The sequence below is a fragment of the Carcharhinus amblyrhynchos genome, chromosome 7 (genome assembly GCF_965287045.1).
Source record: "Carcharhinus amblyrhynchos chromosome 7, sCarAmb.v2.hapA, whole genome shotgun sequence".
NCBI lineage: Eukaryota > Metazoa > Chordata > Chondrichthyes > Carcharhiniformes > Carcharhinidae > Carcharhinus > Carcharhinus amblyrhynchos.
The window spans coordinates 113639597-113711685 of record NC_137330.1 but is presented as its reverse complement, the minus strand read 5'-3'; the positions used below and the strand labels follow the sequence as shown (position 1 = coordinate 113711685).

At 43.6% G+C, this 72089-nt stretch overlaps 1 protein-coding gene across 1 annotated transcript; it reads right to left on the bottom strand.

Moving 5' to 3' along the window:
• Positions 1-37312: 37312 nt before the first annotated feature.
• On the bottom strand, positions 37313-58500 carry supt7l (SPT7 like, STAGA complex subunit gamma). The gene is made up of 4 exons (XM_080192982.1): positions 57837-58500; positions 52227-52551; positions 43447-43687; positions 37313-39454 (listed from the first exon to the last, which is right to left on the bottom strand). The coding sequence occupies exons 1-4, from the start codon at positions 58247-58249 to the stop codon at positions 39186-39188; spliced, it is 1248 nt and encodes a 415-aa protein (XP_080049108.1). The 5' UTR covers positions 58250-58500; the 3' UTR covers positions 37313-39185.
• Positions 58501-72089: the final 13589 nt, after the last annotated feature.

Here is a 72089-nt window from a genome sequence, read left to right as displayed (position 1 = left end):
GTCACCCTATTATAGAAAGGATATAGTTAAACTAGAAAGAGTGCAGAAAAGATTTAGAATGCTACCAGGACTTGATGGTTTGAGTTATAAGAAGAGGCTGGTTAGACTGGGACATTTTATCCCCAGAATGTAGGAAGCTTAGGGGTGATCTTATAGAAATCCATAAAGTAATGAGGGACATATATCAGCTAGATAGTGGGGCTGCACGGTAGCACAGTGGTTAGCACTGCTGCTTCACAGATCCAGGGACCTGGGTTTGATTCCCGGCTCAGATCATTGTCTGTGTAGAGTTTGTACTTTCTCGTCGTGTCTGCATGGATTTCCTCCAGGTGCTCCGGTTTCTTCCCACCAGTCCAAAGATGTGCGGGTTAGGTTGATTGGCCGTGCTAAAATTGCCCCTTAGTGTCCTGAGATGCATAGGTTAGAGGGATTAGCGGGTAAAATATGTAGGGATATGGGGATTGGGCCTGGGTGGGATTGTGGTCGGTGCAGACTCGATGGGCCAAATTGCCTCTTTCTTCACTGTAGGGTTTCTAAAGAAAATCTTTTCCCAAATGTAAGGGAGTCTAAAACTAGAGGGCATAGGCTTAAGGTGAGAGGGGAGAGATACAAAAGGGTCCAGAGGGGCAATTTTTTCATTCAGAAGCTGGTGTGTGTCTGGAACAAGCTGCCGGAGGTAGTAATAGAGATGGGTACAACTTTATCTTTTGAAAAACATTTAGACAGTTACATGGGTAAGATTGGTATAGAGGGATATGGGTCAAACACAGACAATTGGGACTAGCTTAATGGTAAAAGCTGGGCGGCATTGACAAGTTGAGCGGAAGGACCTGTTTTTGTGCTATAAACCTCTATGACTCTATGACCTTATAGGTTCTGGGATCTATAGAAATCCAGCAACTGTTACCACACAGTGCCTTCACACTATTACAGTTGATTCCAAAGTTAAACCAGCAGTTTGTTTTTCAAGTCTGGCTTCTTTCACACACTGCTTGCTCAGAGTTACTCCTTCACTTGGCTGAGATCTAAAAATATCCCCTTATCCAATATCTCTTCAAATTTTTTTTTGCTTTGATCTCTTATCTGACTTAATATCTTTGGAACTGCACTCTGCCGGTCTTAATTACCTTCATCTCTTGATTTTAGCTTATAAAGTTCAAAAGCACAATTAACTCACTTTCTCCGCCTTCCCAACGACACCTTTCCTTCACACCTTCAAGTCCTAACAACCTACTCACATATATTCATCTTCTGCACCACTCTTACTAAAATGTCTTCAGTAAGTGTCTGTTTGCACTGTTGCTAGGGCTGATAAATATATCAAATGTCCTGGTTAGATTCTCACAGTCACTCTGTCCCTGCCTTAATTATCTTAATCACACATTCCCACAGTTTAAAAAAATGACCAGACCATTGGCAGCAGGAAATGTTTCGATTTCTTGGATTTCCCTGATAAGTTTTCATGACAAGTTTTGTAAGTTTATCATAAAGATAAATCCACTCAAAACAGAGGAGTCCACGCTCAAGAACACAATTCTTACATGACATGGTTTGTCATCAACTGACATGGAATTAATCACGGAGTCAGTTGAAGTTGATCTCCCAGGGGGTGGATATTTGTCTTGGAGCTTACCTTCAGAAATCCAGCAGCCTCAAGCATTCACTAACTAACCCAGATGCTAGCTTAACGACACTTCATAATGCGTTGTCATCCTCCATCATATTAAATTGGGATTATAATGTCCCTGATCTTCCTTGGGACCAAGATGGCCCCCAAAGTGCTAACCTGGTGGCACTGCAGCCTCACAGCGCCAGGGACCCGGGTTTAATTCCCAACTTGGGTTGTTGCCTGTGCGGAGTCTGCACGTTTTTCCAATGTCTGCGTAGATTTCCTCCGGGTGCTCCAGTTTCTTCCCACAGTCCAAATAACGTGCTGGTTGGGTGCATTGGCCATGCTAAATTCTCCCACAATGTACCCAAACAGGCGTCTGAGTGTGGCGACTAGGGGGTTTTTACAGTAACTTCTTTGCAGTGTTAATGTAAACCTACTTGTGACACTGATAAATAAACTAAACTAATAAAAACCCACTTCAGGAAAAGCTAATAAGTAGAGTCAATGACTGCTTATTAACACAGGTGGTCAATGTTGCCACTAGGAGGCACACCAGTGGGACAGGAAATATAGGAGGCAGTGACATTGTGGTATTATCACTGGACTAGTAATCCAGAGACCTAGAGTAACACTTCAGAGGACCTAGGTTCAAATCCCACCAGGGCAGATGGTGAAATTTGAATTCAATAAAAATCTGGCATTAAAAATCTCATAATGACCACAAAACCATTGCTAACTGTGGGGAAAAACCCACCTGGATCACAAATGCCCTTCAGGGAAGGAAATCTGATGTCTTTACCTGCTATAATTAAGGACCTCATGCACCCGGGACATTCTCTCTTCCACCTTTTTCCATTGGGAAAATGATACAAAAGTCTGAGGTCACGTACCAACCGACTCAAGAGCAGCTTCTTCTCTGCTGCCATCAGACTTTTGAATGAACCTACATTGCATTAAGTTCATCTTTCTCTGCACCCTAGCTATGACTGCAACACTACATTCTGCACTCTCTTGTTTCCCTCTCTATGAACAGTATGCTTTGTCTGTATAGCACACAAGAAACAATACTTTTCATTGAATGTTAATACATATGACAATAATCAATCAATTCAAATAAAAAAAAATCAAGCTTGCTTACATGTGGCTCCAGGCCCAAAGCAATGTAGTTGATTCCAAAATGCCCTCAGGGTTGGGCTACAAATAAAGTTAAAGTTTATTTATTAGTCACAAGTAAGGCTTACATTAACACTGCAATGAAGTTACTGTGAAATTCCCCTAGTCGCCACACTCCGGCGCCTGTTTGAGTCAATGCTCCTAACCAGCATGTCTTTCAGACTATGAGAGGAAACCGGAGCACCGGGAGGAAACCCATGCAGACATGGGGAGAATGTGCAAACTCCACACAGACAGTGACCCAAGCCGGGAATCGAACCCAGGTCCCTGGCACTGTGAAGCTGCTGGCCTGTCCAGCAACATTCACGTCCCATGAATGAATAGAAAACAAAATTGAGTTTTCTTTTCACTATACACCTTGCTTTGATAATATCTGTCAAGCCTTGTTCTGGGATAAGTGCCCACTCAGCAGTCTTGGGTGAGTTAAGTCCACACTGCACCGAAAACCATCAAGGGAAGTGTCACAGGGGATCAGTAGTGATGCCTATAAGAGCTAAACTGCACAGATAACAAAGGTTTCTCAACAACTCTCCTGAGACCAGACCAGTGGAAAAGCATTGGAAAATGTGTAAATCACCATGTGATCCCACATTCTCCTGACAAAATCTAATCTAGAAAGAGGAGTATTCCATGGTTTACAGACTATCTCAAAAAGAAAGTTCATAAGTAAAGGGTAAGCCATATACCGTGTTAATTATAGAATCCCTACAGTGCAGAAGGAGGCCATTTGGCCCATCGAATCTGTACCAACTGACAGATCATCTTACCCTTAGTCCCTATCCCCTTCACCCCACATATTTAGTTTTGTTATTAGTCACAAGTAAAGCTTACATTAATACTACAATGAAATTCCTGCAACATTCCCTTAGTTTCCACAGTCCAGCACCTAACCAGCACATATTTCAGAATGTGAGAGGAAACCAGAGCACCCGGAGGAAGCCCACACAGGCACGGGACGAACGTGCAAACTCTGTACAGTGACCCAAACCAGGAATCGAACCTGGGTCCCTGACGCTGTGAAGTTCTAACCACTCTGCTCCTATGCCACCCCCTAATTTAAGAACATAAGAACATAAGAAATAGGAGCAGGAGTAGGCCATCTAGCCCTTCGAGCCTGCCCCGCCATTCAATAAGATCATGGCTGATCTGTCGTGTCTCAGTTCCACATTCCCGCCCTCTCCCCATAACCCTTAATCCCCTCTCTTATCAAAAACCCATCAACCCGCGTCTTAAAAATATTTAGCGAGGCAGCCTCCACCACTTCAACGGGCAGAGAATTCCAGAGATTCACCACCCTTTGAGTGAAGAAGTTCCTCCTCAACTCCGTTCTAAACCGCCCCCCCCTTTATCTTGAGGCTGTGCCCCCTAGTCCTACTGTTCTTTCTGAGCGGGAAGAGTCTCTCCACCTCTATCCTATCCATCCCATTCATCATCTTATATGTCTCAATGAGATCTCCCCTCATTCTTCTAAACTCTAACGAGTACAAGCCTAGTTTATTCAGCCTCTCCTCATAGCTCAACCCCCTCAACTCCGGCATCAGCCTAGTAAACCTCCTCTGCACTCCCTCCAAGGCCAAAATACCCTTGCGTAAGTACGGCGCCCAAAACTGCACACAGTTTAGCCCACTATATCCCCTAGCCTGCACATCTTTGGACACTAGTGGCCAATTTAGCAGGGCCACTCAGCTTAATCTGTACATCTTTGGAGCGTGGGAGGAAACTGGAGCACCCGGAGGAAACGCAGGGAGAATGTGCGAATTCCACACAGACAGTGAACCAAGGCTAGAATTGAAATTGGGTCCCTGTCGCTGTGAGGCAGGCGTGCTAACCACTGTGCTACCGTGCCACCACCATTCTTGATGGAAAGGCAACCCTTCACGGGAAGGACAAGAATGAGGGGAGATCTCATCGAGACGTATAAGATGATGAATGGGATGGATAGGATAGAGGTGGAGAGACTCTTCCCGCTCAAAAAAGACAGTAGGACTAGGGGGCACAGCCTCAAGATAAAGGGGAGGCGGTTTAGAACGGAGTTGAGGAGGAACTTCTTCACTCAAAGGGTGGTGAATCTCTGGAATTCTCTGCCCGTTGAAGTGGTGGAGGCTGCCTCGCTAAATATTTTTAAGAAGCAGGTTGATGGGTTCTTGATAAGAGAGGGGATTAAGGGTTATGGGGAGAGGGCGGGAAAGTGGAACTGAGCCACAACAGATCAGCCATGATCTTATTGAATGGCGGGGCAGGCTCGAAGGGCTAGATGGCCTACTCCTGCTCCTATTTCTTATGTTCTTATGTTCTTATGGAACCGTAACAAGCTGTGATCAACAGGGAGACTCAATATGCCAAGGGTCAATAGGCGACTGGGCTGGCTGGGACAGAAAACTGCAAGAAATCTTGCAGTGCATATTACGTTGAAGAGAAAGGACAATATTGGAGTCTCAATCCTGCATGGGGGGGGGAGATAAGCTGCCACTGGATGCACAAAAATCTGAAACTCAAAGCTCGCAGATTCAGAGCTGGCTACAAAGTCTGAGAGCAGTCTTCCAAAAAATATGCCCAATGTAATTACAGCGAATGTTGTTGAGAAATTCCTCCATAGCACTGATCCATCTAAAGCTTGTGATTCTGATGATATGTCAGACCACACACTTAAAACTGCAGCAAGTGGCTTTGCACCATTGTTACAATATATGTTTCAAAATCCATCAACATAGGTGAACGACTTATCAACTAGGTAAGGATAACATCTCACCAATTTACAAGAAATCCCCTCCCAGCAAACTATTGACATCTTTTGCTTACTGGTGTTAGTTGAAATTTCTGGAAAATACAGAATCATTGAATGCCTGCAGAAAGAGGCCATTCGGCCCATTGAACCTGCACCGTCAACAATCCCTCCCTCTCTCCATAACCCCACATATTTACCCTGCCATTCCCCCCAAAACTAGGGTCAAGTTAGCATGGTCAATCATAGCATCCCTACAGTGCAGAAGGAGGTCATTTGGCCCATCCAGTCCGCACCGACAACAATCCCACCCAGGTCCTATCCCCATAACCCCATGCATTTACCCTGCTGATCACCCACTCCCCCCACCCCCCCCCACCCCCTGACACTAAGGGACAATTTATGATCGCCAATCAACCTTTAGGACTGTGGGAGGAAACCGGAGCACCTGGACGAAACCCACGGACAACATCCGGATCCTGCGCTGGCAGGGGTATTTGCAGGGATCTTTAACCTCTCTTTACATTAATCTAAGGTTCCTGGATGGGAGTTTAAGGCCTCACCGTAAATTCCCATCTGAGGTCAATGGACATTTCCGTTGTCCGTTCCCCGCCCGCTCCGATTCCGTGGCTGGCGAGGCAGTAGACTTCTGGCGCCTATCTGCTTCAAGAAAATGACCTATCATCTCTATACCAAAGAAAAGCCAAGCAGCGTGCTTTAATGACTATCGTCCAATGGCTCTGACATCCGTTATCATGGAGTGCTTTGAAAGGTTAGTCCTGCCTCCCGGGTTGCCTGGATTCACTACAGTTTGCCTACTGCCACAACAGGTCCACAGCAGATGCCACCTCCCTGGCCCTGCACTCAACTCTGGAACACCTATATAACAAGGACACCTATGTCAGACTCCTATTTATTGACTGCAGCTCAGTCTTCAACACCATTATTGCTACGAAACCCATCTCCAAACTCCATGGGGCTCGGCTCCTCCCTCTGCAACTGGATCCTGAACTTCTTAACCCACAGGCCACCATCAGTAAGGATAGGCAACAATACCTCCTCCACGATCATCCTCAATACCGGTGTTCCACAAGGCTGTGTTCTCAGCCCCCTACTATATTCCTTATACACTTATGACTGTGTGGCCAAATTCCCCTCCAACAGTTTGCTAATGACATCACTGTAGTGGGTCAGATCTCAAACAATGATGAGACAGAGGACAGGAAAGAGATAGAGAATCTGGTGAATTGGTGCAATGACAGCAATAATCTCTCCTTCAAGGTCACCAAGACGAAGAAGATCGTCATCGATTTCAGATCTCACAGTGCCAGTGACCCGGTTTCAATTCTGGTCTTGGGTCACTGTCTGTGTGGATTTTGCACATTCTCCCCGTGTCTGCCTGGGTTTCCTCCAGGTGTTCTGGTTTTCCTCCCACACTCCAAAGATGTGGACATTTTGGTAGATTGGACATGCTAAATTTCCTCTTGGTGTCCCAAAGTGTGCAGATTAGATGGGATCAGCATGGTAAATGTCTGGGATTCCAGGGATAGGGTGGGGGTGAGGGCTTGGGAAAAATACTCCCTCAGAGAGTCGGTGCACACCTGATGGGCCAAATGGCCTCATCTGCACTGTAGGGAATTCTATGATTCTATGAAAAGTGGCCAAGCTCGAAGAGCTGAGGAGCAACACTTCCAACTGCAAACACCCCAACTTGCTTCCTCCGTGAATTCCTTTTTCGAAAGAACAAGGAAGAGCTGGAACAATCTTCCATAAGCTTTTATCTCCTGAGGATTCATTTAAGGAGAATCTGTATTGTAAAATTAATGGGACCATTGAGTGCACTCATGGTGCACTCTGCGTGAAGATGCATTGGTGGAAGGTCATGGAGGGGAAGCTTATCAAGCGCCAACTGTAAATTGCATTCCAATGAAGCAGGCCTGGTGTCAATGAGTTTCCTTTGATCTTCTGATACTCTGGAGTGATCATAGAGAGCATCTTCATGGTTACTGCCACCCATTTATTCGTAGCAAGCGCACAACTGTTTAAAATGCATGGGAAAGTAGCTATGCTGAGGCTGTTGTCTCTATATAGAATCAATATCAAATTCTAAACAAAACTGTGCATGGTATCTTGGTTTGAGCACCATGGAAAAGGTTTGGTCTCAGACCTCGGCTCATATTGCCACCCTGACCTGGTGGGAACCCTCATACTATCATAGAATCCTACAGTGCAGAACGAGACCATTCGGCCCATCGAGTCTGCACCGACCACAATCCCACTCAAGCCCTACCCCCACCACCCAGTATTTACCCTAGCTAGCCCCCTGACACTAAAGGGCAATTTAGCATGGCCAATCCACCTAACCCGCACATTTTCGGACTGTGGGAGGAAACCGGAGCATCTGGAGGAAACCCACACAGACACGGGGAGAACGTGCAGACTCCTCACAGACAGTGACCCAAGCCGGGAATCAAACCCAAGTCCTCGGTGCTGTGAGGCAGCGTGCTAACCACTCTGCCACTGTGTTGTCGTCCAACTTTTATTAACATTGTACCTGTGGGAGAGTATCAAATGTCAAAAGGTGGAGAATTCAAACTCTACTTCAGGTTTTGAAATGCACAGCCGAGGTCAGGAGATTGGCAAGAACAAGATGAATCAAGTTAGAAACACAATGGATGGAATAATAACAAGTGGCATACGGACCATGAGAAGGTCTGTTGACCTCGGGCGGAATTTTCCGATCTTGGGGCGAGCGAATCAGAAAATCCTGCTCTTTACTTTAAGATCTGTTTCTTAGAATACAAACAATCATGAAAAACCAAGACATATTTGGGGTTGACTCTTCAGCTGCTGCAGTGAACAGAGATTTGGCTGAGATCCAAAGTCTCCATCCTTGCTGTAGTGGCAGCGGGATGTGAACAACATTTTGGATGTTTTTACGGAGAGGTTGCCATTTGAATTATACTCTTTCACAGGTACAATGTTGATAAAAGTTGTAAAAATGAAACAAGCCATTTAATTGTCATCAAAAAGTTCAAGAGCTGCACATCAGTCCAGAGTAACTGCAGCCTGTTAGCTTGACAGTCCATCCTTGGCAGACCAGGCTTCAGTGCTAGATTGTATACACCCTCAGGTCCCTAACCACACAAGGGAATGGACACCTGACTATGCCTCTCCACACAAGTCCATGGCATTTCTATATTTACCTCTGAGGCAATGACATCACGTGCACACACAACATCATGCCCAGTGACTTCAACTGCCATCTTAATTCAGGCCCTTCTCTGTCCAGGCCTTCTCTTGCCATCCCTGGGCACCAGAATGCTGCGCCCAGCACTGACCTCCCCCACCATCACTCACCTGTCAAACAGTGAGGAAGGATGGGGGAGGGGAAGCAGTTACCCCATCCAACCTGCCCACCCATTTTCCACGATTCTCCTGTTGCTGATGACATTGATGGACAACAGTAACATTATTGGTCTTATGCCACACAGTGCACTCAGTCTCCCTCACAACCCCAGGCAGCCTTGAGGGAGCTGCGTCCTCCCCCGCCAGATCTACACTGGAGCCAGCACCCAACACATTTCCCCCCATCACCTCACTCCCCTCCCCCACTCCACCGCCACTAAGCTAGTCCCAATTGTCTACATTTGGCCCACATTCCCTCTATACCCATCTTACCCATGTAACTGTCTAAATGCTTTTTAAAAGACAAAATTGTACCTGCCTCTACTACTACTTCTGGCAGCTTGTTCCAGACACTCACCACTCTTTGTGTGAAGAAATTGCCCCTCTGGACACTCTTGTATTGCCCCTCTCACCTTAAATTTATGCCCTCTAGTTTTAGACTTCCCTCCCTTTGGGAAAAGAAAGTACCTAGTTGATCAATGCCCCTCATTATTTTATAGATCTCTATAAGACCACCTCTCAGCCTTCTACGCTCCAGAGAAAAATGTCCCTGTCTATCCACCCCATCCTTATAACCCAAACCATCAAGTCCCAGTATTTCTCTAGTAAATCCCTCCTGCACTATTTATAGTTTAATAATTTCCTTTCTATAATAGGGTGACCAGAACTGTACACAGTATTCCAAGTATGGCCTTACCAACTTCAACAAGTTGTCCCAACTCCGGTATTCAATGTTCTGACCAATGAAACCAAGCATGCCGAATGCCTTCTTCACCACTCTGTCCACCTGTGCCTCCACTTTCAAGGAGCTATGAACATGTACTCTTAGATCTCTTTGTTCTGTAACTCTCCCCAGCGCCCTACCATTAACTGAGTAAGTCCTGCCCTAGTTCAATCCACCAAAATGCATCACCTCACATTTGTCTAAAATAAACTCCATCTGTCATTTGTCAGCCCGCTGGCCCAACTGATCAAGATCCTGTTGTAATCTGAGATAACGTTCTTCACTGTCTACTGTACCACCAATCTTGGTGTCATCTGCAAACTTACTAACCATGCCCCCTATATTCTCATCCAAATCATTTATATAAATGACAAATAACAGTGGACCCAATACTGATTCCTGAGGCACATCACTGGTCACAGGTCTCCAGTTTGAAAAACAACCCTCTACGAACCTCAGTCTTCTGTCATCAAGCCAATTTTGTATCCCTTTAGATACCTACCCTGGATTCCGTGAGATTTAACCTTATGCAACAACCTACCATGCAGTACCTTGTTAAAAGCCTTGCTAAAGTTCATGTAGACAACATCAACTGCACTGCCCTCATCTACCTTCTTTGTTACCACTTCAAAAAACTCAATCGAATTTTATGAGACATGATTTCCCACTCGCACAGTCATGCTGACTGCAAGTTCTGTTTTTCTTTAGAGGGAATTGTATAAATCTATAGCACAGAATGAATGAGAGCATTAAGGCAATGGTATCTCCATACACACATTGCAGAGGGAGGCCATTTGGCACATCAAGCCTGCAGCAACAACAACCCCACCCAGGAGTTATCCCTCTAATCCCATATATTTACACTGCTCACCACCATGACACTAAGGGTCAATTTACCAAGGCCAATCAACCTAACCCCCACATCTTTGGATTGTAGGAAGAGACCGGAATACCCAGAGGAAACCCATGCAGACACAGGGAGAACGTGCAGATTCCGTACAGGCAGTGACCCAAGTCGGAATTGAACCCGGGTCCCTGATACTGTGAGGCAGCAGTGCCAATCACTGTGCCATCATGACTCCAGAAGTACTCTGCTGGAGCAACCCTAAACAAATCACAGTGCTCTGCTCTCACCTCACGGGTGTTTGTGCCTTCCTCCTCCTCAAATAAGAATCATAGAAACATAGAAACCCTACAGTGCAGAAAGAGGCCATTCGGCCCATCGAGTCTGCACCAACCACAATCCCACCCAGGCCCTACCCCCATGTCCTTACACATTTAAACACTAATCCCTCTAACCTACGCATCTCAGGACACTAAGGGGCAATTTTAGCATGGCCAATCAACCTTACCCGCACACCTTTGGATTGAAGAAGGCAATTTTCCCTTAAAAATTTCTCTGATTGAAACAGCAAGTGCCTAACCTTTACTCTAAAGACCCTAATCTTCACTGACTCCACATTGAGAAATGAATCTCCCATTCATTGTAAAGTCCTTCATCAAATCTTATGGGAAATAGGAGCAGGAGTAGCTCATTCAGCTCCGCGAATTTTCACTGCCATTCAGTCGATCTTTGCTGATCTTTGACTTTGATGCCATATACCTACCCTATCCCCACATTCCTTGGTCCCTTCAGTTCCCAAAAATCAATCAACTTACATCTTAAATACAAGCAGTAACTGAACATTCACAGATGTAGAGAATTCCAAAGATTCACAGCCACCTGGGAGAAGAATTTTTCGTCAACTCATTCCTTAGCCTGAGACCATGACCCCAACTCGTTGATTTGATTTGATTTAATTTATTATTGTCACATGTATTAGGATACAGTGAAAAGTATTGTTTCTTGCGCACTATACAAACAAAGCATAACGTACATAGAGAAGGAAAGGACAGGGTGTAGAATGTGGTGTTACAGTCACAGCTCAACCCTGGAATACCTAACTAAGAAAGACACCTATGCTGTACTAAGCTGTAGTATTTATTAACTACAGCTCAGCCTTTAACACCATTATTCCTGTTAAACTCATCTCCAAATTCCAGGGCCTGGGCCTCGGCTCCTCCCTCTGCAACTGGATCCTAAACTTCCTACCCCACAGACCGCAATCAGTAAGGAATGGCAACAACACATCCAAAATTGTACCTGCCTCTACTACCACCTCTGGCAGCTTGTTCATTCTCAACATCGTGATTCCATGACATCACTGTGTCCTCAGTCCCCTATAATACTCTTTATTAGCCTACCATTGTGTGGTCAAATACACCTCCAACTCAATTTTTAAGCTTGCTGACGATACCACTGTGGTGAGTTGGTAGCGATTCTGGTGAACTGGTGCAATGACAATAATTTCTCCCTCAATGCCAACAGAACAAAGGAGATTGTCATCAACTTCAGAAAGCGTAGAGGAAAACATGCCCCTATCTACATCAATGGCGACAAAGTAGAAATGATCAAGAGCTTCAAATCTTTAGGTGTCCAGATTGCCAACAACCTGTCCTAGTCCCCCCTTGCCGACACTATAGTTAAGAAAGCCCACCAGCACCTTTATTTTCCAAGAAGACTAAGGAAATTTGGCATGTCAGCTACGACTCTCACCAACTTTTACAGATGCACCATAGAAAGCATTCTTTCTGGTTGTATCACAGCTTGGTATGGCTCCTGCTCTGTCCAAGACTGCAAGAAACTACAAAGCGTTGTGAATGTAGCCCAATCCATCACGCAAACCTGCTGCTGTCACACTTTTGAATGGATCTACCTTGCATTAAATTGATCTTTCTCTAAACCCTAGCTGTGATTGTAACTCTACATCTTGCATTCTCTGCTGTCCTTCTCTGTGAACAGTATGCTTTGTCTGTGTAACATGCAAGAAACAATACCTTTCACTGCGTACTAATACATGCGACAATAATAAATCAAACCAAATCAAGTCAGCTAGGGGGTGTAGAGAAAGATAAACTTAATATAAGGTATAGCCATTCAAAGGGAAGAAGCTGGCCTAGAATCAGTTGGTACGTGTCCTCAGACTTTTGTATCTTTTTCCCAAGGGAAGAAGGTGAAAGAGAGAATGTCCAGGGTGCATGGGGTCTTTGATTATGCTGGTTGCTTTTCCTAGGCAGTGGGAAGTATCAATCATAGAACCCTACAGTGCAGAAAGAGGCCCTTCAGCCCATTGAGTCTGCACCAGGCCCTATCCCCATATCCCTACATATTATACCCACTAGTCTCTCTAACCTATGCATCCCTGGACACTAAGGGACAACTTCTTAGCATGGCCAATCAACCTAACCCGCACATCTTTGGACTGAGAATGTAAGTCAGAGTCAATGGATCTTCTAGACTCCACACCAGGGAAATCAGCTCCTCAGCACCTACCCTGTTAAATCCTCTAAGAATCTTATCCATTATCATCAGATCACCTCCCATTCAGCTAAACTCCAGAAAATTATCGGCCCATTCTCACCATCTCACCTTTGCATTCTCTGCCCCTGGAAATGTCCTCGATATCTCCAGTCTCTCCTCACAAACACAGTTTCCCACTGCTGATGTGATACTGCAGTAATGTTTGAAATAATTTTTTTATATTATTCATTCATGGGACATGGGTGTCACTGGCTGGGTCAGCATTCATTGTCCACCCCTAATTACCCTTGAAGAGTCAATCATATTGTTGTGGATCTGAAGTCAAATGTAGGCCAGGCCGGGTAAGGACAGCAGATTTCCTTCCACATCTTGCAAGGAAGCATTAAGTTTCCACTCAATTACTTGTTGGCTTGAAAATGGAGAGCGGCATGTGTATTTGGAGTTTCAGGATACTGGAGTTTAACACAGATCATGATTTTCATCATCAAAATACTGTTTAATGAATACTGTTTCAGGCCTCTTGCTAAATCCACCGACCCAGCAGGATTTGCACCTATGACTAACAGGATAGGAGAATTGCCGCTCACAAATGTTCATAGGTTAACAGAGGCTGCACGGTGGCACAGTGGTTAGCATTGCTGCCTCACAGCACCAGGAACCCAGGTTCGATCCCCGATTTGGGTTACTGCCTGTGTGGAGTCTGTATGTCCTCCCTGTGTCTGCATGGGTTCCCTCCGGGTGCTCCAGTTTCTTCCCACAGTCCAAAAATGTTCGGGTTAGATTGAAAACACCAGGTTAAAGTCCAACAGGTTTATTTGGTAGCACAAGCTTTCGGAGTGCTGTTCAGAGCTCTGAAAATTCATGCTGCCAAATAAACCCATTGGACATTAACCTGATGTTGTGAGACTATTTACTGTGCCTACCCCAGTCCAACACCAGCAACTCCACATCCAGGTTAGATTAGTTGGCCGTGATAAATTGCCCCTTAGTTTCAGGGAGTTAGCAGGAGAAATGAGTAGGGTTATGGGTGGGATTGTGGTCGGTGCATCCTTGATGCCTCTGTCTGCGCTGTAGGGATTATATGAAAGTAGAATTGAGGGCACAATCAAATCAGCAATGATCTTATCAAATGGCACAGCAGTGTCAAGGGGCTGAAAAGCCTACTCTGCTCCGAAATATTCTGTCTGTATAATCAGATTCAGTACCAACTTTCCAAAGGAAAATATGTATTGGAAAAGGAGAAACTTGGGGGGGGGGCAGGGAACTTGAAAACCTAGCACAAACGTGATGGGCCCAATGGCCTCCTTCTGTGCCGTTTGATTCTAAGACTGCTTCTGAGAGAACTGATGAATTCTCTTCGACAGAACATCACCAATATCACAGGCATGACAATCACCCCACAACTGGCCTTAATGATATCAATCACTTCTCTTATAGTTACACCTTCATTACAAATCTGTCAAGTCTTATTCTAACAAAATGGTTCTGATTAGCTATTTTATTTTGTCAGAAGCACAGCCAATTCAAACTAATCTGATCTATTATAAAGCTTTGGCTGCTGTTTTGTGCTCCTTCATCCATACCTGGCTTGTTAGATCTTTGAACTGTAGCTCAAAATCACCAGCTGGGCTGATGTTCCAGCTGTGTATCAGTGGTTTTGCGCAAATGGCTATTTAAAGGTGCATTATTGATGGGGAAAAATGATCAGTGAACTTGTATTCATTGGTAAGGACAAAGAGACTTGAGTTCCTGGCATGGCAGGTTCGAGTTGCCTGTTTACACAGGGTTACAATTTTAGCTGAAATGGAGCTAGATAATGCTGGCCTTCATCGCGAGGGGGATTGAATATAAAAGTAGGGAGGTCTTGCTGCGGCTGTATAGGGCATTGGTGAGGCCGCAGCTGGAGTACTGTGTGCAGTTTTGGGCGCCGTACTTACGCAAGGATATTTTGGCCTCGGAGGGAGTGCAGAGGAGGTTTACTAGGCTGATGCCGGAGTTGAGGGGGTTGAGCTATGAGGAGAGGCTGAATAAACTAGGCTTGTACTCGTTAGAGTTTAGAAGAATGAGGGGAGATCGCATTGAGACGTATAAGATGATGAATGGGATGGATAGGATAGAGGTGGAGAGACTCTTCCCGCTCAGAAAGGATAGTAGGACTAGGGGGCACAGCCTCAAGATAAAGGGGGGGGCGGTTTAGAACGGAGTTGAGGAGGAACTTCTTCACTCAAAGGGTGGTGAATCTCTGGAATTCTCTGCCCGTTGAAGTGGTGGAGGCTACCTCGTTAAATATTTTTAAGACGCGGGTTGATGGGTTTTTGATAAGAGAGGGGATTGAGGGTTATGGGGAGAGGGCGGGAATGTGGAACTGAGCCACGACAGATCAGCCATGATGTTATTGAATGGCGGGGCAGGCTCGAAGGGCTAGATGGCCTACTCCTGCTCCTATTTCTTATGTTCTTATGTTCTTATGTTCTTATAGAAGGAAGAAAGGGCTGAAATACCGTCAAGGCTCACGTTGCTCTAGGTGTGGTTATGCATAAAAGGGAATAAAAAGGAAAGAAAGACAGTCAACTTAAACCAAAAGAGAAAATGCTGGAAAATCTCAGCGGGTCTGGCAGCATCTATAAGGAGAGAAAAGAGCTAACGTTTCGAGTCCATACGACCCTTTGTCAAAGCTGAGTCAACTTAAAGCCTTGTTAACATCATCAAGGATGAATTCTATAGAGCGAACTTGGCAAGCAAAACCAGTTTAAAGGATTTGATTTGATTTGATTTGATTTGACTTGATTTGAATTATTATTGTCAGATGTATTGGAATGTAATGAAAAGTATTGTTTCTTATGTGCTATACAGATAGAACATACTGTACATAGTGTACATAAGGGAGAAGGAAAGGAGACGGTGCAGAATGTAGTGTTACAGTCATAACTGGATGTAGAGAAAGATCAATTTAATGTGAAAGGACGATTCAAAAGTCTGACAGCAGCAGGGAAGAAGTTGTTCTTGAGTCAGTTGGTACATGTCCTCCGATTTCTGTATCTTTTTCCCGATGGAAGAAGGTGGAAGAGAGAATGTCTGGGGTGCATGGGATCCTTAATTATGCTGGCTGCTTTTCTGAGGCAGCAGGAAGTGTAGATAGAATCAATGGATGGGAGGCTGGTTTGCGTGATGGATTAGGCTACATTCACAACCTTTTGTAGTTTCTTGCAGTCTTTGTTGGAGCAGGATCCATACCAAGCAGTAATACAACCAGAAAGAATGCTTTCTATGGCGCATCTGTAAACGTTGGTGTGAGTCATAACTGACATGCCAGATTTTCTTAGCTTCTTGAGACAGTAGAGGCTTTGATGGGCTTTCCTAACTATGCCATCAGTGTGGAGGGACTTGGACAGGTTGTTGGCAATTTGGACTCCTAAAAACCTGAAGCTGTCGACCATTTCATCATCATTGATTTAGACAAGGGCATGTCTTCCATTACGTTTCCTGAAGTCGATGACTATCTCAAAGCCCACTAATGCCTTTACTTTCTCAGAAGACGAAAGAAATTTGGCATGTCAGCTATGACTCATAGAGCCATTGAGTCATAGAGGTTTACAGCATGGAAACAGGCCCTTTGGTCCTACTTGTCCATGCTGCCCATTTTTATGGCCTGAATCTAAATCTGAAATAAAAACAGAAAATTCTGGAAATATCCAACAGGTCTGGCAGCATCTGAGGAGAGAGAGTTAGAGTTAACATTTCAGACCTGTGACCTTTCTGCATCCAGTTCTAGTCGCCAAACTACCGGGAGGACGTGGAGGCTTTGGAGAGAGTGCAGAAAAGGTTTATCAGGATGTTGCCTGGTATAGAGGGTCTTAGGAAAGAGGTGAGATTGAATAAACTAGGGTTGCTCTCCCTGGAAAGACAGAGGTTGAGGCGTGACTTAATAGAAGTTTATAAAATTATGAAGGGCATTGATAGGGTGAACAGTTGAAAGCTTTATCCCAGGTCGGAAATGACAAACACAAGGGGTTGCAAGTTTAAGGTAAGGGGGTTGAGGTTCAATATAATATGCAGGGGACATATTTTACATAGAGGGTGGTGGGGGCCTGGAATGCACTACCAAGCAAGGTGGTTGAGACAGACACACTAGGATCATTTAAGACTCAGCTAGATAACCACATGAACAGACTGGGAATGGAGGGATACAAACGGATGGTCTAGTTAGGAACACATGATCGGTGCAGGCTTGAGTGGCCGAAGGGCCTGTTCCTGTACTGTATTATTCTTTATTCTTTCATCAGAGATGGAAAAAGATCGAAAATTGATAGATCTTGAACCAGTGAACAGGGTCCTGCTCTTGTAGCCATGGTATTTAGTTGGCTGATTCAATTGAGTTTCCGGTAAAGGGTGTTGATAGAGGGGGAGTCAGATTTTGTAATAGCATTGAATCATAGAATTCCTACAATGTAGAAGGAGACCATTGGTCCATGAACCTGCACTGACAACAATTCCACCTAAGCTCTATCCCCGTAACCCCACATATTTATTCTGCTATTTCCCCTGACAGTAAGGGTCAATTTAGCACTGGCAATCAACATAACCCACCCATCTTTGGACAGTGGGGGGAAACAAGAGCACCCAGAGGAAACCTACACAGATATGGGGAGAATGTGCAGACCCCACACAGACAGTGACCTGAGGCCAGAATTGAACCCGGGTTCCTGGTGCTGTGAACAGCCCCCAAACAAATAAAGGAAAAGAAAGGTGTGTGAGTTAGATGGATTAGTTGAGTAAATGTGTGGATTTACTTAGGTAGGACGGAGGATGGAAGTGGGTAAGATGCTTTCTGTAGGAGGATCGGTGTAGGCTTGATGGGCCAAATGGCCTCCTTCTGCACTCTCTATGAGTTTACAGGCACTAGGGCATCCTGTGCCACTGTGAATCAATCTCAGATTAATCCACAATTTGCTATGGTAAATTGACAACTTTCTTTAAAGAGTGACCCTCTGATAAAGGGTCACCTAGGCTCAAAACGTTGGCTCTATTCTCTCTCCATAAATGCTGTCAGACCTGCTGAGATTTTCCAGCATTTTCCTGTTTTAGATTCCTGCAGAAATCTCTTTCATTTCCTTCCCATTCCCCCTCACCCCACACTTAATATCAATTGACCTTAGAATCCTACAGTGCAGAAGGAGGCCATTCGGCCCATTGAGTCTGCACCAACCACAATCCCACACAGGCCGTATCCCCATAGCCCCATGCATTTACCTTAGCTAGTCCCCCTAACACTAAGGAGCAATTTAACATGGCCAATCCACCTAACCCACACATCTTTAGACTGTGGGAGGAAAACGGAGCACCTGGAGGAAACCCACACAGACACGGGGAGAATGTGCAAACTCCACTCCGAAGCCAGGAATTGAAGCCAGGTCCCTGAAGCTGTGAGGCAGCAGTGTTAACCACTGTGCCACCTGGATTAACAGCCTGCTCTGCAACCACAACCCAACCCCCAGTGATGCTCAACTGTCAAAAATGGGTTGAACTATCCACTTGTGAGATGTGACCGACATTTGGGGTGGGATTCTCTGGCCACACTTAACCCAAAACTGGAAAATCCCACCAGAGATCAATGGGCTTTTGTATGGTCTGCCCCCCCTCCCCACCCACTACAAATCCCATGGCAGGATGGGACAGGGGCATTCCTCCCACGGTTGCCGTGTTCACCAAGAACCCAGCTAAGTTAAAATCTGCCCCTAATATGTCTTTCTCGAGGAGAGATACTATATCAAACACAAATAGGAGCAGAGCAAGATTAGGTACTTGGCTTGAGATCCGAAATCCGTTTCTCTGCTGCTGAACATTCAATATAGATCTTAATGGTCTCGGCACATAATGCCTTCACATCCATCAAGAGGTAACAAAGAAAAGTGTATTTTAATTGTAAAATAAACAAGAGTGATGGGCATTCAGCTCCAAATTGCCGCAGACTGATTTACTCTCAGATTAATCTGGGCAGCCCGCTGAAAGAACCATCTAGTTTGATCCCAAATCAGGCAGATGGCTATAGCCAGGCAGAAGATTAATAATATTCAAAACGCACAGCCTTAATAAATAACTTACTGCATGATTTATATATAATTCAAAACATTTTAGCTCTGACCGCCTGAATAATGCATAAACTACATGGACAGTGCATCATAATACAGTCTACTCCTGATAATGTTCAAGTCATTTTTTACAACAAATAATTAGAATTATCCTGTGATTCCAATTTGGCAAGTTCAATAACAAACCGGAATGGGAATTTAGTAGTGAAAAAGGATTGATTTATCAAATAATTTGAATTAAGTAACTGTAAGAGGAGTCAACTGTAATTACATTTCAGGACTCAAAGGAACAAATCAAAATAGGCCTTTTAAAAACGTCCATCATTAAATTGAATGTAGCTTATCGCCGTATTAAGCACTGTAATAAGAGACAGCTAATATTGATTTCTCATTGGCATGCTAATCGGATTGCATCTATGATCTGAGTTTCTAAACCAGGTTGCTCAATTCAGTCTTCATTAGCTTCACAAATAACCTGAACTTCAACCAGGATGTAACAAAAGCTCTCTCCACCCTCCCCATGACCCCAGGAAAGTGCATCCTCGGCCAAGTGTCTTCAAAGTGTCTTTGTTGGGCTTCCATCCTCCAATGAGGATAGGAGGACGGAGAGGAAGTAGCATAATGGTATTGACATTGGACTAGCAGCCCAGAGATCCAGGGTAATGCTCTGGGAACCTGGGTTTGAATCCCAGATGGTGAAATTTGAATTTGATTAAAAAAAAACTTCTGGAATTAATAGATAACTGTCATGGGTGGAGGGAGGGCTCATAACGTTAAAATGGCGGCACGGGCTCGTTGGGCTGAAGGGCCTGTTTCCCAGGCTGTTTTGTTCTTTGTTAATTAAAAACCTTAAACCTACCTGATTCTCATGAATGTCTGTAAAGGAAGAAAATCTGCCCTCCTTGCCTGGCCTGGCCTACACGTGACTCCATCAGGGAATGATGGCCGAATGGTTTTATCACTGGATAATTAATTCAAAAACTCAGCTAATATTTTGGGGACCCATGTTCAAATCCCACCACAGCAGATGATGGAATTAGAATGCAATTAAAAATATGTGGAACTAAGAATCTATAGATGACCGTGAAATCATTGTCGACTGTTGGAATAAACCATCTAATATTCTTTGAGAAAGGAAGTCCGCTATCCTTACCTGGTCTGGCCTACATGTGACTCCAGAGCCACAGCAACTCACAGAGCCACTTCCCTCTGCCTCAGAAAAGCAGCCCCCATAATCAAGGACCCCATGCACCTCAGTCATACTGTCCTCTATCTTCTTCCATTGGGAAAAAGATACAAAAGTCTGAGATCACTTACCAACCGATTCAAGAACAGCTTCTTTCCTACTGCCATCAGACTTTTGAATGGACTTAACTCGCATTGAGTTGATCTTTCTCTGCACCTTTATTATGACTGTAATACTACATCCTGCACTCTATGCTTTTCTTCTCTATTTAACGGTGTGCTTTGTCTGTATAGCACACAAAAAACAATACTTTCCATTGTATACTGATACATGTGATAATAATAAATAAAATAAAATGAAACCAAGGTGGTTAACACTCAACTGCCCTCTGAATTGGCTTAGCAAGTTCAAGGGCAATTAGGATTGGGGAATAAGTGCTGGCCCAGCCAGCGATGTCCACATCTCCTGAATGAATTTTTAAAAATCCATTATGAAATCAGCAGTGGGGTTGTTTGCTAACAGTTCGGTTTCTTTCAGAAACCCTCTGATAGTGAAGAAGAAGCTGGATCTAGATTAAGGACTGGAACACGATCTATGACGTGTGACAGGTACCAAGCAAGCTGTTTTAAGTGCCAGGAAATGACCACCCAGAGCACGAAAGATATGAAATATCCCCGCTTAACTGTAAAGGACACTGGCATAAAATTCCTACAGTGCAGAAGGAGGCCATTCAGCCCATCAAATCCACATCAATTCTCTGACAGAGTATCTTACCCACACCTTACCCCCACAGCCTCCCCACCATGAATACAGGAGTTGGGACGTCTTGCTGAAGTTGTGCAAGACATTGGTAAGGCCACACTTGGAATACTGTGTGCAATTCTGTCACCCTGTTATGGAAAGGATATTATTAAATTAGAAGGAGCGCAAAAGAGATTCACTAGGACGCTACCGAGACTTGATGGTTTGAGTTATAAGGAGAGGCTGGATAGACTGGGACTTTCTTTCCTGGAGCGTAGGAGGCTGAGGAGTGATCTTATAGAGGTCTATAAAATAATGAGGTGCATAGATCAGCTTGATGGTCAACATCTTTTCCCAAAGGTAGGGGAGTCTAAAACTACAGGGCACAGGTTTAAGATGAGAGTGGAGATAAAAGTGTCCAGAGGGGCATTTTTTTCACACAGAGCGTGATGAGTGTCTGGAACAAGCTGTCAGAGGTAGTAGTAGAGGAGGTACAATTCTGTCTTTTAAAAAGCATTTAAACAGTTACATGGGTAAGATGGATATAGAGAGATATGCGCAAAAAGCGCACAATTGGGACTAGCTTAGGGATTTAAAAAAAAGGTCGGCGTGGACAAATTGGGCTGAAGGCTCTGTTTCCATGTTTAAACCTCTATGATTCTACCTGTCCTATACATCTCAGGAAACTAAGGCATGGCCAATCCACTTGACAGCACATCTTTTCATCTGTGGGAAGAAACCAGAGCACCTGAGGAAACCCACACAGACTCGGGGAGAACGTGCAGACTCTATACTTTCACCCCAGGCCAGAATTGAACCCAGGTCCCTGGAGCTGTGAGGTAGCAGTGCTAACCACTGTGCCACTCCACTCCATGCTGATCCTCTCCTATCAGCATCTTACATAGCTTTTACTTCAGTGAAACAGCCTCTTTAATCTTTCCTGCAAAATATGGGTGACTAAGGCTTTACCCTATATATTGCCCTGTAGCTTTACGTCCTGAATATCTTTAAATAAAATATGGAGAGAAATGCTCATTGCTATCTCTTAATATTTAAAACTGGGCGCAGACCTAAAATGGCACAATCTCTGTCAAATAAAACAAGTTACCTGGCAGTACCAGGGAAACTCACACATCATAATTTCTGAAAAGTCACAAACAAGCCTCCTGTGAGCTGCAAAGACCAAATCCAAAGAGAACTATACAAAGGCCATCTGCGTTTCAAAATCCATGATGGCCAGCAGAAGTCTGCTCATCTGCTGAGACAAAGAGCCTAAAATCTTCCTTTCAATTGTTAATGGATGAGGCATTCACCAATCCCAGGACCCAAGTAAGAGAAACACACTCTTCGTTGAAGACAGTATAAATAGGTAGGAGTCATGTAATATGGACCTCTGGTTTGTGGAACCAGTAACATTGCCTTGATGTACTGTGAAGTCTCAGTCTGTTATTTTGCCATCTAACCAGCAGCATCACAAACAAGGAGCTCTGACCCAGGTGGGACACCTGGCCCCATCCACTTGACAGGAAATTCTGTACTATTTCCGACAGCACTGAATAATTCTACTTGCTTATCTCATTACATGAAGTCAACACCACTAGAAAAGCGAATTATCCAGCATTGCTTTTCAGCCCGCTGACCACATATTGGTACCAGTGACATAGGTAGGAAAAGGAATGCAGTCCTGAAGTGTGAATATAGAGAGGTAGACAGAAGACTAAAGTGCAGGACCTCGAAGATAGCAATTTCTGGACTACCAATGTTGGACTACGTGTAGTGAAAATAGAACTAGGAGGATTAGATAGATGAATGCGTGGCTTAAGAGCTGGTGCAGGGGGCAGGGATTTAGATTTTTGGATCATTGGGATCTTTTCTAGGGAAGGGGTGATCTGTTCAAGAGGGATGGGTTACACCTGAACCTGGGACTAATATCCTGGCGGGGATATTTGCTAGATCCACTTGGGAGGGTTTAAACTAGTTTGGCATGGGGGTGGGACCCAAAGCAGTAGGGAGACAGAAGAGAAGGTTGAGGACAGCACAGACGTTAAAGACAGCACATTAAGTAGCAAAGGCAGTGTCTGTAATCCTGACACCAGACAGATCAGGCAAAAGCAGAGCAGAGTGCAAGGGAAGGCATTCAGCATGCTTGGTTTCAATGGTCAGAACATTGAATACAGGAGTTGGGATGTCTACTTGAGGCTGTACAAGGCGTTGATAAGGCCACACTTGGTATACTGTGTGTGATTCTTGCCACCCTATTATAGAAAGGATATTATTAAGCCAGAAAGAGTGCAGAACAGATTTACTAGGATGCTACTGGGACTTGATGGTTTGGGTTATAAGGAGAGGCTGGATAGACTGGGACTTTGCTGGAACATAGAAGGCTGGAGGGTGATCTTATAGAGGTCTGTAAAATAAAGAGGGGCATAGATCAACTAGAAAATCAATATCTTTTCCCAAGATAGGGGAATATAAAGCTTGAGGGCACGGTTTAAGAAGAGACAAAAGTGTCCAGAGGGGCAATTTTTTTCACACAGAGGGTAGTGAGTGTGTGAAACAAGCTGTAAGAGGTAGTAGTAGAGGCGGATACAATTTTGTCTTTTAAAAAGCATTTAGACAGTTATTTGGGTAAGATGGGTACAGAGGGATATGGGCCAAATGCAAGCAATTGGGACTAGTTTTGGGGTTTAATAAAAAGGGTGGCATGGACAAGTTGGGCCAAAGGGCCTGTTTCCATGTTGTAAACGTCTGACTCTGTGACTCCCCCAATATCCGGAGCTTAAGTATTACCACTTAGTTCTTGTAACATCTTAGTAAATCTTTATTTGCACCATAACGCTCCTATATAAAAGCCAGAACATCTAACCTATCTGCTACACAAGTTTAACATAACCTCTCTGCTTTTCATTTCTAACTTTTTAAAAATGAACCCCAGTGTTGTGTTTGTTTTTTCAAAAAATAAAAAAAGGTACTAGCTTGTGTTAGCATATCCACAGCCTCAGATTCCTTTGTCCATTTAGGCATTTATTTCCAAGCATTTGTTACCCCCTATTCTTCTTACCAAAATGTACCAGCTCACCTATTGAATTTTGTCAATTATATAGCCATTTGGTAAATTTATTAATGTCTTTCTGTATTTTATTATAGTGCTTTTGACGTGAATCACAGATTTTGAAATTGTTTATGCAAATTATTAACAGTGGTCTCAGCAACTCTCCTTAAGTACCATCACAGCCTACCTTTAGCTGGCCTAAGTAATTCAGCTCAGCCTTCAACACCATTAATCCTACGAACCTCATCTCCAATCTCCATGGCCTGGGCCTCGGCTGCTCCCTCTGCGATGGGATCCTGAACTTCCTAACCTACAGATCACAATCAGTAAGGATAGGCAACAACACCTCCTCCACGATCATCAACACCAGTATGGCTAAATTCCCCTCCAACTTGATTTTCAAGTTTGCTGACAACACCACCATAGTTGGTCGGATATCAAATAATGACGAGACAGAGTACAGGAATGGGTTAGAAAACCTGGTGAACTGATATGATGACAATAATCTCTCTCTCCATGTCAAGAAAATAAAGGAGATTGTCATCGACTTCAGGAAGCATAAAGGAGAACATGCTCCTGTCTACATCAACAGGGACGAAATAGAAAGGGACGAGAGCTTTAGGTTTTTAGGTGTCCCGATCGCCGACAACCTATCCTGATCCCCCCATGCCAACACTAATTAAAAAGCTCACCAACTTTCTCAGAAGACTAAGAAAATTTGGCATGTCAGCTATGATGTTCACCAACTTTTACAGATGCACAATAAAAAGCATTTTTTCTACTTGTATCACAGCTTGGTATGGCTCCTGCTCTGCCCAAGACCGCAAGAAACTACAAAAGGTCATGAATGTAGCCCAATCCATCATGCAAACCAGCCTCCCATCCGTTGACTCTGTCTACACTTCCCACTGCCTCGGCAAATCAGCCAACATAATTAAGGACCCCACGCACCCCAGACATTCTCTCTTCCACCTTCCTCCATCAGGAAAAAGATACAAAAGTCCGAGGTCACGTACCAACCGACTCAAGAACAGTTTCTTCCCTGCTGCCATCAAACTTTTGAATGGACTTACCTTACATTAAGTTGATCTTTCTCTACACCCTAGCTGTGTCTGTAAAATTACGTTCTGCACCCTCTTGTTTCCTTCTCCATGAACGGTGTGCTTTGTCTGTATAGCACACAAGAAGCAATATTTTTCACTGTATGTTAATACATGTGACAATAATAAATCAAATCAAATCAAATCTCCATTCACGCTGGCTGTGGCAGTGTGAGCGGCCTGAGAATTCTGGTCAATATTTCAACTCAAAGTCTTTTCCAGATGTCACAAGCTGGGTTTATTGCTCCCCCCACCCAATGCTGGCTTTCCGGTATGGCATCCTGTCTGGGTTCCTGCCTGCTCCAACCACACAGTGATTTTATGCTGGGTGGGCAAGGTCTCCAATGGTAAGTCTGCTCATGCCTCACCTGAGACCCACATGTGGCAATTGATGACTACTTCAGGTCCATTGCCAACTTCTAGGCTAGCAGGTGAATTGAAATTCTTTGAGGAAACCCAAAAAATAATCCAAGTTAGATCTGAGGCTGGAAGGGGTGGGTAGGAGGGTCCCCCCCATCAGAAACTATCTTCTGAACTGGAAGCAACAACCATAGAATAGAAGAAATAGAAGTGAGGAAGTTACACAAAGGATAAAAATTACTGTCAGCAATGTTATATAAACGTTTAGTACATTTGCATCAAATTTCACTTTCCATTATTTTAATGGGAGCATGTATGTGCTTCTGCTAAAATAACAAAGAAAATAATTTGTCGTAAGCACACTCAGTATTTGTACAGTAACCATGGATAGATGCTTGTACCTATGGAGTGTCCTTTCCATATCTATTGTTACTGAGACCGTTAATACAATCCCAGTTACACAAATAGGACAAGGTGCCCCATGAGTGCATATGCTTGAACTAAGTGATCTCACCTGAGCAGCCGTGTCGCACAAGAATGCTGTAGATTGGACCTCAGGGCATCAGCAATACATAAATGGCAATAGGTATGGGTACAGTTGACAAGGAGTGGGGAGCACAATGCCAGAGGAATCTTTTAAGAGTAGCCAGAAGGAGGTACATGAAGTACCTAGTGAAAGCCTCATGGAAAAGTAAATTGTGTTTCCACTTCAATGCCTGTCACCCCACTAACGCTTGGTGACATTCCGAACTCCCTCCCCCTCCCAGCCTCTGCCACCAGGCCTTCCCTATGGTCCCCATCTTGGGACCCTGGCACTGATCTTTCTCCCTCATTTCCTAGACAGTGCTGTCCTGAACTTCTGTAGCACTGTTGCTGCACCGACTAGAACTAATGGCCAACCTGATTGCCCAGCAGCTGTCTAAGATTTAATTTGATTTGATTTATTATTGTTACATGTATTGATGTACAGTGGAAAGTATTGTTTCTTGCGCACAAAGCATACAGTTCATAGAGAAGGAAAGGAGAGGGCACAGAATGTAGTGTTACAGTCATAGCTAGGGTATAGAGAAAGATCAACTTACTGCAAGGTAGGTCCATTCAAATGTCTGACAGTAGCAGGGAAGAAGTTGTTCTTGAGTCAGTTGGTACGTGACCTCAGATTTTTGTATCTTTTCCCTGACGGAAGAAGGTGGAAGAGACAATGCCTGGGGCATGTAGAGTCCTTAATTATGTTGGCTGCTTTACCAGGCACATTTTGCATTCTGACTGATAATGAAGAGACCAATCTGTGAGATACAAGTTCTAACCCATGTGCTGCCTATGAGGTGACTATCCGGTGTCTTTGTGGGTTCTTGTTTTCAGTGTTGACTCCAGTTGCTATGCCACTGTGACCATTGCTTATCACAATTGGAGTCTCTGGAGTTACATTTAGGCCATTTTCACCTTGGTTAGTGTCTCCCAGTTGTGAAAGATTGACTTGAGAGGCCTTCCTCGCTGTCATCCTCAAAATGGAGCTTTGGGTGTCGTGTTAGTCTTAAGTTTTCAGCTATCTTGCAGTTGAAAATTTTCAGGAATGCATCCATCTTACCCTGTGAATGTGCCTGAGTCAGCAAAATGATTGGTGAGTGCTAACATATCTGGAGAATTTTTTTTAATGTTAAAACATTTTAAAAATATTTTTAGTGGACATCACTGGCTGGGCCAGCATTTATTGCCTGTTCCTAACTGCCTTCAACTGAGTGGCTTGTTTGGCCATCTCAGAGGGCATTTCCAGAATCCAGGATCCCTACTATGTAGAACAAGACTGTTCAGCCCATCAAGCCTGCTCGGATAACAATCCCACATAGTCCTATCCTCATAACCCCATGTATTTACCCTGCTAATCCCCCTGACACTAAGGGACAATTTAGCAGGGCCAAACCACCTAACCTGCACATCTTTGGAGCGTGGGAGGAAATTGAGGCACCCCCATGCGGACACGGGGCGAACATGCAAACACCACATGGTCACCCAAGGCCTGAGCTCAACCCAGGTCCCTGGTGATGTGAGGCAGCAGTGCTAACCACTGTGCAGCCAATGCCACCCTTTGGAGTCAACCACCTTACTTTGGATCTGGAGTCACATGGAGGATATTTCAGAGGGCAGCTGAGAGTCAACCACATTGCTGTGGCTCTGGAGTCACATTCAGGCCAGACCAGTTAAGGAGGCAGATTTCCTTCCCTAAAGGACATTAGTGAACCAGATGGGTTTTTACGACAAACATGGTTATTATTAAATTTTTAGTTCGTGATTTTATTGGATTCAAATATCACCATCTGCCTTGACGGGATTCGAACATCATCCCTGGACTCTGGATTACTAGTCCAGTGACAACACCACTATGCCACCACCTCCTACTGCAGGATTTTTCCACAGACTGCCAAAGATCACAGATGCCCCCTTGATTTTATAAATATCTAGCATTGGCCTTTTTGAAACATTTGCTAACAGCTTAAAAAAAATTGATCTCCAGTTTACAGCTTTGAAGATTTGCTGCATTTTATTATTTAATAAAGCAGGCTATCGTAGCAAAAAAATAAGTTACTTGAATTTGATCATTACGAATTTCCAACAATGTTACCAGCTTAAAAGAAATCTGTGCGGTAGCATCCTGTATTCTGTAATAGTTCACACTCGCTTCGCAATTTCATCTTGCTTTTTATAAGGCTGGGTAAATTGGATCTATATTCCCTGGAGTTTAGAATGAGAGGTAATCTCATTGAACATTCAAGAGTCTGAGGAGGCTTGACAGGTAGATACTGAAAGGTTGTTATCCCCTGGCTGGGGAATTTAAAACAAGATGGCAGAGTCCCAGGATAAGGGTCCGATCATTTCAGACTGAGGAGTAGAGAAACCTTTTCACTCTAAGGCTTGTGAATCTTCGGAATTCTCTACCCCAGAGAATTGTGGATGCTCCATCATTGAATATAATTAAGACATGTAGTTTGAACTGGCCACCAACCAGTCACAGCTTCAGGATATGATGGACAATTTTGACATAATCTTGCATCCAGGTACTGAATAAATAAATGATTCCAGTATGCTAAAGTAATATAAATTCCAAAATCCACTGTAATTACTTATTAGAATATCAGTTAACTTTTTATATTGATTTCATGTTATAAGCAAATATATTACAAAATACGCAAATTATTTTGCATTATTGCTATGAATTCTGATTACAAATTAGCAGAGACAGTGGCATAATGGCGTTGTCACGAGACTAGCAATCCGGAGACCTGGTTTCAAATCCCACTGTAGCAGATGGTGAAATTTGTATTGAATAAAAATTTCTGGAATTAAAAGTCTGATGATGCCCATGGAAACCCCATTGTTGGAAAAACCTATCTGGTGCACTAATGTCCTTTGGGGAAGGAAATCTGTTATCCTTGTCTTTTCGGGCCTACATGTGGAACAGGCTAGCACTGCTGCTTCACAGCTCCAGGCACCCGGCCTTAGTTGATGTCTGTGTGGAGTGTTACACGTTCTCCCCTTGTCTGTGTGGGGTTTCCTCTGTGTGCTCCAGACCCACAACAATGTGGTTGACCCTTAAATGCTCCGAAATGGAGGGCAGTTAAGGATGGGCAATAAATGCATTTCCAACCAGCGATGCCACATCCCATAAATGAATAATAAAATAAAAATCCAGTATTTTCTGATATTTAAATAGTCCGTAAATTAGACTGAGGACAAGCGAAATGATCAATTCTGGATACACATGGCAGATCAAAGGTAGTATCCGTAAAAAGACAATGTTGAAGGTGTAGCCATTTGTCAGAAATGAATCAAACTTTATGGTGATAGCGGGAAGAAAGTTTGTAATGCAATGAATGAAGAAAAATGCTAAAATTCACAAGGAAAGAGTGAAACAGACCCATGCAGTAATATTTCCTGTTTGAAATAAATGTAACATTGTTCTCTATCAACAGGCTGCCTATGTGAGAAGCCTGACCACTGAATTCAATAGACCTATCAATCAGTTAAATAGTTGTAAGGCACCGGGTTATATATCCCATGTGTACCTATGCCTGCAGCAAGGCTGGCCATTCACTCTGCAGCCAGATGGAAACCTCACCATAGAAAATGTCTTGCTATAAAGAAAATCTCCTTAACATTTCTTGACTCAAAATCGGAAGCATCGCTGAAAGCAAAATCCTGTGGCTGATCTCCAGCAGATACTGTAGATAGTTGCAAGCAAAAGGCATGGTGGCACAGTGGCAAGAACTGCTGCCTTACAGTTCCAGGGACCCGGGTTCAATTCCGGCCTTGGGTGGCTGTGTAGAGCTGACATGTTCTCCCTGTGTTTCTTCCAGGTGCTCTTGTTTCATCCCATAGTCCAAAGATGTGTGGGTTAGATGGATTGGCCATGTTAAATTGTCTCTTAGTGTCGGGGGATTAGTAGGGTAAATATATGAGGATAGGGCCTGGGTGGGATTGTTGTCAGTGTAAGCTCGAAGAGCTTCCCTTTGCACCGTAGGGAGTCTATGATTTGAAAAATGTACTTTCTTCCAGAACTGTATCTTTACCTTATTGCCCAGAAACGAAGATCGCACAAAGCACTTTTCAACAAAAAAAGCAGTCAGTTCTGACTATTCACCTGCAATTTCCCCACAAGGTGTGTTTCTATAATCAGCGCAATGGGTTGTGAGGGGGAATTTAACCAAATCCATTTATGTGAATAAGAAACATTTCTATTTGTTTATATACCAAATTCAATCCAATCAAAATCCATGTCAAAGTCTCAGCAAGTGAAACGTTCCAGATCCAAGCTGATAAGACGGGCTCACCACTTCCTGACTTGGGCTTTATCTACATGATCCAAGCAGATTGGAGCAGGCATTGCAACTTCTGCAAAACTCAATCTCATTTGCATCTTAGCCAAAAGGCTAAGATGCCGCTTTAAAAAATTGCTTCAAATGAAGCCTCAGTGTAATCCCATGACTTCAAAGAAGTGCAGCACATCGATACTGTACTTGATCTTAGCCAAAAGTCCGAGAACATTTCTGCATTTCTTAAATGTTGCCCTTCCATTCAACGCAGATGAACACTGTAGTTGGTTGATCTAATGCAATTGAGATGCAGCTTTCAACTCAGTGCTGCTGAAAGAAGTCGAGTGTCACCTTGACACAGATCCCTCTCCTCTGTGACCCAGCTTTTGATCACACCTCCTAATTTATCCTTCCTTGCTTTGGCATCTGCTTCACTTATACGCCTGTGAAGTGCCTTATGCTGAAGATGTATATAAAAAAAACAAGTGCTTGATTTGGACTGCAACATTTTTAAACTGAAAAGAAAGCCTTCTTCTCAATTATTGATCAGAATTATCTGTAACTTTAACTCACTCATGTCAGGAATATTACTTACTTCTACCTAGCTAGCACAGAGCCTGTGCCTTTCACCTGCCCACTCCATCATAAGATGACCCAAATTTGCGATGTAGATGAGAATGAAATGACAATGCATGTATGTTCTGATCCTTCAACTCTTTGTTGTAAAATGAACGCATTAACATTTGTATAATTTAGGTCACTTTGATTAGTTATGAGTTTTTGAGCCTGATACAATTCCTAAACATTCATAAAAAAAGGCAACATTCATTACTTGATGAAATAGAGCTACGAATCTGTTGTGCTTGCTCAGCCAATTTGATTTGATTTGATTTATCGCATTTATTTACAGTGAAAAGCATTGTTTCTTGCACACTATACAGACAACGCATGCCGTTCATAGAGAAGGAAACCAGAGACTGCAGAATTAGTATTACAGTCATAGCTAGGGTGTAGAGAAAGATCAACATAATGCAAAGCAAATCCATTCAAAAGTCTGACAGCAGCAGGGAAGAAGCTGTTCTTGAGTCGGTTAGTACGTGATCTCAGACTTTTGCATTTTTTTTCCTGAAGGAAGAAGGTGGAAGAGAGAATATCCAGCGTCCTTAATTATGCAGACTGCTTTGCCGAGGCATCAGGAAGTGTAGAAAGAGTCAATGGATGGGAGGCTGGTTTGCGTGATGGTTGGGCTATGTTCATGACCTTCTGTAGTTTCTTGAGGTCTTGGGCAGAGCAGGAATCATACCAAGCTGTGATACAAGCAGAAAGAATGCTTTCTGCGGACATACACAAGCGACATATGGACATGTACAAGCGACTGCTTCACAAAATGTTTGCTTGCAGTGCTCAAAAGGAGTACAAGCGGGATTTTCTGGCCGTGCTTGCCTCAAGACCAGAAAATCCCACCCAAAGTCAATGTACCTCTGCATGGTCCGACCCCCCACCGCCCGCTGCCATTCCCATGGTGGGCAGGACAGGAAAATCCCACCCTACATTTCAAACTTTGTTCACCAAAAGAATAAAAGGCAGCACTAACCTACCTTTATTTAATTTTGCTACATCCAGTGGAAATTGAAAGGGGGCTTTTGTTAGCTTGACCTGCTTAGATATTACCACTGCATTTTATCAGTGATTGACAGTCATAAATGATAGGCTGAGGTTCAAATACTAGGGGCAAACTTTTATTTAAATAAAAAAACTGAGAATGTCAAAAATGTTCAGCACATCTGTCAGTAGGTTGACATTTCAGGGACAGACCCTTTTCTGTAACTTCACCATCTGAAAAGTGAAGGCAAGCCGATGAATTTGCTGTGCATTTCCAGTATTTCTTTTCATGGCTCAAACCCAGATGTCTCTCCAGATTATCACAGGCTAGACTTGTGACATCCACTAGCTTATCATCAAAGCCAACTGTGCAGGAAATTCTAAAAATGGGGTTTAAAAACATTCCTTAATTGCTGGTTTGATTAATGTTTAATGTCACAGTAAAATAGAAAATTGCAAACCCGAGCAATAACTGAATAATAAGTGTAGTCTGAAAATCAGTCACCAGTTTTGGTGACTGGTCAAACCTAAAAAAGCCTATCTCTTTCAGATAATGATTGAAGTTGCTATGCTTTGTAAAAAAAAAAATTGGATAAAATATCTTAATTTAGCCACTTGTTCATTAGGGTAATAACACAATGATAAAAAAGCAGAACAATTACGGACAGCACGGTGCCACAGTAGTTAGCACTGCGCCGGGACCCTGATTCAATTCCTGGCTTGGGTCAATGTCTGTGCGGAGCTCCTGTGTCTGCGTAGATTTCCTCCGGATGCGCCAGTTTCCTCCTTGACCGAAAGACGTGCTGGTTAGGCGCATTGGCCGTGCTAAATTCTCCCTCAATGTTCCTGAACAGGTGCCGGAGTGTGGTGACTAGGGGATTTTCACAGTAACTTCATGGAAGTGTTAATGTAAGGCTACTTGTGACACTAATAAATAAACTTACAACTTAAAATTGTTATCCCTGTGGCCATAGACGTGCGGGTTAGGTTGATTGGCCATGCTAAAATTGCTCTTAAGTGTCCTGAGATGCGAAAGTTAGAGGGATTAGTGGGTAAATATGTAGGGATAGGGGGGTAGGGCTTGGTAGGATTGTTTTTCAGTGCAGACCCGATGGGCCGAATGGCCTCTTTCTGTGCTGTATGTTTCTATGATATATTCAGAGATGGTAAGTAGGAAAGAAGGCAAAGAAGGTTGTATGTCCCACTTCTGACCTTAGGCCTAATCTTCCTAAATTATGCTACCAGAAGAGAGCTTTAAGGACCTGGTCAGAAAAATGTGAGTCCATATCCAATTTGAGTTTAATGGATGACACTGACTGCTTGGATTTTACAATGGGCTCCCTGCCACTGTTCATAAATTCAATGATTGCTGTTAGTGTATCTTCACACCCATTTTTTATTTCCCATTGGGGGATAGTGGGGAAAGTGGAGGAAGGATTTCCAGGCTGATTATTAATCCGTTGAACTGTGTTGAATGCTTCTTCCGTGCCCAACAAAATCCTGGCATTGGATTCGAGAACCAGGGCTTCAGGTCCAGCGGTAGGGGACATACCACTGTGCCACAAGACCTCCTAGCAACTCTGTAGTTACAAAGGGAAGAAGAGAAAAGGGCAAGAAAAAAGTCATCCATGCCTATTATTGCCTGGCAGAGATAACATGGGTCACACACAGAATGCCAAATAGATTGGTGGTTCAGCTAAAATTGGCACATTTTCCTGCAGAACCTAATCTCTTCAATTGTTTGCACCACCTCCTCACTGCTTACTCTGGTAGGAGAATGTCTCTGTGCAAGGCATGATATAATAAGCAGTCACTTTTGACCCTTTGTGTATTTAGCATCAGAACTTCCAGGTTCTTGGGAGAGTTAACCCCACAATTGGCACGTGAGGTGGTTGACAATCTTTTATTAACTCAAATGCCACAATGGCAAATAGACTGGTGTGGGGTCAAGGCTTAATTTCTGCTGTTGAATTTTTTTTTACTCTTATGGGATGTGGGCAAGGGCAGAATTTATTGCTCATACCTAATTACCCTTGAACTGAGTGGCTTACTAGGCCAACCACATTCTTTTCTCCAATTTATTCATGGGACATGGGCATCGCTGGCTGGCTGGCCAGCATTTATTGCCCATCCCTAGTTGACCAAGGGCAGTTGAAGGTCAACCACATTGCTGTGACTCCAGAGCCACAGCAAAGGACAGCAGATTTCCTTCTCTAAAAGACATTAGTGAACCAGATGAGTTTTTCCAACAATCGACAACGGTTTGATGATCAGCAGTAGATTCTTAATTCCAGGTTTTTTTATTGTATTCAAATTCCACCAGCTGCCATGGCAGGATTCAAACCCTGGTCCTCAGAACATTATCTGAGTTACTGGATTAAATAGTCTAGCGATAATACCAAGATGCCACCTTCCCGCTCTGAAGTCACAGGTAGGCTAAACAAAATAAAGATGGCAATTGTTCCTGAACTTCTGAAAAAGGGTGTTTTAAAACATTCCTTAATTGCTGGTATGATTATTGCTTTATGTCACAGTAAAATAGAAAATAGCAAACAAAAGAAATAACTGAATAACTGCAGCCAGAAAATACGAGTTCTAATGTTTTGTCATACCCAAAGATGGCAGATTTGCTCATCTAAGAACCCGATGGGTATCTATAACAATTAAGAGCCCTTTTTATATACTTATAAAAACTCTTGCTATCCTTTTTTATATTAAGCGCTAGCCCAGCTTCATAGTTTCTCCTACCCTTCTTTATCAACTTCTTTGTCAATCTTTGTTGACATTTAAACCTCTCCCAATCCTCTTCTCGCCCACTACTCTTAGCTACTCTAAACGCCTCCACTTTTAATTTAACACTTTCCTTCACCTCCTTCGTTATCCATGGCTTTGGGCGCCGTACTTACACAAGGATATTTTAAACTTGGAGGGAGTGCAGAGGTTTACTAGGATGATGCCGGAGTTGAGGGGGTTGAGCTATGAGGAGAGGCTGAATAAATTAGGCTTGTACTCGTTAGAGTTTAGAAGAATGAGGGGAGATCTCATTGATATGTATAAGATGATGAATGGGATGGATAGGATAGAGGTGGAGAGACTCTTCCCGCTCAGAAAGGATAGTAGGACTAGGGGGCACAACCTCAAGATAAAGGGGGGGTGCGGTTTAGAATGGAGTTGAGGAGGAACTTCTTCACTCAAAGGGTGGTGAATCTCTGGAATTCTCTGCCCGTCGAAGTGGTGGAGGCTGCCTCGCTAAATATTTTTAAGACGCGGGTTGATGGGTTTTTGATAAGAGAGGGGATTAAGGGTTATGGGGAGAGGGCGGGAATGTGGAACTGAGCCACGACAGATCAGCCATGATCTTATTGAATGGCGGGGCAGGCTCGAAGGGCTAGTTGGCCTACTCCTGCTCCTATTTCCTATGTTCTTAAGAATAGTTCATAGAACAATCATAGAATCCCTACAGTATAGAAGGCAGCCATTTGGCCCATTGAGGCTGCACCAACCACAATCTCTCCGTGGCCCTATTCCTGTAATCCCACATATTTACCCTGCTAATTCTCCTGACACTAGTCAATTTAGTACGGCCAATCAACCTATCCCGCACATCTTTGGACTGTCGTCACAGTTACGATTACCGAGATTAGATTTTAATTCCAGGTTTAGGGAGCAGAAACTGTCAGGTATGGGCACAAACGAAAAGTGGAGCTTTTTCAAGGAATACTGCGTGTCTTTGCTAGGTATGTCCCTGGCAGGCAGGGAAGAAAGTGTTCACCAGGGAAGTTGAATGTCTTGTTGAGGAAAAAGGAAGTCTATGTGAGGATGACAAAAAAGGTTCAGTTGGATCACTTGAGGGTTACAAGGTAGCTAGGAATGAGTTAAAGGAAGGGCTTAGGAGAGGGCATAACGAGTCCTTGGTGGGTCGGATAAAAACCCCAAGGCATTTTACTCTTCTGTGAGAAGTAAAAGAATGACTAGGGTGAGGTTAGGGCCAGTCAAGGATAGTAGTGGGAATTTGTGTATGGAATCAGAAGAGATAGGTGAGATGTTAAATGAATATTTTTCTTCAGTGTTCACTAAGGAAAGGGGCCATATTTTTGAGGATGAGTGTATGATACAGGCTAATACGTTGGAGGAGGTAGATGTTCTGAGGGAAGGTGTATTCGCAATTTTGAAAAACCTGAGGAATAAGTTCCTTGGGCCAGATGGGATACATCCTAGGATACTTTGGGAGGCAAGGGATGAGACTGCAGAGCCTTTAGCTTTGATCTTTGGGTCCTCACTGTCCACGGGCTTTGTACAGTAAGAAGTCTCACAACACCACGTTAAAGTCTAACAGGTTTATTTGATAGTAAACGCCACAAGCTTTTGGAACATGCTGTTCCTTTGTCACCTGAAGTTAGCACCTGGGTTAGTAAATTTGCTGATGACACCAAGATTGGTGAAGTACTGGATGCGGTAGAAGGCTCTTGCATGCTGCAAAGAGACAGTGATAAAGATGCAGAGCTGGGCCGAAAAGTGGCAAATGGAGTTTAACCCTGATAACACTTTGGTAGGAAGAATGGTAGGAAGGACTATTACTTACGTGGCGAAAAACTGCAGCAGGCGACGGTGCAGAGGGACCTCGGGGTCCTTGTGCATGAATCGCAAAAACCCAGCTTGCAGGTGCAGCAGGTGGTCAGGAAGACGAATGGGATGCTGGCCTTCATAGCGAGGGGGATTGAATATAAAAGTAGGGAGGTCTTGCTGCAGCTGTATAGGGCATTGGTGAGGCCGCAGCTGGAGTATTGTGTGCAGTTTTGGGCGCCGCACCTGCGCAAGGATGTTTTGGCCCTGGAGGGAGTGCAGAGGAGGTTTACTAGGCTGATACCGGAGTTGAGGGGATTGAGCTATGAGGAGAGGCTGAATAAACTAGGCTTGTACTCGTTGGAGTTTAGAAGAATGAGGGGAGATCTCATTGAGACGTATAAGATGATGAATGGGATGGATAGGATAGAGGTGGAGAGACTCTTCCCGCTCAAAAAAGACAGTAGGACTAGGGGGCACAGCCTCAAGATAAAGGGGAGGCGGTTTAGAACGGAGTTGAGGAGGAACTTCTTCACTCAAAGGGTGGTGAATCTCTGGAATTCTCTGCCCGTTGAAGTGGTGGAGGCTGCCTCGCTAAATATTTTTAAGAAGCGGGTTGATGGGTTCTTGATAAGAGAAGGGATTAAGGGTTATGGGGAGAGGGCGGGAAAGTGGAACTGAGCCACGACAGATCAGCCATGATCTTATTGAATGGCGGGGCAGGCTCGAAGGGCTAGATGGCCTACTCCTGCTCCTATTTCTTATGTTCTTATGTTCTTAAGTGCGAGGTGATTCATTTTGGTAGGACAAACTTGAATGCGGGTTACAGGGTCAATGGCAGGGTTCTGAGGAATGTGGAGGAACAGAGATCTTAGGGATCATATCCACAGATCTCTGAAGATTGCCACTCAAGTGGATAGAGCCATGAAGGTGGCTTATAGTGTGTTAGCGTTTATTAACAGGGGGATTGAGTTTAAGAGCCGTGAGGTTATGCTGCAACTGTTGGTGAGACCACATTTGGAATATCGTGTTTCACTTCACTATTAGAAGGATGTGGAAGCATTGGAGAGAGTGCAAAAAAGATTTACCAGGATGCTGCCTGGTTTGGAGGGTAGGTCTAATGAGGAAAGGTTGAGGGAACTGGGGCTTTTCTCTTTGGAGCGGAGGAGGATGAGAGGCGACTTAATTGAAATTTATAAGATGATGAGGGGGATAGAGTGGATGTGCAGAGACTATTTCCTCGGGTGGATGTAGCTGTTACTAGGGGGCATAACTATAAGGTTCATGGTGGGAGATAATAGGAGGGATGTCCAAGATAGATTCTTCATCAGAGAGTGGTTGGCATGCGGTTATTGGATAGGCACATGGAGCACACCAGAATAATAGGGAGTGGGATAGCTTGATCTTGGGTTTAGACACAGCTCAGCACAACACTGAGGGCCGAAGGGCCTGTACTGTGCTGTTCTATGTTTATTAATTGAGCTTAAAATTCCACGAGCTACCCTGGTCAGATTTGAACCCTGTCCCAGAGCAATACCTGTGCCTCTGGATTACCACTGCATTTGTCAACAGCCTCTGTCAATCTTCTAACTGTCCTCTCTGGAAAGATATAAGCAAGTGATAAAGTGGAAGTCCATTAAAAAATGCAAGAGACTTGATGGTTGGTTTTCACATCAGAATCTTTCATATGTTAAAAACTTAAAAGATAATTTGATGCACAATAAATATTGAACCCAGCACTGTGAAGTTTACATAATTTGTTTCATTTACAGAAGATACATTTATTCAAAGGTAAACTCACTGAGCCTGAGTGCCCTGTCGATGATGAAGCTAAAAGACTGACTTACATTATCCTAAGTGCAACTGCAAATGTAGAATCACTGCACGCATTAAATGCTCCCTAAACCTCCTGTTCATGTCTAAAAGCAGTTAGCATTATCATGTTCTTGTGTAAATCAGTAGAGTAGCCATCCAGTCATTGATGTTCTGGTTCTTGCTATGCACATGAATGGCCATTTAGTCTGTTTGAGGGACAAATGCTTGTAAAGACACTGTTTACATTAAATATGGTACTATGGAGCAGAAATGGAATTTCACGGGAATGGGATGGCAAACGCAGTACAGAACTTTAGACCTCTCAGCATTAATTACATTATACTTAGGGGTTTCATGCTTATGAGTCCCTTCTTGCTTAGTGGATGGACATGTTGATTTCATTCACACTAGTGACACCTGATAGCCATTTGGGGCACAACTGGCAGTCATGTTGGTTACATAACAAGCAACTGAATAGGTGAACAGTTGCCCTGTGATACAATATAGTATACAAATACATCGTTTCTTTTCATTAAAAATTTGCTATCGTTCTGAACAGAACTCAAACTGGTGGAAAATAGGATTGCATTCATTCAGCCACACAGACTCACAACACCTAGATTCTTTTTTCCCAGTCTTCCTCTTCAGCACAAATACAATTAACCTGAAGGAACCTCAGGCTGTCAAAGCTTTTTCTGTTATTGTTTTGCTTCCATCTCTTGACAGCCAAACCTACAATAATTCTGAATTAGATTTCAGTTTTAATGAAAATATATTTCAAGTTAGCATTCATTATTAAGGAAAATAACTATTCCAAATCAGCATCTGAAAGATTAAAAAAAGGAGATATTTGAACACCCAATGAAACTTCACATCTTCCTCATCTTTTTCTTCGGTCGCTGATTAAAAACAGGAGAAGAAGCTATCAGGCTGTCAGGTGAGTGGGATATATAGCTGCCTTCAGAGCCAGCAGTGTTAGGGGTTTGTGGGATGCCAGAGTCACTCATGGCAGACATTGGCTCTTCAAAGACATCATTGCCCAAAACACCATGAGGAGGTCCATTGCCTTCTTCACTTTCCTGAGGCTCCATCTTAACTTGAGTTAGGTTCCATAGTGGAGAGCTGCTTACCTCGGGGCCTGAAGGAAACAAAGCAGCAAAAAACAATAATGAAACAAAAGCATTCTCACGATGTAGGCAGTGAAGAAATGTGGTTGAAAATAGCAAGGCTGACATTTATTGCTCGTTTGTTAGTTGCTCAGAGGTGGCAGTGTTGTCCATCCAACATCTTGTAATCGATATTCCCATTTATAAAATCTAATATTCTACTGGTTGGCTTCATTCACCTGCTCTCAGTTTCAGGGAACTGTATTTGAAGCCTCAAGTCTCTCTAATCATCCAAGCTGGTCAGTAATTTCCATTAACATATAGGCCCACTTGGCGTCTTTATTACTTCTGCACTGTTTTTATCTTAAAACTTCCATTTGTTTATACATTAAAGGGAGTTATAAACATATATGGAAAGTGGCAATATCATTGTCCACATTAAATTGTATGTACCATCTGTCTACCCATTCTGCTAGCCTAAACAGAAAATGCTGGAAAATCTCAGCAGGTCTGACAGCATCTGTGGAGAGAGACCAGAGCTAACATTGAGTCAGGATGAATCTCAAGAGTCATTCAGGTTCAAAACCTTAGCTTTGTTCTCTTTCCACAGATGCTGTCAGACTGCTGAGATTTTCTAGCATTTTCTGTTTTTGTTTCAGATTCCAGCGTCTGCAATATTCTGCTAACCTGTTTGGCTTCCTGATGTCTTTTGACCATTTTTATTGCATACCAAACCTCCTATTTTCCTGCAGTTAGAACATTTTGCAGTTGTATTTCCTGTGCCCAAGTCCAAATATCAGAGAGCTCTGCACTCAGTCCCACTCAAACTGATGGCAAAATGAAACTGTTGAAAGTCTGAAGTTAAAAATAGAGGCCTAAGTGACAGCTAAACCAGTTTGCATTCGAGCAATAAATAGGCCCTGGTGGATTCACAGTTTGCAACCCAGAACACACTGTCTCTATTAGATTCTGGCCGATGAAATGCACATTTCTTGTTATAATTTCATAAAATATATAAATCACCGACTTAGGAAGTTGTGAGTTGCTGTTTTCTATTTGAAAGACTTCCTGCATCATGCACTATGAAACTGGGGAGGCTATGGTGTTCCAATCTATACTGCTGGATTCCTGCTACTGGAGAGTTGCAAGTGGTGAAAAGCCATTCTACTGAACCCATTGACTAGTCAGCAATGCTAATCTGAGAATATTTGCAACAAAAAGAAAGCACCACAGAACTGTCAGAGATTTTGGGAGAGACAGGCAAAGCCATCCCTTATAGTATCATCAATAAAAAGGAGAGAGGCAAGCAAAAGTAGGCCTTTGCTCACACTCTTTCAAGAAATATAGGTCAAGAAAGGCCTTTTCTGCGCTATATGCCTCTATGACTTAATGACTCTAAGCAAGTCATTGTGAAACTTGCAATACACGTTCTAGTTTAAATCCAATATGTGGCCATGAACCATAATTGCTTCTACGAATGTCATGAGCTTTTTTAAAATCTATGAAAGCAGTATAGGTGTGTTACAGAGTCTTAATACATATCACAATCCCTGAATACGTTAATCACAAGCCTATATATTCTCACACATGAAATTTAGCCAGACTACTGCACAAGATATTTGAGGATATACATGCCATGATGATAAAAGAACTGACTTAAAGAGCCAATGATACCAGCAGCATTTTAAAGTACTATTAAAATCTCTAAATACCACAACAAAGCCCTACAATATTAAGCAACTATTTGCCTCGTGCAGAACCTAGTCCAACAGCCACAGAAGAGCAGCTCTATGGAGATCCATTGTTTTTACAGCATGAACCTCCAAATTCAAGGCTTCGATGTCATTGTCTCCTTCCAATTAAAGCAGCATCTAGATTTTCAGCATGAACATTACCTCCCTCTTCTACCCTCCCATGAGAAACACACACAGAAACTCGAAGCAGGAGTAGGCCATTCAGCCCTTCGAGCCTGCTCCACCATTCATTTTGATCATGGCTAATCATCGAATTCAATATCCTGATCCCGCCCTCCCTCCCCTATATCCCTTGATCCCTTTAGCCCTTAGAGCTTTATCTAATTTCTTCCTGAAATCAGACAACGTTTTGGCCTCAATTACATTCTGTGGTAGTGAATTCCACACATTCACCACCCTCTGGGTGAAGAAATTTCTCCTCACCTCAGTTGTAAAAGGTTTGCCCTTTATCCTCAAACTATGACCCCTAGTTCTGGACTCCCCCACATTCTTTCTGAATCTACCCAGTCAAATTCTGTTAGAATTTTGTAAGTTTCTATGAGATCCCCCCTCACTCTCTTGAACTTCAATGAATGTAATCTCAACCAATTTAGTCTCTGTGCATTTCCGCCAACCACACTGGTTCATTAATGTCTTCTCTCTATACTGTGTTGCAGCACTGGTTTTTTTCTATGCTGATCGGAAATTTCACCAATAATGCCAACCTGGTTCACTGGCTTTTAATTCAAAAGAACATAAGAAATAGGAGCAGGAGTAGGCCATCTAGCCCTTCGAGCCTGCCCCGCCATTCAATAAGATCATGGCTGATCTATCGTGGCTCAGTTCCACATTCCCGCCCTCTCCCCATAACCCTTAATCCCCTCTCTTATCAAAAACCCATCAACCCGCGTCTTAAAAATATTTAGCGAGGTAGCCTCCACCACTTCAACGGGCAGAGAATTCCAGAGATTCATCACCCTTTGAGTGAAGAAGTTCCTCCTCAACTCCGTTCTAAACCGCACCCCCCTTTATCTTGAGGCTGTGCCCCCTAGTCCTACTATCCTTTCTGAGTGGGAAGAGTCTCTCCACCTCTATCCTATCCATCCATCATCTTATACGTCTCAATGAGATCTCCCCTCATTCTTCTAAACTCTAACGAGTACAAGCCTAATTTATTCAGCCTCTCCTCACAGCTCAACCCCCTCAACTCCGGCATCAGCCTAGTAAACCTCCTCTGCACTCCCTCCAAGGCCAAAATATCCTTGCGTAAGTACGGCACCCAAAACTGCACACAGTACTCCAGCTGCGGCCTCACCAATGCCCTAAACAGCCGCAGCAAGACCTCCCTACTTTTATATTCAATCCCCCTCGCTATGAGGCTGTGCGTTTAAGTACCATTGCTCCACTTGAAAGTGTAATTCAGGTTAACTTATCATTGCTACGTTGTTAAAGGTGCTATATTTTAGATGAGATACTAAATACAGTCTATCTGTTCAATGGACATAAATGATCCAATGGTATGTTTTAAGAGCAGTTTAGTTTGTCTAGTGCATTGGCTAAAATGGTTCCCTCAACCCCCTCACCAAATAATTATTATGCATATTGTTATACTTAGGAGGCTTTTGTGTGCACACAAACTGTCCTGTGACATCTGCATGGAAATCACTTCAAAGCATTTCACCATACCTTAGAATATCCCCTGGATAAGAAAAGCACAATATATGTGAATCACTGAATCCCTACAGTGTGGAAGGAGGCTATTCGGCCCATCAAGCCTGACAACAAACCCTTCTAGCTCTTTCTTTTCGGTTTTTATAGTTTGTTAGATAAGGCACTGACTTAGTACACTATTCTCACCAGGCTTCACGAATATCCTCAAGGGGAAGAATTGGAGTTGTCAGGCACGAGCTATAGGCCAGAGGAAGCCTTCTGGCGTCACACCACAGGAGGCACAAGGAAGCAGCAGGTTTGTGAAAGAAATGCTTTCACAGAATGACAAGCTCTTTACCCAGCCTCCATTTTGGCTCAGAAACCATTCCATCTCTGGGAATGAATACTCGTATGAATTCATTTCCGGGAGAGTAGTGTCCTGCCATTCTAAATGCTAGACATAGAACACCCCATTGACTGTTTTACTTTAACTATACATAATGTCCATGTTGAAAATAAGGACATCTGCAAAAATAGGACATGTGTTGCCCGACCCTAAGGTGTCCATAATTCTTAAGTTTCACTGTCCACCTTCTGGTATCCCAGTGAAGAAATGTGGTAGAATTTAGATGTCCGCTCACCTGACGTCTGTGGCGATGCATCAACCTCCAGTGCAGCAGCAAAGCGTTCATGAGCCTGTGCCAGGACCCCAAGCTGCAAAGCTTGTTCGCCTGCAGACAGATCGGACTCATTCTCTTCATTGACAGGGAAAGCAATATCACTGATGGGTTCATCCTTTATTTTCAATGGTTTAGTGTCCTCAGTTGACACCTTCTCGGGACTAACCAGTTTCTCATATTCTTCAGCCAGCTGCTTGCTCACCTATAGGTAACATGATGCATAAAGTCCATGAGAAAACAGACAGTAGGTGAGATCACCGAGTGCCACTCAGACATATCCTGGTGGGACAATATTAATGCAGTTTTTTTTTTTAAGTACGAGAAAATAGACCAGTTGCCTTTCACTGTGAACAGGTGTAACATGACTAAAGGTAATCCATAATTCTACTCCAGCAATGTCCCAACTTTAGAAGGTACCAATGTTGCATGAATGTAGTCACCCCATGTTCTATCTTCAAGATAGATAAGTCGCCAGACCGGATGGGATGTAGCCCAGGTTACTGTGGGAGGTGAGGGAAGAGACTGCAGAGTCTCTGATGATGATCTTTGCGTCATCGATGGAGATGGGAGGGGTTCCGGAGGATTGTGGATGTGGTTCCTATTTTCAAGAAAGGGAACAAGGATAGCCCAGGAAATTACCGACCAGTGAGGCTGAACTCAGTGGTTGGTAAGTTGATTGACAGGACACTGAGGGACAGAATTTATGAACATTTAGAGAAGCTTAGTATGATCAAAAGTAGTCAGCATGGCTTTGTCAAGGGCACGTTGTGCCTTATGAGCCTAGCTGAGTTCTTTGAAAACGTGACTAAACACATTGACGAAGGAAGAGCGGTGGATGTGGTTTATATGGACTTCAGCAAGGCGTTTGATCAGGGCCCCTAAGTAAAACTTCTTGAAAAATTGAGGGGGCATGGGATCCAAGGGGCTGTTGCCTTGTGGATCCAGAACTGGCTTGCCTGCAGAAGGCAGAGTGTGGTTGTGGATGGATCTTTTTCTGCATGGAGGTCGGTCACGAGTGGAGTGCTCCAGGGATCTGTTCTAGGACCCTTGCTGTTTGTCATTTTCATAAGTGACCTGGATGAGGAAGTGGAGGGACGGGTTGGTAAGTTTGCCGACGACGCGAAGGTTGGTGGTGTTGTGGATAGTCTGGAGGGATGTCAGAAGTTGCAGCGAGTCAGAGATAGGATGCAAGACTGGGCGGAGAAGTGGCAGATGGACTTCAATATGGATAAATATGTAGTGGTCCACTTTGGCAGGTCCAAAGTGATGGAGTATAATATCAAGGGTAGGACTCTTAGCAGTGTTGAGGATAGTAAGAGTTTTTATAAATATATAAAAAGGAAGAGGCTGACTAGGGTGAACATTGGACCCTTAGAGGATGAGAGGGGGGACTTAGTGGTAGGGGATGGGGAAATGGCTGAGGCCTTGAATAACTTTTTTGTTTCGGTCTTCACAGAGGAGGACGTGAATAATTTGCCGGGTGTTAGCGATGGAAAGATGGTAGGAGTGGAGGGCCTGAATGACATTATTGTTACTAGAGAGGCAGTGCTCGACAAACTGGAGGGACTGATTGTGGACAAGTCCCCAGGACCGGATGGAATGCATCCGAGGGTTCCGAAAGAAATGGCGGAGGTGATAGTGGATGCCTTGGTGATTATTTTCCAAACGTCGCTGGATTCCGGAGAAGTGCCGGAAGATTGGAAAACGGCTAATGTTACGCCGTTGTTTAAGAAGGGTGGCAGGCAAAAGGCAGGGAATTATAGGCCGGTTAGTTTAACGTCTTGTTGTAGGTAAAATGTTAGAATCCGTGATCAAGGAGAAAATAGCGAGGCATCTTGAGGAGAATTGTTTGATAGAGCAGACGCAGCATGGTTTCGTTAAGGGGAAGTCGTGTCTGACGAATTTATTGGAGTTCTAGGAGGATGTGTCTAGGGTGGTGGATAGAGGAGAGCCGGTGGATGTGGTCTTTCTTGATTTTCAGAAGGCGTTTGATAAAGTGCCTCACAAGAGGTTATTACAGAAGGTCAGGGGGCATGGAGTTGGGGGTAGGGTGTTAGCGTGGATAGGGTATTGGCTGTCAAATAGGAGGCAGAGAGTGGGGGTCAATGGGTGCTATTCGGATTGGCGGTTGGTGACTACTGGGGTGCCCCAGGGGTCGGTGCTGGGGCCTCAGCTATTTACCATTTATATAGATGATCTGGAGGAGGGAACCGAGTGTATGGTGTCGAAATTTGCTGATGACACCAAGATTGGTGGAACGACAAATTGTGCGGAGGGTGTGGAGAGTCTGCAGAAGGATCTAGATAGGCTGGGTGAATGGGCCAGGAACTGGCAAATGGAATTTAATGTTGGCAAGTGTGAAGTTGTCCACTTTGGTAGGAATAATGGTAGGGAGGACTATTGCTTACATGGCGAAAAACTGCAGCATGCGACGGTGCAGAGGGACCTCGGGGTCCTTGTGCATGAGTCACAAAAACCCAGCCTGCAGGTGCAGCAGGTGGTCAGGAAGGCAAATGGGATGCTGGCCTTCATAGTGAGGGGGATTGAATATAAAAGTAGGGAGGTCGTGCTGCAACTGTACAGGGCACTGGTGAGGCTGCAGCTGGAGTACTGTGTGCAGTTTTGGTCGCCGCACTTACGCAAGGATATTTTGGCCTTGGAGGGAGTGCAGGGGAGGTTTACTAGGCTGATACCGGAGTTGAGGGGGTTAAACTATGAGGAGAGGCTGAATAAACTAGGCTTGTACTCGTTAGAGTTTAGAAGAATGAGGGGAGATCTCATTGAGGCGTATAAGATGATGAATGGGATGGATAGGATAGAGGTGGAGAGGCTCTTCCTGCTCAGAAAGGACAGTAGGACTAGAGGGCACAGCCTCAAGATAAAGGGGGGGCAGTTTAGAACAGAGTTGAGGAGGAACTTCTTCACTCAAAGGGTGGTGAATCTCTGGAATTCTCGGCCCGTTGAAGTGGTGGAGGCTGCCTCGCTAAATATATTTAAGACGTGGGTTGATAGGTTTCTGATAGGCAAGGGGATTAAGGGTTATGGGGAGAGGGCGGGAAAAACAGACACGACAGATCAGCCATGATCTTATTGAATGGCGGGGCAGGCTCGAGGGGCTAGATGGCCTACTCCTGCTCCTATTTCTTATGTTTTTAGGATCAGAAAGACCGTGGGGTCGGGGTCCGTAGGACTCTTAAATTGCCCTCGCAGGTGGGGGATGTGGTCAAGAAGGCGTATGGTGTACTAGCCTTCATTAATCGAAGGATTGAGTTTAGGAGTCGGGAGATAATGCTGCAACTTTATAAGACTCTTGTCAGACCCCACTTGGAGTACTGTGCACAGTTCTGGTCGCCTCACTACAAAAAGGACGTGGAAGCTATTGAAAGGGTGCAGAGGAGATTTACAAGGATGTTGCCTGGATTGGGTGGCATGCCTTATGAGGCTAGGTTGAGGGAGCTAGGTCTTTTCTACCTGGAGAGACGAAGGTTGAGAGGCGACCTGATAGAGGTTTATAAGATATTGAGTGGTATAGATAGGGTGGATTCTCGGAGGCTATTTCCCAGGGCTGAAATGGTTGCTACGAGAGGACACAGGTTTAAGGTGCTGGGGAGTAGGTACAGAGGAGATGTCAGCGGTAAGTTTTTCACTCAGAGGGTGGTGAGCGAGTGGAATCGGCTGCCATTGGTGGTGGTGGAGGCGAATTCGTTGGAGTCATTTAAGAGACTTCTAGATGAGTACGTGGGATTTAATGGGATTGAGGGTTATAGATAGGCCTGGTAGGTAGGGATATGATCGGTGCAACTTGTGGGCCGAAGGGCCTGTTTGTGCTGTAGTGTTCTATGTTCTATAATTCACAATGCTTGCATTCAAGCTCAAGATGAGCTGAGTTAAGATCATGGGTGGCATGGTGGCACAGTGGTTAGCACTGCTGCCTAACAGTGCCAGAGACCTGTGTTTGACTCCAGCCTTGGGTGACTATGTGGAGTTTGCACATTCTCCCTGTGTCTGTGTGGGTTTCCTCCAGGTGCTCTGGTTTCCTCCCACAGTCCAAAGATGTACAGGGTTAGATGGATTGGCCATGTTAAGTTGCCCTTCAGTATCCCAAGATATGTATGTTAGGGCTTTAGCTATGGCAGATGCATGAGCTTAAGGGAATAGGGCAGAAGGGAGAACCTGGGTAGAATGCTCTTTCATAGAGTTGGTGCAGACTTGATGGGTTGGATGGCCTCTTTCTGCACTGTAGGGCTTCTATGGTTCCATGTGATCTCATCAATGATCTATATAACTGAAGTATAATATCTTTACTTCTTTGTTCAATTCTACTCGTAATAAAGCGCTGCATGAGCTTTCTTTCCTACATACTAACTTTTTGTGACTCATGCACTTGAACCCTTAGATCTCTCTGCACAAATTGACAAACAGCATGACTTCTGTAAAGCTAAATCAACATCAAAACGCAATCTTTCTGACCATGATCTGACCTATAACCTCGACAACTGCATCTCCATGGATGCAGCTATTTTAGATTTTTCTGAGGCTTCCTTATGTGATGTCCAACCTGAGTCCCCACTGTTTAATTTAAAATCTTCTCTACAGCCTAGTTATATCTCTTGCCAGAACACTGGTTTCAGTATGGAGGTTCTCAGAGTCATAAATCCTACAGTGCAGAAGGAGGCCATTTGGCCCATCATTTCTACACTGACAACAATCCCACCAGGCCTTATCCCCATAACCCCACATATTTACCCTGGCTAGTCCCCTGATACTAAGGGGCAATTTAACACAGCCAATCCACCTAACCCACACATCTTTGGATTGTGGGAGGAAACCAGAACACCCGGAGAAAACTCACGCAGATACAGGGAGAACATGCAGACTCCGCAAGGACAGTCACCCAAGCCGGGAATCGAACCTGGGTCCCTGATGCTGCGAGGCAGCAGTGTTAACTACTGTGCCACCCCTTCTGATGCATGTATCTACGTGGGAATTGTTTGTATAGTTTACACATCCAATGGGCAACCTCCCAGCTCCCTAGGACCCTGTGCGAAAATCTCCAGCTCTGAGCTTGATTCGGAGACTTGGAACAGATGCTTGGTGCTTATTTGGATAGTTATCAGGAAATGGTAGTTTTTTTAAAACCAGGTCTAACACCTGGATAATTCCACAACCAACCCTCTTGCTGATAATTAACAATCAAAAACCATCCCCATCTCCAATCACACAACTAGACCCCAACACTCAACTACCTTGGTCCGAACCTGTTTGGGAGATTTGAGCTAACGTTGCAGAACGGAAAGTTGTTTTTTTTTTTAAAAACAATGCTCACATCTATTATCAAATGAACCATTGAAGTACAATGACACTGGAATACATTGTGTAAGCTCTCAGCTCCCTGAAGATGGGGATAGCATATACACAGTACTTGTAAAAATCTGCTCGTCAGAACCATTGTGTACTGCTAGGCCATTTCCAAGGGCAGTTGAGAGTCAACCACATTGCTATGGCTCTGGAGTCACATATAAGCCAGACCAGGTAAGGACGGTAGATCTCCTTCCCTAAAGGACATTAGTGAGCCAGATGGGTTTTTCCGACAATCGACAATGGTTTCATGGTCATCAGCAGATTCTTAATTCCAGATATTTTTTATTGAATTCAATCTGCCCTCACTGGATTCAAACCCGGGTTCCTAGAACATTAGCTGAGTTTCTGGATTAATAATCCAATGAGAACACCACTAGATTATTGGCTTCCCTTTAGGGTGTCCACATACGTTTAGTGCAGCAGTGGATGGACACTAATCATTGTCTGGGAACTTGGCTAGTTTACTTAGGTCAGAGTGTTGAGGCAACTACAGCACCTCATTACCACTGAATAAAAGCAAATTACTGCAGATGCTAGAATCTAAAACCAGGTCTAATAAGCTTTGACAAAGGGTCATCTGGATTCAAAACATCAGCTCTTTTCTCTCCTTACAGGTATTGCCAGACCTGCTGAGATTTTCCAGCATTTTCTCCTTTGATCTCACTACTACATCCCAGGTGAAATCAGCTATCATGATGCAGTCAAAAATGGAACCTGGGATTTTAAAGAAAGAACAAAGAAAATTACAGCAAAGGAACAGGCCCTTCAGCTCTCCAAGCCTGTGCCGACCATGCTGCCCAACATAAATAAAACCTCTTACCCTTCTGGGGTATATATCCCTATATTCCCATCCTATTCACGTATTGTCAAGAAGTCCCTTAAAAGTCACTACCGTATCTGCTTCCACTACCTCCCCCAGCAACGAGTTCCAGGCACTCACTACTCTCTGTGTAAAAAATCTGCCTCGTACATCTCCCTTAAACCTTTCCCCTCGCACCTTAAACCTATGTCCGCTAGTAATTGACCCTTCCACCCTGGGAAAAAGCTTTTGACTATCCATTCTGTCCATGCTTCTCATAATCTTGTAGATTTCTATCAGGTCGCTCCACAACCTCCGTCGTTCCAGTGAGAACAAACCAAGTTTCTCCAACCTCTCCTCATAGCTAATGCCCTACATACCAGGCAACACCCTGGTAAATCTTTTCTGTACCCTTTCCAAAGCCTCCACATTCTGGTAGTTTGGTGACCAGAACTGAACATTATATTCCAAGTCCAGCCTAACTAAAGCTCTATAAAGTTGCAACATGACTTGCCAATTTTTAAACTCAATGTTCTGATAAAGGCAAGCGTGCCGTATGCCTTCTTGACTACCTGCATTGCCACTTCCAGTGATCTGTGTACCAGCACATATAGATCTCTCTGCCTATCAATACTCTTAAGGATTCTGCCATTTATTGTATATTTCCTATCTGTATTAGACCTTCCAAAATGCATTACCTCATCTTTGTCTTGATTAAACTCCATCTGCCATCTCTCCGCCCAAGTCTCCAACCCACCTATATCCTGCTATATTCTCTGATGGTCCTCATCACTGTCCACAAATTCACCAACCTTTGTGTCATCTGCAAACTTACTAATCAAACCAGTTACATTTTCCTCCAAATCATTTATATACATTTCAAAGGTCTCAGCACTGATCCCTGAGGACCGCCACGTGTTACAGCCCTCCATTCAGAAATGCACACTTCCACTGCTACTCTCTGTCTTCTTTGACTGAGCCAATTTTGTATCCGCCTTGCCAGCTCACCTCTGATCCTGTGCAACTTCAATTCCTGGACCAGTCTGCATTGAGGGACCTTGTCAAAGGCCTTACTGAAGTCCAACGTAAACATCATCCACTGCCCTACCCTCATCAATTATCTTCTTCACTTCCTCGAAAAATTCGATCAAGTTCGTTAGACACGACCTTCCCTTCACAAAACCATGTTGCCTCTCACTAATACATCCACTTATTTCCAATGGGGAATAAATCCTGTCTCAAGAATCCTCTCCAATAATTTCTCTGCCACTGATATAAGGCTCACCGGCCTGTAACTACCCGGATTATTCTTGCTATCCTTCTTAAACAAAGGAACAACATTGGCTATTCACATACCAATCCAGATGCTTCTTAAATGTTGTTAATGTGTCTACTTCCACCACCTCCTCTGGCAGTGCATTCCAGGCACCAACCATTCTCTGCATGAAAACTTCCCCCTGCACATCTTCCTTAAACTTCCCCTCTCACCTTGGACTCATGTCCCCTTGCAATTGATACTCCCATCCTGGGAAATAGCCTCTGACTATCCACCCCGTCTATGCCTCTCAAATTTGTAGATCTCTATCAGATCTCCCCTCAGCCTCTGCCTTTCCAGTGAAAACAATCTTAATTTATTCAACTTCCCCTCATAGTCAACACCTTTGAGACTAGGCAACATCCTGGTGAACCTTCTTTGTACTCACTCCAAAGCTTCCACATCCTTCTGGCAGTGTGCTGACCAGAATTGCACGCAATACTCCAAATGCGGCCTAACCAAGATTTTATATAGCTAAAACATGATTTCCCAATTCTTGTACTCCTTGGTGAGTACCTTACAACAATGTGAATACTTGGAATAATAACTTTACAGACAGTAATTATTGCATTTATTTTTATTTATTATTGCACGGGGGAGGCAATGGTCTGGTGGTATTATCATTACACTATTAATTCAGAAACTCAGCTAATGTTCTGGGGTCTCAGGTTCAAATCCTGTCACAGCTAATAGACGAATTTGAATTCAATAAAAAAAATTTGGAATTAAAAATCTACTGATGACTATGAAACCATTGTCGATTGTCGGAAAAACCCATCTGGTTCACTAATGTCCTTTAGGGAAGGAAATCTGCCATCCTTACCCACTCTGGCCTATATGTGACTCCACAGCCACAACAATGTGGCTGACTCTCAACTGCCCTCTGAACAAGGGCTACTAGGATGGGCAATAAATGCTGGCTAGCCAGTGGTATCCGTGTTCCACGAATTAATAAAAAAACTTATGTAGGATCTTCAATACAGCAAAACGTCCCAAAGTGCTTTACTAGAGCATTATCAAACAAAAAAGGACATTAAGCTACAAATGTACATATTAGAACAGATGGTCAAAAGCTTGGTTAAAAAGGTAGATTTTTTAAGAAACATCTTAAATGAAGAGAGGGAGATAGAGGGAGGTAAAAAGTTTCAGCAGGGAATTCCAAAACTTAGAAATTGACAGCAGAAGACAAGGGTGCCAGTGTGCATTATTTTGACCCACTGACAGAGGATCTGAAGTGTCTGAGAGTGGGTCAGTGACGTGACCTACCTGCAGAGTGTAGCTGTGATAGTCCTTGATACGATGTTGCCAGAACCTCTGCAAGGAGAGCACACTGCCGATTCCCACCTCATGGAATACCTGTTCCATCACGTCCTGGAAGGGGGTCTGCCCGACCCGTGCTTCTCGATCTGTGGCAAAGCGCAGGAGCTGCGTGAATTTGAAGTAGTAATCGCTGGCGATATCGGTCAGCGTTTCCAGAACACCCTCGTGGGCAGACTCAAAGCCTGCATGTGCTAGGACTGTGGCAACTGACTGATAGAGGAGCTGTCGACAAGATGTCCAACTGAGTTCCGTCACTGGCTCGCCTTTCCCTCTAAGGAACACAAACCAGAATCATTACAACTAATTCTTTAGGGAAGGACAGGCTGGTGCAGCTACCAATAGTGATACCATGCTGAAAACAGGGGCACAAAATTGTTCTTTGTTCAGCCAGCTGTCTGGAGTGTAGAAACCCATCACCACACTGAAGGGAAAGATTTTTTAAGGTGTAAGTTTATTTATTAGTGTCACAAGTAGGCTTACATAAACAGTAGGGCAATGAAGTTACTGTGAAAATCCTCTAGTCACCACGCTTTGGCGCCTATTCGGGTACACTGAAGGAGAATTCAGCAAGGCCAATGTACCTAATCAGCATGTCTTTTGGACTGTGGGAAGAAACCAGAACTAGATAAGTGGAGAAAATGCAAACTTCACACAGTTATCCAAGCCGGTAATCGAACACGGGTCCATGGCGCTGAGGTAGCAATGCTAACCACAGTGCCACCCTTAGGAAACTCCCTTTCCCAGAAAGCTGTTGAATCTAAATCAACTGAGATTTGAACATTAAGATCAATAGTTTTTTTTTGGATTAACATCAGTCATCCAACTGAATGGCAAAACAGGTTCAAGAAGCTGAATGGCCCACTGCTGTCCTTATGTATCTAAACTGGGAACGGGGAAATCCAGAGGCAAAGTTTTTTTAAAATCGGAAATGCACACCTTTTTCCTCACAGCAACCACTTGCCTGAGATCAAGATTGTTAGAGATGTTAAATTGCAACGGCAAAAGTTTAGGGAGTCTGAGAGAAAGTGGGTGCTACCAGCTGGGGTTAACCAGCTAAAACTGTGCAGTTTATCAGCACGGAGCACTGGTATGCTTCTTCCTGTTCTTCTGGCAAACACCACACTATTTGTTATAGCACTAATTTAAAATCATAGAGTCATAGAGGTTTACAGTACGGAAACAGGCCCTTCGGCCCATCTTGTCCATGCCACCCTTTTTTTAAAACCCCAAAGCTAATCCCAATTGCCCGCATTTGGCCCATATCCCTCTATGCCCATCTTACCCATGTAACTGTCTAAATGCTTTCAAAAAAAAACAAAATTTTACCCGCCTCTGCTACTACATCTGGCAGCTTGTTCCAGACACTCACCACCCTCTGTGTGAAAAAAATTGCCCCTCTGGACACTTTTGTATCTCTCCCCTCTCACCTTAAACCTATGCCATCTAGTTTTAGACTCCCCTACCTTTGGCAAAAGATATTGACTATCTAGCTGATCTATGCCCTTCATTATTTTATACACCCCCATAAGATCACTCTCAGCCTTCTAAACTCTAGAGAAAAGACCCAGTCTATCCAGCCTCTCTTTATAACTCAAACCATCAAGTCCCAGGAGTATCCTAGTAAATTTTTTCTGCACTCTTTCTTGTTTAATAATATCCTTTATATAATAGGGTGACCAGAACTGTACACAGTATTCCAAGTGTGGCCTTCCCAACTCCTGTATTCTATGTTCTGACCAATGAAATCAAGCATGCCGAATGCCTTCTTCATCAGTCTGTACACCTGTGACTCCACTTTCAAGGAGCTATTTGTTCTGAAACTCTCCCCAGTGCCCTACCATGAACTGAGTAGGGTTATTTCCAAGTGCAAAGAATTCTACTGACCTATAGGGATATATCCTGAGACACTAGTGAACAGCCTGGGTGGTCAATCATTAACAACGTGATTGAGAACATGGGGTCTGAGTGGCAGTATTTATGAATCTCGTCTGCTGATTTAAGGTATTTCCAGGATTTAAGGATTCCATTTTATAGCTTTAAGCTGAGAAAGATTGCTCATCTTCCATGCTCCTTTGTTTAAAGCTGCCAATCTGCATAATTAATTTGTAGAGTTAACTTACAAAAAACTAATTTTCAGTAATATGGGAAAAGAGCAGGGAGTCGGACTAATTAGATAGCCCTTCCAAAGAGCTAGCACAGGCATGGTGAGTCAAATGGCCTTTTTCTGTTCTAAGAAGTATTCTCCTCTTGCCTGGACAAGTGCAGCTGAAAGAGCAGTCAAGAAGCTCAACACCAACAAAGGCAGAATAGCCTTGGTCAGCACACCATTCAGCAGCTTAAGCACTCACTCCATCCACCACTGTACACCATCTACAAGATTTACCAAGGTTCCTTTACAGTAATTACAAAACCTGTGACCTCTACCCACCTGGGACGATAAGGGTAGCTGATGCATGGGAGCACCATCATTGCAAGTTCCCCTCTAAGGCACACACTATCCTGACTTGGAACTACTTTGCTACTCCTTCACTGGAGCAAAAATCTGGAACGCCCTTTTTAATAGCAATGTAGGTGAACTTGCTGGAGGGGCAACAGTTCTCCATCTTAGAAGGACAGAACCCTTAAGAGTTCTGATAGGCAAACGGATCTAGGTACACAGGTCCCTGAAAGTGGCAACACAGTTGCAGAAGATAATCAAGAAGGCATACAGCATGCTTGCCTTTATCAGCTGGGGCACTGAGTTTAAAAATTGGCAAGCCATGTTGCAGCTTTATAGAACCTTAGTTAGGCTGCACTTGGAATAGTGTTCAATTCTGGTCCCACACTACGAGAAGGATGTGGAGGCTTTGGAGAGGATACAGAAAAGATTTACCAGGATGTTGCCTGGTATGAAGGGTATTAGCTATGAGGAGAAGTTGGAGAATTTTGGTTTGCTCTCACTGGAATGATGGAGGTTGATGGGCGACCTGATAGAAGTCTACAAGATTATGAGGGGCATGACAGAATGGATAGTCAGAAACTTTCTCCCAGGGTGGAAGAGTCAATTACTAGGGGGCATAGGTTTAAGGTGCGAGGGGCAAGGTTTAAAGGAGATGTACGAGGCAAGTTTATTACACAAAGGGTGGTGGGTGCTTGGAACTCGCTGCTGCGGGGGGGGGTAGTAGAAGCAGACATGATAGTGACTTTAAGGGGCATCTTGACAAATACATGAATAGGATGGAAATAGAGGGATATGTTCCCCGGAAGGGTAGAGGATTTTAGTTCAGTTGGGCAACATGGTCAGTGCAGGCTAGGAGGGCTGAAGGGCCTGTTCCTGTGCTGTAATTTTCTTTGTTCTTTGTTCACTTTCCCAAGGGCAATCAGGGATGGTTAATAAAATGTTAGTCTTTCTAGTGATGCTCTCAGCCCATGCAAGAATTAAAAATGAACAAGAACCTGACTACATAATCTTAATAGATGACATTGTAATGGGAACATACCTTAACATAAAAAGAGCAGAAATAATTAATCAAAATTCTATGACAAATCTTGTTGTTGTACAACCTGCTCTACAGAGAAAGCATGACTGCAATGTGTTTGAAAAACTGCAGGCGTAAAAACAAAGTAATGGTTAAGTGATCTTAATTTTCTGTTTTAAAACCTTTAGATTTATGTTTAAGTTTATTACTTTATTTATTAGTGTCACAAGTAGGCTTACATAACACTGCAATGAAGTTACTGTGAAAATTCCCCAGTCACCACACTCCGGCACCTGTTTGGGTGCACTGAGGGAGAATTCAGCATGGCCAATGCATCTAACCAGCATGTCTTTCAGACTGTGGGAGAAAACCGGAGGAAACCCACACGGGGAGAACATATAGACTCCGCACAGACAGCAACCCAAGCCGGGAATCGAATTTGGTTCCCTGGTGTTGTGAAGCAGCATTGCTATCGTGCTGTCCTGAGACAAATCTTGATTTTAACAAGCTGAAGATGCAAGGGGTTGGATAAGTGTGTTCAGAGGAACAAGCAGATTAAATTCAGAGCAGCATTGATCATAATAGTGACACCAATTTGAATAACCACTGCATTCCATGAGAATCATAGTACATGGGCCATTCAGCCCATTGCGACCAATCTACACCGTTGCTCTTTCCTTATGGCTGCAACATTTCCCCCTTCAAATATACACATGTAACTGCAATAAGTCCCATGAATTTCTGCACTTACACAATTCGTGGACTACAGTTTTGCTCAAAAGTAGACCTGGAGGCAGGAAAAGTGCTGTATCAAGTAGATCTTAACGATAGCCAAAGATTTGTTGCAACAAATCACTTGACCTAACCATAGCAGGATCGATACAGCAGAGTTATAGCCAGTGCAAAAGAAAAAACAATTGCGATAATATAGAAGGATACAGTTCTCCTTTAAGTGCCTTGTCGAGATTTAAATCACTGTTTTTTTCCCAATTATCATTATTATACCTTGAAGAACATTCTATCGCAACACCTCTATAGATCATTCCTACTCCATGACACAATCTGAACCACAGGTTCGTAGCAGTACTCTTGTCAGAAAGTTGTAGATTCAAGTCTCACTCTTGAGAGTGCAACACCTAATCCAGATCGAGCACTGAATGAGTGCTGCATTATCAAAAGTGGCATCCTCTTAAACTGAAGCCCTTGTGTGCCCTTAAAGATCCCACTACACTAGTTCAAAGAAGTTGTTGTTTCTTTTCCCATGCTTAAGAGGTGCAGGAGGCTGACTTTCATGTTTCAATACCTATCTTTCCTGGAACAGATAGTTAGCCTACTGCCAGAGACTTATAGCTAAAGGGTGCCGCTCCATATCACGCATACCTTATCAGTAATCATAGAATCCTATGGTGTAGAAGGAAGCCATTTGGCCCATCAAGTCTGCACTGACCACAATCCCAACCAGGCCCTATCCACATAACCCCATGCATTTACCCTAGCTAGTCCCCCTGACACTGAAGAGCAATTCAGCATGGCCAATCAACCTAACCTGTACATCTTTGGACTGTGGGAGGAAACTGTGCGCACGGATGAAACCCATACAGACATGGGGAGAATGTGCAAACTCCACACAGTGACCCAAGCCAGGAATTGGACTGGGTCCTTGGCGCTGTGAGGCAGCAGTGCTAGCCACTGTGCCACCTTGCCGTCACTTCTCTCCCACTCTTACCACTTGCTATTGGCATGTGTTGGAAGGATTTTGCAGGTTGATATCAACTTGTTGGCTGCATTGTGAACACAACTTCCTTGTTCGTTATGTCTAAGAGAACTGAAGGCGAGATTGTGGCTGGAGCTTCTGTCTCGGAGGCAGGGACGCTACCCACTGCACCACAAGACCTCCCCTATTTCAAGGGAGTGCTTAGACCAATATTTACCCTTCAGACAACATCAATAAGAAACAGATGGTGATCTGATCATTGTCATGTTACTGTTTGTGGAACATACTTCATAATTGGGTGCAATGTGCTGTGGAATGTTGATGGAAGATGCTGGGCCAATGCAACAACTTCTTTCCTTGCAAGCTTAGCACGTTTGAGCTCACCTGTAGAAGTCACTCTCTGGATCACTGTGCCTCAACTGGAAAGGCAGCTTTGGGCTTTTACTGTCAAGAGGTAGCAGTTCCTCCGGAATGGGCGGCGAGTTGGGTACTGGTGGCAGAGCTTCAGCCTCCTCTGCCTTCACTCCTTCCAACTGCGGCTGGCCCTGTGCTTGAGCAGCAGCAATGAGGCTCCGGAGTCGCCGGTTGTACTGCAGCAGTTGAATGGTGTGGACGGTCAGGCCGCAGGGCTCAGACGGCACATCCAGTGTGGTCGCTGGTCGGGGCCTGTCGGCCGAGGGCTGGTGCAGTGGAGGATCCTGGATTTCCACCGTCCTGAACTCCCGCTGCAACAGGTCAAAAGAACTCCGGCTGGGCTGAGCGGAGGACACTGGGATCTCACCCCAGTACTTTATCATCTTCACTCTCCTCCCAGCTTTGGGTCAAATGGAGATTTGTACAGAGAAAGCCGAGATGAATGAATTTAAATAAAGCAAAGTCAAAGCTACAGTGTGTTGAGTTAACAACAGATTTGCTAAGGACATGCGGCTGTTAGGATTTTCCAGGAGTAGTGAAAAGCAATGAATCAACAAACTGACAGGACTTTTTCATTCTTCTGTATTGCCAACTGCCTTCAGGCTCCTTCAAACTGACTGCAATGTCTCTGGTGAAATCTGTCAAAATATAAAAGAGATGCAATTATTTTATTACATGTAGATTGGTTTAGTAAATATAACTGTAGGGCCTCAAATATAAACAGGGAAATACGATACTTGATGTTTGCATCATCTGGCAAGGCTGTGATACCCCCTATAAATACTGGCATTTATCTGGGGACCCGGGCAAATACTGACCAAACTTCTGGGGGACCCTCTGCAAATACCAAGAGAGTCTTGGGAATCTCCAGAAAATGCCACCAAACACCTTTGTTAATACCAACAAACTCCCAGGGATGCACTATAAATACCAAAACATTTCTGGGGCTCCCTTCATATACAAATGCACCCCAGGGAACCTCCCGTAAATATCAGCACTCTCCCAGGGACCTCCTGTAAATGCCAACACTCCCCTGGGGACCTCCTGTAAATACCAGCACTTTCCCAGGCACACACCTCCCCCCCCGCCACCCCCCAAATAATGATACACTGCTGGCAACCTTCTACATGTTCTCTGGGACCCCATGTAAATACTGATGCACTTTTGGGGATTCTGCATATACTGACATGTTTCAGTGATTTCCTTGTTCCAACTTCAGAAAGACATTACCTGATACCAAAAAAAAAAATGCAAAATAAAAGTTTGATATAAACTACAACATGTAAAAACCATGAATACAGAATTTGAGAGATAATATGTTCATTGGGTGCAAGATGTATGGTCCTAGACTGACAGAAATGTAATGACCTCACAGACACCCATGTCTATCTTCATAGGTTCCAGAATATCTGCAAACCCTAACTTGAAAAGCTACATTTCAGAATGAAACTCAATTCTCCAGACAGCAGGAAATGCATCTACAGTTTCCTGACTTTGATTTAACAGAATAAAGATGCAGCTCCCCTTTCAAAGTTGTAAAGAATTATGATTAACTCTGAAAAGAAATCTACTTCCATTGACATTTATGTAGAATATTGTTGTTTCAATCACCAATGGCCTCATCAAGTGAACAGTTTAGTGAAAGTTACTAAGGCTGACAGAAGCAAGGGGCTGAATTAGCATTCACAGTTGAGGTGACAGCTTATTCAAGTATAAGGTTAATGGCAGTGTCTATTCTGATTACTGATCTCTCTCTGTTGTCAGGTTCTGTCATTTTTCAGAGCTTGCTTTGCTGACAATGCACTCCGCAATCAGCTCATTTTGGGGCAAAGAATATATGCCTCATTAGTACCTGTTTTTGGACTCTACGAATACCCAAAGCCGCAAGTTGGACTCTACGAATACCCAAAAGCTGCAGGTTGATATCAGTGTAGTTCATACAACAATATCCTACACAAATCCCCAATATCATCTTGGACTATATATCAGTATGGAGGCAGTGATTGGTAGGATAAGCAGGAAATCATCAATCAATGTGCATTGCTGATTTGACAGCAGCTCTGCCAGTTTGGAGTTTAACACCCCTGGCAGCACTTGGTCTGAACTTTAAATTGCTGAACAAGTATTCAAGTTTCTGAGCGTGCAGATCACCAACAACCTATTCTGGTCCCTCTACGTTGACGCTACAGTTAAGAAAGCCCACCAACCCCTCTACTTTCTCAGGAGACTAAGGAAGTAGCAATAATAAAAGTCATTGCAATAATAAATCAAATCAACAGCAAGAAACCCCATTCCAGCTCGGTTTGATAGGATCATGACCTACATACGGGTTACTTACTGGCTGTTTTCTTTAGCTGTTGTTACAATTCCACAAGTGTTTAGCAGTTTTCTACAGTGGTTTCAAGGTGTAAGTGTCTACAGTGAGTGCTATGGCAGATACTGTAGGGCTTTCTGTTGGCTACAAGGCTTCTATAGAAGTCAGCAGATCCCTGGCATGGCTGCACTAGTAGGTGCTTCCCCTTGGAATAAAGTGTGACGAGGAAAATGAACAGACACCAGGCAAACTACTGGAAGAGGGAAAAGAAGGTGGAGTGGAGGGCTCTAAGCAGGGGGCCCTAATCACCCCGTATATTCAGGGAACAATTATGTGACCTGAAGTGAGGAACAACGTGCAAGCTGCCTGAGCTCTCATAAAGACATGCTTGCTGAAATCTGTGACCTGCTGCAGCCTGAACTGCAACCTCAGAGCACAAAAACAACCACATCATCAATGGCTGTGATGTGGCTGAGACAATATACTTTGGTGTCTGCTCCTTCCAGGCTATAGCTGGAGATATAAAGTTTATTTATTAGTCACAAGTAGACTTACATTAACACTGCAATGAAGTTACTGTGAAAATCCCCTAGTCTCCACACTCCGGGTACACTGAGAGAGAACTTAACATAGCCAATCAATCTAATCAGCACGTCTTTCGGACTGTGGAAGGAAATCGGAGCACTTGGAGGAAACCCACACAGACATGGAGAGAACATGCAGATTTCAGACACAGACACTGACACCCAAGCCAAGAATCGAATCTGGATCCCTGGCACTATGAAGCTGCTGGCCCAGCCAGCAACATCCACAGATAGCAACCCAAATGCTAACCACTGTGCCACCATGCCGCTCAAGTTTGTCAACAAAAGTTGCAACTGATGGTCTTAATTCAAAAGAGAGTTAACTACTTCTCATTTTTTCTTGCCGGAGAAAGATGACTGAGGGAACATGTAGCTTCTTTAAGATTGCTGGCTTAGCAGGATATCAGTGACTCGACGCACATTGCTTTGCAGTTGCTGCATGTCGACTCTATCCCATTCCGACAGAGTGCAGCTAGTATTTGACCACTGGCAGTGAATCATGCAGGTCAGTGCCTGATATCCTGGCAGCAATCATATTGTTTTCATTCTGCAGCGGTCCACTGTTTCATCTGCACTTGTGCACTGGAAGCTTGGGTTATCATGGCTAATAATTCCAATAAGTGACTGATGTACTTGTGTGACAGCTGTATACAATGAAATGCGACAGTGCAGAGCATTGATTATGCTGAAGCATCACTTCCACTCCCTGGACAGCCTGCAGGAACCTCGCAGTACTCCTGCACTATTCAGCGAAGGGGCAGTTAAGATTTGTGTAGTTTGCTGTATGTTGTACAACCTGAGGGTACAGCCCATTCGCAGTTACATGGTTAACAGTTAAAGAGCTTGAGGAGAAAGAAGAGAAGGGGAGAGGGCAACCTAGGCTGCCCTAGTTTCCACAAACGCAGTGCCATTTATGGAGAACTTCACCAAGTGCGATACAATGATCTCGAGCCCAATTCCCCATTCAGCAGCATCCCACATTGCACCTTCCTTCTACTGACCAACAGTGTTTGCTTGGCCACAATGCATAAGTGAAAGCTATTACTAAACAAAATTATCTATAGCAAATTATAAATCTAATCATGCCAATGACTCAATGAATAAACATTGTACATTCCCTTAACATGCGGCTTTGCCAGCAATGGAAGCTGAAAGATCAGTCATCAGATGCTGTATTGTGTTTGAGCCCACATCAACATTTCCTCAAAAGCTGTGTGCATCTCTGTGCAGCAATGGATAACACGTACATACGAAACATGCTATGTATAGAAGCCATTTAAAAAAAAAATGCATGCCTATGCAGCAGGATCAAAGGAAATGCGCAGGGCAAGAAATGGGCCACACTCCCAAAGGAAAAATTAGAGTAAACATTGGTCCACAAATGTGCAAATGGAATTTGCTGCAATTCCCATGTTGGAAAGGATGTGGCTCCAAGCTCTGCGCAAAGGTCTGAACCAAGTTGGTGCCAGACTCCTCCATTTGGACAAGTTGGGCTGAAGGGCCTGTTTCCATGCTGTAAACCTCTATGACTCTAGGATGTTTCCATTGGCATTGTTATAACTGCCATAGACTGAGGCTTTTAAAAAGGTGTTTGAATTTCTAGTGACTAACTGCAAAGATTGCCCTACAAGATTTCAAATTTTAAGACTTTTACTGTAACTAACAAACTAAAAGCAACATTAACCCGGTATTGTGAGATTTCTTACTTTGTAATCGATGCCTTGATTGTTAAGGGAAGTGTCCCATATGCCTTTTTCACTACCGTACTAACATCCCCTTTTGCTTTCAAAGATCTACAGACAAACACACCAACGTCCCTTTGTTCCACAGACCTTCCTAGTGTCATGCCATTCATTGAATTCTTCCTTGTAAATAACACCTTCCAAAGTGTATCACCTCATACTTTTCAGGGTTAAATTCCATCTGCCATTAATCTGCCCATTTGACCATTCTGCCTATATCTCCTTGTAGTCCAAGACACTCAGCCTCACTGTTATCCACCCATCCAATCTTAGTGCCATCTGTAAATTTAATAATCCTACCCAGCACATTGTCATCTATGTTGTTTATATAAATAATAATAGGGGACAAATAATAGGGGATCCAGTAGTACCTACTAAACACTTGTTTCTAGTCACTAAAGCAGCCTTGTCATCACCCTCTGTCTCCTGTCAGTACAGCTAGTCTGGTTATTGTATGAATATCTTCCTGCCAGTAAGTCAACCTGGGCTTCCCTTTAACCCTTAGCAACTAAGCCACCCAGAATTCAGAACAGATCTCATGACTCCTTCATTCCTCTATTTTATCATAAGCTAAATAGGTAGTTCCAAAAGATAACAATCCTACAAACTTCATATTTGTAACACCTCGCTTTTTGACATTGACTGCAGGCTCTTTTGACACTGACTAGCAGGCTTCCCAATACACCAAGCATGTGATTGGGCATATCCATTTGCGTTCCTCTTCAAGGTGTCCCAGTGAAATCTTCACTTAGTCCTTTGCAGTAGTACATATTTTACAGACTTACTGTCTGCATAGAAATACATAAAACCATAGTTAGAGAATTTAAACACATATTTTTGAAACTATTATTTAACAGGCAAACATCTTGGCTAATGGCATAGGGTTCTAAGGCATCATGGAAAATAAGTCAACAGGCCAGTAAAGTGGAGCACATTCCTTATAACAATACATTCGTAGAAACATAGTTCTTATCAGCATGAGTACCAAACAACTCAGTCAATGAGGCATTCACTGAACAAGGACAAGTTTGTGATTCCAGACAGCTAACGAATAGAACAAAGAACAAAAAGAACAACACAGCACAGGAAACAGGCCGTTTGGCCCAACAAGCCTATGCCGCCATTCAGTGAGTGCCTCATCTACCTTCTTCTACCCATGACTTTTGTCTGCGCCTCTTGGAATCCACAATAAAGGTGTGCAAACTTAGAGAATTATATGTGCGCCAGATTAAGAGAGGTCTAATTTAGGGACAATTTGTTAACACCAATCAGCCTAAAAGCACGTTTTTGGGGTGTGGGAGGAAACCGGAGCACCCGGAGAAAACCCACGCAAGCATGGGGAGAATGTGCAAACTCCGACCCAGGTCCATGTATCTGCACAGCAGTGATAGTTACTGAGCTGTCGTGTTACCCGTCAGTTGGTCCAGTTTAAGCGTACACTAACGATGTGAAGCACTAGGCAACTCTCGAAGCAACATCCAAGAGCAGCCCTCGCCTTCTACAATATAATAGACTGAGTATTTTATTAGATAAGCATTTACACCAGGTGGCTATGGGAAAGTCAGGCAGAAATCGCTAGAACTTATTGTTCCCATGCTGTCAGAGAATTGGCCAAGCCAAATGATATTTATTAACGATGACTGACTTGTACTAATGATGATTGGCTCATGATGAGCCAGAAGGCAGGTAAAGTGTCTTTTGGAAGTTGTATAATTGTATTGTCAGTGATGTAATTTCAGTGAAGAGTTGGATTGCCCAGTTCTTCCCACACAGCAGCATGCACGGTCAATAAAGAAATGTCTTCACCAGGATACTGTAGTCGCGAATCTTTGTATTAGCTAAAGCTAAGCTCAATACTTAGCCTCTGAAAAAACACCTACAGTGTGATCTACAGCATTCACTGCAGTAATTTACCCATAGTTGATTGAACAGTAACTCCCTCCCTGGAACCTCTAATACCCAGAAGAGCAAAAATAGCAGTGCCAATGGGAACATCATCCTAGAGTCATAGAGGTTTACATCATGGAAACAGGCCCTTTGGCCCAACTTGCCCATGCCGTCCTTATTTTTTTTTTAAAACCCTTAAGATAATCCCAATTGGCCACATTTAGCCCATATCCCTCTATACCCATTGTATCCATGTAACTATCTAAATGCTTTTCAAAAGATAAAATTGTACCCGCCTCTACTACTACTTCTGGCAGCTTGTTCCGGACTCTCACCACCCTCTGCATGAAAAAACTGCCTCTCTGGACACTTTTGTATCTCTCCCCTCTCACCTTAAACCTGTGCCCTCCAGTTTTAGACTCCCCTACCTTTGGACTATCTAGCTGATCTATGCCCCTCATTATTTTATAGACCTGTATAAGATCACACCTCAGCATCGTACACTCCAGAGAAAAATGTCCCAGTCTATCCAGCGTCTCCTTATAACTCAATCCATCAAGTCCTAGTAGCATTGTAGTAAATCTTTTCTGCACTTTTTCTAGTTTAATAATATCCTTTCTATAATAGGGTGATCAGAATTGCACACAGTATTCAAAGTGTGGTCTTACCAATGTCTTGTACAACTTCAACAAGACGTCCCAGCTCCTGTATTCAATGTTTTGACCAATGAAACCAAGCATGCCAAACACCTTCTTCACCACTCTGTCCACCTGTGACTCCACTTTCAAGGAGCTATGAACATGTACCCTTAGATCTCTTTGTTCTGTAACTCTCCCCAACGCCCTACCATTAACTAAGTAAGTCCTGCCCTGGTTCAATCTACCAAAATGCATCACCTCACATTTGTTTAAATTAAACTCCATCTGTCGTTCATCAGCCCACTGGCCAATTGATCAAGACCCCGTTGCAAATAAAGATAACTTTCTTCACTGTCCACTAAGCCATCAATCTTGGTGTCATCTGCAAACTTACTAACCATGCCTCCTATATTCTCATCCAGATCATTTATATTAATGATAAATGTGCTTTGTGTCCTGATTTGGACATAAAGCGCATGTCCCTTATCAGTGTTGAACAAGAATTCTGAAATCACTCACCCAACACAATTATGGAGTGCGCAGCTCACCAATAGGACTGGCTGGGTTCAGTGGGAAGGCCCACCACCATAGTTTTAGAGAAACTAAGGATGAACAAAAGATACCAGCCTTGCCTGCACAACCCATGTACAAGGAGCAAATAAAGAAAGAGACAAGCACACACAGTAGTACACAGCCTGTTTAAATGCACAATTCAGAGAAAGAAAAACATGGCCAAAGCCCAGGTGTGCACTTTCTCAGCTAAATCTTCAAAGATTCTTTCAAGATGAGAGCCAGCACATTTCCAGCTGCTACAGTTCAGAGTGCCACATCTTTCACTCTTTGGTATTTCAGCAGCTTGGACTTTGCAAAAACCTCCAACAGAGATGATAATTACTTAGGTCAACAAATAGCTTTCCATGCTTTGCTGTTGCATAACTAAAGTACCAACCAGTGCACAATACAAAATTTTGATGAAATGCACTCAGTGCAAGGCTAAGATGCAACTGTAGCATTATAGCATCAGAGAACACTGGAGGAGGCCATTCCTACCATTGAAACTGTGTTTTTTTTTGAAAGCATAATCTTTTTTGTCACACTCCCACTTCATTCCCCACAAAGCTGTAATTCTATTCCACTCCAATTCTCTTCTGAAGTTTCTATTGAACCTGCTTTCCCCATCCCTTTAGCCAGTGTATTTCATCAACACACTGGGTAAATACATTTCTCATCTCCCCTCTGGTCTTTGCCAATTACTTTATTTGTTCACTTCGTCTGCCATAGACTCCCTATTGTTACTCTCTAGAGGACCAACATTCATATTACTTAGCTTTTTTCTTTTCAATGACCTGTAAAAACTCTTGCTATCAGCTTTCACATTTCTAGCAAGCTTCCTCTCAACGTCTAATTTTTTTCTCCTGATTAACTGTTTAGCCATTCTCTGCTGTTCTTTATATTCTGACCAATCATCTGACCTGCCACTTATCTTTGAACAGTTGTATGCTTTTTCTTTAAGCTTGCTGCTTAGCTTCTCTAGTAAAACTCCGCTTAAACTTTTTTTTTGTAGTAGTAGTTTTTTTTACGTTTATTTATTAGTGTCACAAGCAGGCTCACATTAACAGTGCAATGAGATAACTGTGAAAATCCCCTAGTCATCACGCTCTGGTGCCTGTTCGGGTACACCGAGGGAGCAATTCAGCATGGCCAATGCACCTAACTAGCATGTCTTTTGGACCAGGGGAGGAAACTGGAGCACCCAGAGAAACCAACGCAGACACGGGGAAAACGTGCAAACTCCACACATTCACCCAAGGCAGGAATCAAACCTGGGTCCCTGACACTGTGAGGCAGCAATGCTAACCACCGTGCCATGAAATATACTTTTGAGTATTCTGAAAAATCCCTTTAAATGTTTGCCACTGGTTTGCTATTGACGTATCCCCTATCCTAGAGTCCCAGTTAGAAAGAACCTGGAGGTGAACAGCATGGACACAACCGATTCTGCCCACCTTCATTGATTGCAGCGTAACTGTGGAGCACATATTAATAATGAAAGATGTGCTGAAAACCAGAACTAGCATGCCAGCTGAGTTGGGTACGTACTTGTACAGGAAGGCTGTGCACTGGATACAATGGCAGCTGAGAGTGCTCCAGATTTCTAACATTATGGATACCTTGTGTTGTGCTTCCAGGAGAAAGTGACCACTGACCAACATGCATCAGAAACCTGAACGCATGCAAACTAAAGCAAAAAAAATTTAATCTTTATGCAATATCTTAAGAGATTCCATGATATGCACTTGCAGGGTCCACAAAACTCAAAAACTCTTAGACCATAAGACATAGGAGCAGAATTAGGCCACTCAGCCCATCGAGTCTGCTCCGTCATATAATCATGGCTGATATTTTTCTCATCCCCATTACAGTCATAGACATTTGCAGCGCGGAAACAGGCCCTTCAGCCCAATTTGTCCATGCCACCCTTTTTTTTTAAAACCCCTAAGCTAATCCCAGTTGCCTGCATTTGGCCCATATCCCTCTATATCCATCATACCCATGTACCTAAATGCTTTTTAAAAGATAAGTTGTACCTGCCTCTACTACTATCTCTGGCAGCTTGCTCCAGATACTCACCCTCTGCGGAAAAAACTGCACCTCTGGACACTCTTGTATCTCTCCCCTCTCATCTTAAACCTATGTCCTCCAGTTTTAGACTCCCCTACCTTTGGGAAAAGATATTGACTATCTACCTTGTCTATGCCCCTCATTATTTTGTTGACCTCTGAGGTCACCCCTCAGTCTCCTCCATGCCAGAGAAAAAAGTCCCCGTATATTCAGCCTCTCCTGTAACTCAATCCATCAAGTCCTGGTAGCATCCTAGTAAAACTTTTCTGCACTCTTTCTAGTTTTATAATATCCTTTCTACAATAGGGTGACCAGAACCGCACACAGTATTCCAAGTGTGGCCTTACCAATGTCTTGTACAACTTCAACAACACATCCCAACTCCTGCATTCAATGTTCTGACTGATGAAGCCAAACATGCCAAGTGCCTTCTTCACCACTCTATCCACCTGTGACTCCACTTTCAAGGAGCTTTGAACATGTACTCTTAGATCTCTTTGTTCTGTAACTCTCCCCAATGCACTACCATTAACTGAGTAAGTCCTGCCCTGGTTCAATCCACCAAAATGCATCACCTCGCATTTGTCTAAATTAAACTCCATCAGCCCTTCATCAGCCCACTGGCCAAATTGATCAAGGTCCCTTTGCAATTGGAGATAACTTTCTTCACTATCCACCAATCTTGGTGTCATCTATAAACTTACTAACCATGCCTCCTATATTCTCAACCAAATCATTAATATAAATGATAAATAACAGTGGGCCCAGCACTGATCCCTGAGGCACACCACTGATCACAGCCTCCAGTTTGAAAAACAACTCTCTACAACCACCCTCTGGCTTCTGTCAAGAAGGCAATTTTTTATCCATTTAGATACCTCACACTGGATCCCGTGAGATTTAACTTTATGCTACAACCTATCATGCGGTGCCTTGCTAAAGTCCATGTAGACAACATCAACTGCAATGCCCTTATCTACCTTCTTGGTTATCCCTTCAAAAAACTCAATTAAATTTGTGAGACATGATTTTTCACTCACAAAGCCATGCTGACTGTCCTTAATCAGTCCTTTGCCTGCCTTTTCCCCATAACCCCTGATCCCCTTATTAATCAAGAATTTATCTATCTCTGTCTTAACAGCACTCAATGACCTGGCCTCCACAGCCTTTTGCAGCAAAGAGATCCACAGATTCATCACTCACTGGCTGAAGAAATTCCTCATCTATTTTAAAGGATTGTCCCTTTAGCCTGAGATTGTGCCCTCTGGTTCTAGTTTTTCCTACTAATGGAAACATTCTCTCCATGTCCACTCTATCCAAGCCTCGAAGTATCCAGAAAGTTTCAATAAGATCCCCCTCCTCATCCTTCTAAATTCCAAAGGGTACAGACTCAGAGTCTTCAGCCATTCCTCATACGACAAGCTCTTCATTCCAGGCATCGTTCTTGTGAACCTCCCCTGTAACCTTTCCAAGGCCAGCACATCCTTCCTTAGGACGGGGCCCAAAACTGCTCACAATACTGCAAATGGAGACTGACCGGAGCCTTATACATCCTCAGAAGTACATCCCCGCTTTTGTATTCTAGCCTTCTCGAAATGAACGTGAACACTGCATTTGCCATCCTAACTGCCGAATGAACCTGCACATTAACCTTAAGAGAACCTTGAACAATGACTCCCAAGTCCCTTTGTGTTTCTGATTTCCTAAGGATTTTCCCATTTAGAAACTAGTATATACCTAATCCTGCTCATCCTATGGTCTTATGGAAAGACAGGATTCAGGAACTGTGGATGACCAGGAAAATTGGAGTCTAGGCAAAAAGGAAAAGGATGCATAATGAAGTCAAGGCAACTAAAAACAGATGAAGCATTTGAAGAATAGAGGGAAAGTAGAAATGAGCTCAAATAGGGAGTTAGGAGGGTAAAATGGGGTCACGGATGTCTCTACCAGACAGGATTAAGGAGAATCCCAAGGCATTTTATACACATATTAGGAACAAGAGAGTAACTAGAGTAAGAGTCCACTTAAGGACAAAGGAGGGAAATTTCTTTGGTTTATAGAACCAAAGGAAGTGAGTGAGATTCTTAATGAGTAATTTGCTTCACTATTCACAGAGAGGGACATGTCAATTAATGGTGTCTTGGATGGGCGTGTGAACCCTTTAAAACAAGTCATCATTACGATGGAGGAAGTGTCAGGTGAATTAAAAAGCATTAAGGTAGACAAACCCGAAGGACCAGATGGCAGCAATCCCAGATTACTGAGGGAGACAAGAGATGAAATTGCTGGGCCTCTAACAGAAATCTTTGTTTCTTCGTTGGCCACTGGTGAGGTCCCAGAAGATTAGAGGATAGCCAATGCTGTCCCATTATTTAAGAAGGGTAGCAAGGAAAACCCAGGTAATTATAGGCTAGTGAGCTTGATGTCAGTGATAGTGAAATTGTTTGAGAAGATTCTTAGAAATAGGATCTACACACATTTGGAACTGAATGGTCTTGTTAGTGATAGACAGTATGGTTTTGTACGAGGGAGGTCATGTCTCACTAATTTGAGTTTTTTTGAGGTGGTGACAAAAATATATGATGAGTGAAGTGCTGTGGATGTTGGCTACATGGACTTTAGTAAAGCAGTTGACACGGTCCCTCATGGCAGGCCGGTGCGAAAGATTAAATCTCACGGGATCAGATATGAACTAGCTAGCTGGATTCAGAACTGGCTTGCCCATAGAAGACAGAGGGTAACATTAGAATGTTTTTCTGAATGGAGGTCTGTAACTAGCGGTGTTCTGCAGGAATCAGTCCTAGGACCTCTGATGTTTGTAATATATATAAATGACTTGGAAGAAAACGTAGTTGGTCTGATTAGCAAGTTTGCGGATGATACTAAGATTGGCAGAGTTGCGGATAGTGAAGAAAATTGTCAGAGAATACAGCAGAATATAGATAGGCTGGAATTGGGCAGAGAAGTGGTCGATGGAATTCAATCTGGACAAATGTGGGGTGATACATTTTGGTAGATCCAATTCAGATGGGAGCTATAAAATAAATGGCAGAACCGGCAGGAGGATAGGCACACAGATCTGGCAGTACAGGTCTACAGATCCTTAAAAGTGGCAGCATAGTTGGAAAAGGTGGTGAAGAAAGAATATGGTATGCTTGCCTTCAGAGGTTGGGGTGTCAAATATAAAAGTTGGCGATTATGTTACAGTTACATAAAACGTTGGTTAGGCCACACTTGCAATACTGTGTCCAATTCTGTTCACCACACTACCAGAAGGACATGGAGGCTTTGGAGAGAGTACAGAAAAGGTTTACCTTTTCCAGTATGTTGCCTGGTATGGAGGGTATAGCTATGAGGAGAAGTTGAATAAACTGGGATTGTTCTCTCTGCAAAGAATGAGGCTGAGGGGCAACCTGATTGAAGTTTATAAAATTATGAGGGATATAGATAGGCTGAGCAGTTGAAAGCTTTTTCACAGGGCAGAAATAACAATTACAAGGGGGCACAAATTCAAGATAAGGGGAGAAAGGTTCAGTGGAGATGTGCAGGGAAAGTTCTTTAGACAGAGGGTGGTGGGGGCCTGGAATGCACTGCCAAGTGTGGTGTAAGCCACATTCAAGACTTAACTTGATAGACATATGAACAAACGGGGAACAGAGGGATATAAGCTGTTGGTCTAGATAGATAAATGTGATTGGCACAAGTTTGGAGGGCCAAAGGGTCTGTTCCTGTTCTCTTCTTTGTTCTTAAGCTGACCAGCAATAAAAAGACCTCTTGAGGTTAAACCGAGCAGCAGCTTGCAATGGAAGTAGCCTGTGATGCAGGATTTTCACCAATGCAGTTTCACATCAAACTCATCTGTAGCAAGCCCTACAGCACAAAGAACAATCACATGTGAGTGCGACATCTGAGCAACTGATTGCCTTCAAAGCACTCCAAAACTCCACGCTTCAAGGTGGCTGCTCATCATCACCTTCCAACAGTGATTAGGGATGGGCAATAAATGCTGGCCTAACCAGTGACACCTACATCCTCTGAAATGATTTAAAAATGGTCTCACTCTATCCTACTTCAGTAACATCCACCAAACCTATATGCCCGCAAACAAACACTTCTTTGGCACCCGTTACCCTCCTGTTCTCTCCTTTTGTGGCACCATAGGCCACTAATTTAGAGTTCCTGCCCTCTGGAATTTCCTCTGCCTTAAATCTGTCTTCACCTGAACATTTTCTTTTTGAAACAAAAAAGGTCTCCTTGATATGCCTTTCGGGACTTCAGTCAGATACTCTGAGTACTGTGGTATAAATCACTTTCATAAATGAGAGTGCCTTACATTCAGGGGAAAGAGTCCCAGACAACCCACAATCTGTTAGCATTGAAGAGTTACACAGGGGACCATTCAGCACATCTTGTCCATGCCAGCCTGAGGACACCCA

Excerpts from the sequence above, each read along its gene's own strand:
- supt7l (XM_080192982.1), bottom strand. The coding sequence starts at position 58,249 with ATGATAAAGTACTGGGGTGAGATCCCAGTGTCCTCCGCTCAGCCCAGC. Across the intron at positions 52,552-57,836 it reads CCAGAGAGTGACTTCTACAG|AGGGAAAGGCGAGCCAGTGA; the intron begins GTGAGCTCAAAC and ends TGTGTTCCTTAG. Across the intron at positions 39,455-43,446 it reads TGCATCGCCACAGACGTCAG|GCCCCGAGGTAAGCAGCTCT; the intron begins GTGAGCGGACAT and ends TGTTTCCTTCAG.